Source organism: Rutidosis leptorrhynchoides, chromosome 4 (genome assembly GCF_046630445.1).
Source record: "Rutidosis leptorrhynchoides isolate AG116_Rl617_1_P2 chromosome 4, CSIRO_AGI_Rlap_v1, whole genome shotgun sequence".
Classification (NCBI taxonomy): Eukaryota; Viridiplantae; Streptophyta; class Magnoliopsida; order Asterales; family Asteraceae; genus Rutidosis; species Rutidosis leptorrhynchoides.
The window spans coordinates 169,847,211-169,919,299 of NC_092336.1; positions in this window are offsets into that span (position 1 = coordinate 169,847,211).

Below are 72,089 nucleotides of genomic sequence, written 5' to 3' on the forward strand. Positions count from 1 at the left end.
TTATTTTGTAATAATAATAATAATAATTATTATTCTACCAACAATAATAGCAATATTTATATTTACTAAAGATGATATTAATTATGATAAAATGATAATCATGATAAATTTAAAATAACGATACTTTTTAATACTAACTGTAATAATAATAATATTTTATATAAAAAAGATAATTCTATTCAAAATGATAATTATTAATAATAATGATATTAAAATGATAAAAATAATGACATTTTATAATAACAATGATATTTCTATTAAAAATGATAATTTTAATAAAAATGATAGTTTTGATATTAATGATTCTTTTAAAAATAATAATAATGATAAAAATAATGAAAACGATATTTTTATCTAAATCAATATCTTACAATATTTTAGTTTCATCATGATACTTATACTCATTATTTCATAATTGATTTGTTTAATAACTTTTAGTCCTCTTTTATATCTCATTCATAATAATGATATTAATAATAGTAATTATAATAATTAGATGATACTAATATTAGTTTTAATGATAATGGTAATAATAATAATAAATATTATAATAATATTAATGATAATAATAATAATAATAATAATAATAATACTAATAATAATAACGGCAATATTAATAATAATTTTAATAATAATAACGATAGTAATAATAATAACAATAATAATTTTTAATGTTAATACGTATATCAATAACGATAATGATAATAATAATAATAACAATAATAATAATAACGACGCTAATAATAATAATCATTTTATAATAATAATACTAAAATTAATAATAATTCAGTTGACTATAACTTTTAATTCATTCATTTAAACCACATGATTTCTAAATGAAAAGTTATTAATTTTTTGCCAGCTTTCCAACGACATGCATATCATATACCTTAACTCAGTAGCATATGTATAAAATTCATAATTTATCATAAACTAACTAATGACGAAACTAAGCATACAAGCATGCATAATCATATATACTCGAGCACTATTCAGGGATACATTATTAATATATAAAAGATAGGATATGAATGCTCACGTATCAATATTGTGATTCAATATTGCAGGAAAGTACGTAGACGTATTAGAGATGATAAACACTAGGTTGACCTCACGAACATACCCCTGAACAATACCCATAACCTCCATAGCTATAACCCATAATTTTCTTAGCTTCGACTCACTCGAAAAAACAATTTTGAACATCACTTGGACTGCACTCCGTCGTAATATTTTATGTATAATATTATTAATAATATTACTCCTAACCATAAGATTAATAATAATATGAATCTTAATAATAAAAATAATAATAATAATAATAATAATAATAATAAATAATAATAATAATAAATAATACTACGGAGTACCTATCTATCTATCTATCTATCTATATGTGTGTGTGAGAAATGACCCAAATTCTTCGAGCTTTATAGAAAACTTTGGCCAGCCACACCCATGCGATCGCATGGCCTCTTTCACCAACTCCCATTCGCAATAATTTAGGCGGTCGACATTTTATTTATTAATTTAATATATATATATATATATCTATTTAATTTATATATTTATATATATATTATATTATATTCACGAGCATAGTTGACTTGTAACTATTATTCCGATGACTTGTACGTTGTCGCTCGACTTATGTCCCGGTTCCAGTTTTTCGAACGTTACTTCGTACACGTTTATAATTTGCATTCTACGTTTCGTGACTCGTACCCTTATCAAAATATAAACTTAAATTACCTATAAACTATATTACTCGAAATGTAACTGGAATATTCGAGTGTTATGGTTATTTGCTTCTTTAAATCATCGTCTCGTTATATATACATATACATATGTATATTCGAAATGTTTTATAACTAAGTTATTATTATATCTTGTTACATTGTAAAGTATAATTATATTTTCATTTCGAAATTTAAGTTTGAAATATTTATTTATTAATATTATATTAGTTTTTCAAAAGAAAACAATTATATTTCAAAGTTCATTTATAATTGTTTAAATAATAGGAAATATTATGTCGTATCACGTTTACGTCTTTGAAACTATATATATATATATATATATGAATATATATATATATATATATATATATATATATAAAGCTTAAATTAAATTCTTTTAATTCTATAAAACAATTTACCTTTATAAACAACAGGTTTTAATAACTCAGTTATTGAAATCGTTTTCATAAGTTTGAAACTAAGTTAAATAAATATTATAAATTTTAATTTTTCAAAACTAATTATATTAGAACTTATTTTAAAGGTTGTAATAAATAGACATAGTTAATTCATAAAACGTTATAGGAAAGTAAAATTACATATAAAGTCCAATGAATAAATAAACATATGAAATCATCTTAATATAACTTGTTAAATGGGTTTATCTTGTCGGCAATCATTAACTCAATAATTTACTCTACATGATTTAAATTTTTATGAAAGTTAAATGATTTAACTTATCCAGAATCACGAGGAAATTATTGTAAAGTATGAATTAGGAAACTCCACTAACCCTTGTCTAGTTCCCGTTTAATTGACACATTTGTTCTCACATGTAAATCACTTTACCATTTTCCGAATATTGTTAAAAAGAACAGATTTCTTAAATCATAATGGACCTCATAACGGAGACCCGTAATCCTAATCACACTGTATCTGATAATTCAATCATTTGATATTATCTTTTAATTCTGTCGATAAATATATTAAACATATATTGAAACAAATACGTTCATGTAAAGCATTATACATCCAATACTTTGTTAACGTTTTCAAGTCATAAAATAGATTTCATAACTTATCTTCATATCAACCAAACCGTTTAATTTCTCAATTTAATACACACACACACACACACACACACACATATATATATATATATATATATATATATATATATATATATATATGTATATATATATATATATATATATATATATATATATATATATATATATGTATATATATATATATATATGTATATATATATATATAAATACACACACACATATATATATATATATATACATACATACATACATATCTATTTACACATAATTGTTCGTGAATCGTCGAGAGCAGTCGAAGGGTAATTGAATATATATGAACATAGTTCCAAATATTTCGAGACTCAACATTACAGACTTTGCTTACCGTGTTGGAAACATATAAAGATCAAATTTAAATTTGGTCGGAAATTTCCGAGTTGTCACAGTACCTACCCGTAATTTCGTCCCGAAATTTGATTGGGATGGTCATGGCTGACAATAAGTATGTTTTCATGACTCATATGAGTTGGAAATTAGAGTTTTATCTTCTTTAAGTAATATGGATAAAACAATTTGTTTATGTGAAGAGCACGAGTGAAACTATCGCAAAAGAGTGAAATGAGTAAGTGTAGATTCGTCATATCTTTTAACGTAGATAAGATTGATTTTCGGGGTTCAAGAGATTTAGAGAAAATCTTCGTAATAAGATTTGATTCTTCGGTAATTAAGAAAATTAGAATCCTCTTCGGTTAATTGCGATGATCTGTCTCGATTTCTCTGTCTGCTATTTCACTATAAATCCACTCTCTTCGTTTCCTTATTTCCACAGCTCACGCCTTTTATTCTTCCTCCCTCAATTCATACCTTAAAGAATTCATCAATATGCTCCATCCAGTTCTGATTCTTGATATACTCCTAACTTTCATATCTGTCATTCTTCTTTTTCATCTACCGCTAGAAGAATCTATTTACTTCTACTATACTCTTGGTTTTATAGTGTTTTTAGTTCCCCCGTGTCTTTATATTGCTATATGCATCGATATATATGGTTTGTAATTTCTGAGTTGTTGTTGGGCTTTATATCTTCCCTTATATTTCAAAGTCCCTGCTTCTGTCTTTTATAATCATTGTCATCCATAGTTAATACTCTCTCCTATTTGCTGCGATTTATACTCCAATTTCTATTTCGAAGTTTCATTCTTTTGTTTTCTCTTCTTACCATTAAGCACCGTATGTAATTGTCCAGAATTCGTAGATATGAATTTCAGAATGAACATAGACTCTAAGAAGGAAATTGTAATGGCACGATCTTGATTTGTCAAATTACTAGAATATTCGGAAAAGACCAAATCATCAAGAAAATATTTTCTTGATATTTTTTGAGATTAAATAGAATACAAGAGTCGTGTAACATGGCACATGATGACGGTATGGTCTGTGAATCGTCATGTTCCATTTGAAACTCAGCATGTCTTACTGTAATATAATCACGTTGATCAAGTGTCATTATATTATACTAACTCGTGCTTCAGTTCCCAACACTACTTCAAAAACATTCATATTTTAAACTCGAAGGTTTCAAAATTTAGAAACTAAAATAGTTTCTTTTATGATGTAACATAGATAGCGTGAAGAGATAAATGATTTCGAATAACAATAGTTATGAAGATATCTTCAGGAACATCGAAGATATTTATAATGAAAGATATGATGATATCTTAGAATTTCTAACATCGATGGACGATGATGAAGATTTGTCCGTAAAGGTTTAGAGTCAGGAGCAAGGTATTCGATTTTCAGTAGACACTGAATCATTTGGATTCTTTGAAGGCGGGTTTAGTCCTTGTGATTTGTCCACAGCCTCCTTCATGGGTTACTCATTCCGTTTTCCAGTTCTATACCTTCTCTTTTTCTGAGCTTTGCCAACATATTATTCTTTATCATCAAATATTTGACTGTTAAGATCGTTTACAGTTTTTGCTGCTTCATCAGCATTTTTCAAAATTTTGAGAACTAGTTCCTAGTTTATGGTGTTTTTCAGAAACTTCACATTCGAAGTATGTAAGTCTTGGAGATAGACGTTATATGTATATATATAACTGCTGGCGTTGAATTGCTGCGAAATTCAGGAATAATGATTCAAGCTTTTTGGTATGGCAACTACTATTACATGATGCAGATGAGTACATGATAGGGATTCAATGAATAAGTATAGTGATTTTTCGGAGAGGCTTAAAGATCAATGAAGTTGTTGGTAAGTTTACTGCTACTGTGGCGACATATAAAAGGTTTCCCGATAACAATGATGAAGAGGTAATCGATATAATAAGGCTTATTCGAATGAATAATTGAAGTTGATTTACTGGAGCTGTGACAAAACTGTCTATTTTGAAAAGGGATTGAAAAGTTATTTTTGGTAATAAATTCCAAAAGATCTGACACGGATACGTGTTAAACTATGACTTTGGTTTCGAGAGTTTTTCAGGTGCATGACTGTGGGTAACATGTGGTTGGATCATCATCTCGATTGTTCATTGTTTGAAGTGTGTTCAGGAATTTCGAGGGGTTTGAGCACATATTGTAATCGTTAATATACATATGATGTTCTAGGATTTTGAATGTTACAAATATTTTATCTGGGTTTTATAAATGAAAGTGATGTTCTAGCACAGTTTTGAAGTCAAAGTATAGATTTGAAAGCTGTAGGGATCTAAGAGTGATGATACCGGTTATATCTCGAATTGAATTCTGAGATTTTAAAATCAGAATATGTAATTTGATTTGAATAAGTATGATTGTTTTGATTTCTATAAAAGAATGTATGTTGTTGCGAAACTAGGGAGTATAGTGGATGATTTGCTGAATCAAAATCTAAGAATGTAACATAATAATTGTGAATTTGTATATCTTTCGGGTATTACCTACCCGTTAAAAGTTTCACAAGTAATCTTTTGTGCGAGAGGATTTTATTACAATTTTTATGAAAATATTAATATGTATATTTTCTTCAAATGTAATACAGATTTAATGAGTTAATATTATATTAAGCTCATTTGATTTTCAGCTGGAACTAGAAATGAATAATCTCTAAAACTTTATAATTTTCGTAATCTCTGTGGATCATCACTTTGACGTAAATGAAATTATGAATCAATACTTTATTATTCATTTTTATTGATATTTATTCGGTGAATGATGTTGGTGTTCGTGGGATTCTTGTGAACTTTGCAAGGTACGAATGATGTTTCTAGAAAGTTTCGAGTATATCGAAGATGAAAGTGTAAAATCAAACATGTAATTGATTAATACACTTGATTTATTATGAATTGGAATTCATTGAGTTTGGAACAGAGATTGTAGTTAACAATGGTTAAGTCATTAACGAAGGATGTACATCATTGCATATTAGTAATATGAATTAACCGAGTAGTATCTACCCTTATTCAATTCATTCATAATAGCTTAATATGAAAAGGTATTCTATGGTTTCCAAAATTTATATATATAAGATATATAAATTCTTCAGTGGAAATGAGTTAATACTTTATAACTCGTTGATATGACATACTTGTTGTTGATTAGTGATGTTGTTCGCGGTGATTATAGATCTGGTGGAGCTTGTGGTGTTGTAGATGCTGCCGATGCTGGTGATGCTGTCGGTATTGATGGTGCTGGTGATGTTGTCAATACTGCTAGTGCTAGTGATGCTGCCGATAATGCTGGTGTTGATGATGCTAACGGTACTGCTGATGCTACTTTTATAACAAATTTATTTTGTAACCCACGCACCATTCCTGTTAGGGTTTCTATTCTCCCCTCTATCATTTCGATCCACTCGTCTGATTTATGGTTAAGGTAGGAATAAATAATCTCTAAGACTTTGGAGATTTCATAATCACCGCAGAATGCTTCTCCAATGAAGTTATGAATCAATACTTCATCGGTTAATGTTGCTGGTACTCCTTGGTATCTACTGTGTGTATGACGTTGATGTTCGAGGTACAGATTGTGATGTTGATGTGTGGGATGTGGATGTTGTTGTTGGTGGTGGTAATGGTACCGTTGGTGTTGATGATCGTGGTTCTGTTGATGCCGGTGTTGCTGTTGGTGCTTATAAACTTTGCACCATATTCTCCAAAACCAATACTCGAGCGAGAAGCTCGTTGACTTCTTCTATTACACCGGGATGATCGGTGGTTCGAACGAGCGGGTGATTAAGGTCTAGAATTTGAGATAATATATAATTGTGATGAGACACTCTGGAAATGAGAGAGAAAATGGTGTCTCGGACAGGTTCGCCGGTAAGTGCTTCAGGTTCTTCGCCAAGAGGGCAATGTGGTGGATGGAAAGGATCACCTTCTTCTTGTCTCCAATGATTAAGTAGACTACGAACCCATCCCCAATTCATCCAGAATAGATGATGGCTAATTGGTTGATCCATTCTGGTCACGCTGCTTTCAGAGCTCGAGTGAAACTCCATATTGGAATCGGAGGGACTTGAACTAGTGGCGAGTTCCATTTCGTACAATTGAATAAAGAATTTTTCGATATAGAATGATTTCTGGCTATCGGATATATATATATATATATATATATATATATATATATATATATATATATATATATAGAGAGAGAGAGAGAGAGAGAGAGAACAAAAGGTTTCGTAGATTACGGAGGAATTTACGGAATATGTCAGGCAAGGTTTACAGTAACAGATACGCTAAGATATGAATTTTGTCTATACACTATTCATGCAATCAATGCAGTAAGATGTGTCTAGACTAAGAATGATAAGCATGTAATTTTCCGACAAGAAATGATAAGCAAAACTTTTTTGACATGCAGCTAAGGTCGAAGTCCAGACTCACTAATGCATCTTATCAACTATCAGTTAGACACACTAATGCAAGACATGGTTCGCTAAGACCACCGCTCTGATACCAAATGAAGCAACCCGTCCTAATCCATAAGGACGAATACAATAACATATGATTACATTGCGAGGTATTTGACCTCTAAATGATACATTTTACAAACATTGCATTCGTTTTTAAAATACAAACTTTCATTACATCGAAAGTTGACAGGCATGCATACCATTTCATAATATATCAAACTATCAATGACTTAATAATAATCTTGTTGAACTCAATGACTCGAATGCAATGTCTTTTGAAATATGTCATGAATGACTCCAAGTAATATCTCTAAAATAAGCAAATGCACAGCGGAAGATTTCTTTCATACCTGAGAATAAACATGCTTTAAAGTGTCAACCAAAAAGTTGGTGAGTTCATTACTTTATCGTAATCAATCATTTCCATAACTTTAATAGACCACAAGATTTCTATTTTCATTTTTCATAAACATCATCTCATATCAGGCATTTCGCACAAACTGCATAGAGATAAAAATCATTCATATGGTGAACATCTGGTAATCGACATTAACAAAACGTGTCTAGAATACCCCCATCATTCCGGGACCCTCATTGGACATGATAAAATCGAAGTACTAAAGCATCCGTAACCCGGATGGGGTTTGTTAGGCCCAATAGATCAATCTTTAGGATTCGCGTCAATTATGGTTTCTGTTCCCTAATTCTTAGATTACCAGACTATAAAGGGTGATATTCGATTTCGATAATCCAATCATAGAATGTAATTTTCGAGTACTTGTGTCTATTTCGTCAAACAATTATAAAACATCGCATGTATTCTCAGTCCCAAAAATATATATTGCAAAAGTATTTAAAAAGAGAGCAAATGAAACTCACAATACTGTATTCCGTAGCAATAATGCAAATGATGACACCGAACAAGTGCAAGGTTGGCCTCGGATTCACGAACCTATAATAATAAGTATATATATTTATATGTTGGTGAATATCTGTCTATCAATTTAGGTTAAGTCATAGTGTATCACAATCCTAATGCTCGAGATCGATATGCAAAAGTCAACAAAAGTCAATTTGACTCAAAATGATTTACAAAATCTATACATGTTTATTATGTAACTTAAATAGTCATTTTATATATTTAAATATATTTATCAGATTTTATTAGAGTAAAATAATACAAGTCATTTATTAATAAATAAAAAATTATATTAAAAATTATATTAAAAATTTGTATATGATAAAAATATACTTTTATATATCTTAAGTAATATAATTTAATAAATTCACTTAATATCATAAAAATATAGTAGTATGTATTATTAATATCTTTGTAACGTATATTTATTTGATAAATTAATATTGATAATAATAATAAGTAAAAGTTGTATTATTTTGTAATAATAATAATAATTATTATTATTCTACTAACAATAATAACAATACTTATATTTATTACAGATGATATTAATTATGATAAAATGATAATCATGATAAATTTAAAATAACGATACTTTTTAATACTAACTGTAATAATAATAATATTTTATATAAAAACGATAATTCTATTCAAAATGATAATTATTAATAATAATGATATTAAAATGATAATAATAATGACATTTTATAATAACAATGACATTTCTATTAAAAATGGTAATTTTAATAAAAATGATAGTTTTGATATCAATGATTCTTTTAATAATAATAATAATAATGATAAAAATAATGAAAACGATATTTTTATCTAAATCAATATCTTACAATATTTTAGTTTCATCATGATACGTATACTCATTATTTCCTAATCGATTTGTTTAATAAATTTTAGTCCTCTTTTATATTGCATTCATAATAATGATATTAATAATAGTAATTATAATAATTAAATGATACTAATATTAGTTTTAATGATAATGATAATAATAATAATAAATATTATAATAATATTAATGATAATAATAATAATAATAATAATAATAATAATAACAACGGTAATATTAATAATAATTTTAATAATAATAACGATAGTAATAATAATAACAATAATAATTTTTAATGTTAATACCTATATCAATAACGATAATGATAATAATAATAATAATAATAATAATAATAATAATAATAATAATAATAATAATAATAATAATAATAATAATAATAATAATAACGACGATAATAACGACGATAATAATAATAATCATTTTAATAATAATAATAATACTAAAATTTATAATAATTCAGTTGACTATAACTTTTAATCCGTTCATCGAAACCACACGACTTCTAAATGAAAAGTTATTAATTTTTCGCCAGCTTTCTAACGACATGCATATCATATACCTTAACTCAGTAGCATATGTATAAAATTCGTAATTTATCAGAAAACTAACTAATGACAAAACTAAGCATGCATAATCATATATACTCGAGCACTATTCAGGGATACACTATTAATATATAAAAGATAAGATATGAATGCTCACGTATCAATATTGTGATTCAATATTGCAGGAAAGTACGTAGATGCAACAGAGATGATAAACACTAGGTTGACCTCACGAATATAACCCCGAATAATATCCATAACCTCCATAGCTATAATCCATAATTTCCTTAGCTTAGACTCACTCGAAAAAACAATTTTCAACATCACTTGGACAGCACTCCGTCGTAATATTTTATGTATAATATTATTAATAATACTACTCCTAACCATAAGATTAATAATAATATTAATCTTAATAATAATAATAATAATAATAATAATAATAATAATAATAATAATAATAATAATAATAATAATAATAATAATAATAATAAATAAATAATAACAATAATAATAAATAATACTCCGGAGTACCTATCTATCTATCTATCTATCTATCTATCTATCTATCTATCTATCTATATGTGTGTGTGAGAAATGACCCAAATTCGCATGCGATCGCATGGGTTCGAAGCCCTTTGGCCATGCGATCGCATGGCCTCTTTCACCAACTCCCATTCGCAATAATTTAGGCGGCCGACATTTTATTTATTTATTTTATATATATATATATATATATATATATATATATATATATATATAAATAATTTATATATTTATATATATATTATATTATATTCACGAGCATAGTTGACTTGTAACTTTTAATCCGATGACTTGTACGTTGTCGCTCAACTTATGTCTCGGTTCCGATTTTTCGAATGTTACTTCGTACACATTTATAATTTTCATTCTACGTTTCGTGACTCGTACCCTTATCAAAATATAAACTTAAATTACCCATAAACTATATTACTCGAAATGTAACTAGAACATTCGAGTGTTATGGTTATTTGCTTCTTTAAATCATCTTCTCGTTATATATATATATATATACATATATATATATACATATATATATATATACATATATATATATATATATATATATATATATATATACACATATATATATATATTCGAAACATTTTATAACTACGTTATTATTATATCTTGTTACATTGTAAAGTATAATTATATTTTCATTTCGAAATTTAAGTTTGAAATATTTATTTATTAATATTATATTTAGTTTTTCAAAAGAAAACAATTATATTTCAAAGTTCATTTATAATTGTTTAAATAATAGGAAATATTATGTCGTATCACGTTTACGTCTTTGAAACAATATATATATATATATATATATATATATATATATATATATATATATATATATATAAATCTTAAATTAAATTCTTTTAGTTCTATAAAACAATTTACCTTTATAAACAACAGGTTTTAATAACTCAGTTATTGAAATCGTTTTCATAAGTTTGAAACTAAATTAAATAAATATTATAAATTTTAATTTTTCAAAACTAATTATATTAGAACTTATTTTAAAGTTTATAATAAATAGACATCGTTAATTCATAAAACGTTATAGGAAAGTAAAATTACATATAAAGTCCAATGAATAAATAAACATATGAAATCATCTTAATGTAACTTGTCAAATGGGTTTATCTTGTCGGCAACCATTAACTCAATAATTTACTCTACATGATTTAAATTTTTATGAAACTTAAATGATTTAACTTATCCAGAGTCACGAGGAAATTATTGTAAAGTATGGATTAGGAATCTCCACTAACCCTTGTCTAGTTCCCGTTTAATTGACACATTTGTTCTCACATGTAAATCATTGTACCATTTTCCGAATATTGTTAAAAAGAACAGATTTCTTAAATCATAGTGGACCTCATAACGGAGACCCGTAATCATAATCACACTATATCTGATAATTCAATCATTTGATATTATCTTTTAATTCCGTCGATAAATATATTAAACATATATTGAAACAATTACGTTCATGAAAAGCATTATACATCCAATACTTTGTTAACATTTTCAAGTCATAAAATTCATTTCATAACTTATCTTTATATCAAAGAAACTATTTAATTTCTCAATTTAATATACACACACATATATATTTATTTATATATATATATATACATATCTATTTACACATAATTGTTCGCGAATCGTCGAGAGCAGTCGAAGGGTAATTGAATATATATGAACATAGTTCCAAAATTTTCGAGACTCAACATTACAGACTTTACTTATCTTGTCGGAAACATATAAAGATCAAATTTAAATTTGGTCAGAAATTTCCGAGTTGTCACATAAAAGACCTTGTCATGCTGGGTGGTCGATATTCAGGCAATAGACAGCAAAGTATGTCATACTGGTTTGCCCTATATGCCGTGGATCCAGCACGACAACAAAGTTGTGTTTTATTTTAATGTTCCAGCATACCCAGCTCAGAGATGAGATAGGTAAAGCGTTTCTCATCTAAGGGCTTTGTGAATAGATCTGCTAGCTGTTAATCAGTTGATATGAAGTGCAGCTCGGCATTTCCTTTTTGAACATGATCCCTTATAAAGTTGTATCGAGTGTCAATGTGCTTGGTCCTTGACTACATCACAAGATTTTTGGTAATAGCAATGGCACTGGTGTTGGCATAGTAGATTGGAGTCTCTGTAAAGTTAACACCATAGTCCTTCAGCTGGCTTTGCATCTACAACACTTGAGCAGTACATCCACCATCAGAAACATATTATGCTTCAGCAGTAGATATGGACACAATATTTTGCTTTTTGCTGGTCCAGCTGACTTGCCTGCCACCCAGTACCTGGCAACCACCAGTAGTACTTTTCCTGTCTATTTTACAACCTGCAAAGTCTGCATCTGGGTACCCAATTAGTTCAAAATCCTGGTCCTTAGGATACCAGAGACCACGTTTGGGAGTACTCTTTAGATACCTAAATATCTTTTTTACTACAAGCAAGTGTGACTCTTTAGGATCAGCTTGATATCTGGCACAAAGACATATGGCAAACATAATATCTGGTCTACTGATTGTAAGATAAAGTAGGGACCCAATCATACCTCTATATTCAGTGATATTGACTGGTTCACCATTGGGATCAGCATGTATTTTAATGGATGCTGCCATTGGAGTCCATATGCCTTTTAAACAGGTCAGACCAAATTTTTTTAACATATCATTGATATATTTATCTTGACTTATAAAAATTCCATCATCAAGTTGTTTGATTTGTAAACCAATAAAGTATTACAAATCTCTCTGTAAACACATTTCATATGTCTTTGATATAAGTTTTGAAAAATCTTGACAATATTTTTCATTTTTAGAACCATAAATAATATCATCCACATATATTTGTACTAGCAAGAGATCACCATCTTCTCTTTTGAGAATAGAGTAGTATCAATTGTTACAACTTTAAAGTCTAAACCAGTGAGATACACATGAAGTCTCTCATACCATATACTAGGTGCCTGTTTCAGGCCATAAAGAGCTTTATCTAACTTGTAGATATGATTTAGATATTTACTGTTTACAAAGCCAGGTGGCTGCTTGACATAAACTTTTTCTTGTAGCTTCTCATTGAGAAATACAGATTTAACATCCATCTGGAATACTTTAAAGTTCATATGAGCAGCAAAGGCTAAGAATATTCTGATTGCTTCCATCCTTGCTACTGGTGCATATGTCTCTCTGTAATCCAAACCTTCTTCTTACCTAAACCCTTGAGCTACCAATCTAGCTTTGTTTTTGATCACAATCCCATCTTCATCCATCTTGTTCTTAAACACCCACTTGGTACCAATGATTTTCTTCTCATCATCATCAGGTATGAGTACCAATGTCCATACTTTATTCCTATCAAACTGAGAGAGGTCATCTTGCATAGCTCCTACCCAGCTAGGATCTTTCAATGCTTCTTCAGGACATGTAGGTTCAATGGTAGACACAAAATTCACATGCATGCAGAAATTACTAGTTGCATGCCTCCTTATTTTAACTCCACTATCCATCAATTGGATGCTCCTTTATCCATCTAGTGATATGAACAGGTGAGCTTGTAGTGGAACACACAACATCATGATCATTAGTTGGCATAGTAGTATGTACATCAGTATGAGACTGATGTACTTCATTAGTGAAATCAGTACCAAACTGTGATCCTTCAGAACCAGTTGACCTCAACCTAATTGTAGTACTTCAGTAGAGCCAGCATGAAATGTCCCGTTCATATTGATTATAAACGTTCCATATTAATTGATTTTGTTGCGAGGTTTTGACCTCTATATGAGACGTTTTTCAAAGACTGCATTCGTTTTTAAAAAAAACAAACCATAACCTTTATTTTATCGACAAGGTTAAAAGGACACTACCTAGATTATCCAGAAATGATAATCTAAAAATATCACACTTACACACTACCAATACATATTGGTTTACAATATTAATATGTTACAACAAAATAAATCTCGAATGCAGTTTTAAATAATATTATACAAACATGCTGACACCAAATCTTGTCCATATTTTAGCATGCGACAGCGGAAGCTCTTAATAATCACCTGAGAATAAATATGCTTTAAAAGTCAACAAAAATGTTGGTGAGTTATAGGTTTAACCTATATATTTATCAAATCGTAATAATAGACCACAAGATTTCATATTTCAATATACATCCCATACATAGAGATAAAAATCATTCATCTGGTGAACACCTGGTAACCGACATTAACAAGATGCATATAGAATATCCCCATCATTCCGGGACACCCATCGGACATGATAATTTCGAAGTACTAAAGCATTCCAAATTCCAAAATGGGGCTTGTTGGGCTCGATAGATCTATCTTTAGGATTCGCGTCAATTTGGGGGTCTGTTCCAAAATTCTTAGGCTACCAAGCTAAAAAGGGGCATATTCGGCTTCGATCATTCACCCATACCATAATGTAGTTTCATTTACTTATATCTATTTCGTAAAATATTTATAAAATTGCATGTATTCTCATACCAAAATATTAGATTTTAAAAGTGGGACTATAACTCACGTTCACAGATTTTTTTACTTCGTCGGGAAGTAAGACTTGGCCACTGGTTGATTCACGAACCTATAACAAATATGTACATATATATCAAAGTATGTTCAAAATATATTTACAACATTTTTAATATGTTTTAATGTTTTAAGTTTATTAAGTCAGCTGTCCTTGTTAGTAACCTACAACTAGTTGTCCACAGTTAGATATACAGAAATAAATCGATATATATTATCTTGAATCAATCCACGACCCAGTGTATACACGTCTCAGGCTAGATCAAAACTCAAAGTATATATATTTTTGGAATCAACCTCATCCCTGTATAGCTAACTCAAACATTACTGCATATAGAGTGTCTATGGTTGTTCCAAATAATATATATACATGGGTCGATATGATATGTCAAAACATTTGCATACGTGTCTATGGTATCCCAAGATTACATAATATATTAGAATACATGTATAATAAAATATGAGTTAGCTAGGATATGATTAATATAGATTTGTTACCAATTTTCACGTAGTTACAACAAGCAAAAATATCCAATCTTGTTTTACCCATAACTTCTTCGTTTTAAATCTGTTTTGAGTGATTCAAGTTGCTATGGTTTCATATTGAACTTAAGTTTATGAATCTAAACAGAAAAAGTATAAGTTTATAGTCGGAAATACAGGTTACAAGTTGTTTTTGTAAAGGTAGTCATTTCAGTCGAAAGAACGACGTCTAGATGACCATTTTGGAAAACATACTTCCACTTTGAATTTAACCATGATTTTTGGATATAGTTTCATGTCCATAAGAAAAATAATTTTCTCAGAAGAACAACTTTTAAATCTTAAATCAAATTTTATCATAGTTTTTAATTAACTAACCCAAAACAGCCCGCGGTGTTACTACGACGGCGTATATCCGGTTTTACGGTGTTTTTCGTGTTTTCTGGTTTTAAATCATTAAGTTAGCATATCATATAGATATAGAACATGTGTTTAGTTGATTTTAAATTTCAAGTTAGAAGAATTAACTTTTGTTTGCGAACAAGTTTAGAATTAACTAAACTATGTTCTAGTGATTTCAAGTTTAAACCTTCGAATAAGGTAGTTTTATATATATGAATCGAATGATGTTATGAACATCATTACTACCTCATATTTTGTGGATAAACCTACTGGAAATGAGAAAAATAGATCTAGCTTCAAAGGATCCTTGGATGGCTTGAAAGTTCTTGAAGCAAAATCATGACACGAAAACAAGTTCAAGTAAGATTTCCACTCGAAATAAGATTGTTAAAGTTATAGAAATTGAATCAAAGTTTGAATATGAGTATTACCTTATATTAGAAAGATATCTTACTGTAAATAAGAAAGATTTCTTGAGTTTGGATGATCACTCAAAGTGGATTTGCAAGTTTGGAAGTAAGCTAGCAAACTTGGAAGTGTTGTTGGTGTATTCTTGAGTAGTTGTTTTATAACTTGGTTTATGTATGGATTTATGAACTAGATTGAGCTATATTTTGATGAATATGATGAAGAACACTTAGAAAAATGGAAGAATACATGAGAGAGAGTAATTTGATTCAAGAAAATTGCAAAGTGAATGTGTTTGTGAGTATGCAAGTTCACGTGAATATGGTGCTTCCATATAGGCTCCATTAGTTTGTAATTTTGTGAGATATTTCATGCTAGATGTTAAATGATGGTTCCCACATGGTTAGGTGACTCACATGGGCTGCTAAAAGTTGATCATTGGAGTGTATATACCAATAGTAAATACATTTAGAAGCTGTGTATTTTACGAGTATAAATACGAGTGCATACGAGTAGAATTGTTGATGAAAATGAATGAGGATGTAATCGTAAGCATTTTTGTTAAGTAGAACTACTTTGATAAGTGTCTTAAACTCTTTCAAAATTGTATGAATACATATTAAAACACTACATGTATATACATTTTAACTGAGTCGTTAAGTCATCGTTAGTCGTTACATGTAAGTGTTGTTTTGAAACCTTTAGGTTAATGATCTTGTTAAATGTTGTTAATCCATTGTTTATTATATCTAAAGAGATGTTAAATTATTACATTATCATGATATTATGATGTATTAATATATCTTAATATGATATATATACATTTACATGTCGTTACAACGATAATCGTAACATATATGCCTCGTTTCGAAATCCTTAAGTTAGTAGACTTGTTTTTACATATGTAGTTCATTGTTAATATACTTAATGATATGTTTACTTATCATAATATCATGTTAAATATATATATATCCATATATATGATATCATATAGTTTTTACAAGTTTTAACGTTCGTGAATCACCGGTCAACTTGGGTGGTCAATTGTCTATATGAAACCTATTTCAATTAATCAAGTCTTAACAAGTTTGATTGCTTAACATGTTAGAAACACTTAATCATGTAAATATCAATTTCATTTAATATATATAAACATGGAAAAGTTCGGGTCACTACACCCGTTAAATAAATTTCGTCCCGAAATTTTAAGCAGTTGGAGGTGTTGACGTATCTTCTGGAAATAAGTGCGGGTACTTCTTCTTCATCTGATCTTCTCATTCCCAGGTGAACTCGGGTCCTCTATGAGCATTCCATTGAACCTTAACAATTGGTATCTTGTTTTGCTTAAGTCTTTTAACCTCACGATCCATTATTTCGACGGGTTCTTCGATGAATTGAAGTTTTTCGTTGATTTGGATTTCGTCTAACGGAATAGTGAGATCTTCTTTAGCAAAACATTTCTTCAAATTTGAGACGTGAAAAGTGTTATGTACAAACGCGAGTTATTGAGGTAATTCAAGTCGGTAAGCAACTGGTCCGACACGATCAATAATCTTGAATGGTCCAATATACCTTGGATTTAATTTCCCCCGTTTACCAAATCGAACAACGCCTTTCCAAGGTGCAACTTTAAGCATGACCATCTCTCCAATTTCAAATTCTATATCTTTTCTTTTAATGTCAGCGTAGCTCTTTTGTCGACTTTGGGCGGTTTTCAATCGTTGTTGAATATAGATGATCTTCTCGGTATTTTCTTGTATTATCTAAGGACCCGTAATCTGTATATCCCCCACTTCACTCTAACAAATCGGAGACCTGCACTTTCTACCATAAAGTGCTTCAAACGGCGCCATCTCAATGCTTAAATGGTAGCTGTTGTTGTAGGAAAATTCTGCTAACGGAAGGTGTCTATCCCTACTGTTTCCGAAATCAATAACACATTCTCATAGCATGTCTTCAAGTGTTTGTATCGTCCTTTCACTCTGCCCATCAGTTTGTAGATGATAGGCAGTACTCATGTCTAGACGAGTTCCTAATGCTTGCTGTAATGTCTGCCAGAATCTTGAAATAAATCTGCCATCCCTATCAGAGATAATAGAGATTGGTATTCCATGTCTGGAGACGACTTCCTTCAAATAAAGTCGTGCTAACTTCTCCATCTTGTAATCTTCTCTTATTGGCAGGAAGTGTGCAGATTTGGTGAGATGATCAACTATTACCCAAATAGTATCAAAACCACTTGCAGTCCTTGGCAATTTAGTGATGAAATCCATGGTAATGTTTTCCCATTTACATTCCGGGATTTCGGGTTGTTGAAGTAGACCTGATGGTTTCTGATGCTCAGCTTTGACCTTATGAAATGTCCCGTTCATATTGATTATAAATGTTCCATATTAATTGATTTCGTCGCGAGGTTTTGACATCTATATGAGACGTTTTTCAAAGACTGCATTCATTTTTAAAACAACCATAACCTTTATTTTATCTATAAAGGTTTAAAAAGCATTACGTAGATTATCAAATAATGATAATCTAAAATATACCGTTTACACACGACCATTACATAATGGTTTACAATAAGAATATATCACATCAAAAATAAGTTTCTTGAATGCAGTTTTGACATAATATCATACAAGCATGGACTCCAAATCTTGTCCTTATTTTAGTATGCAACAGCGGAAGCTCTTAATAGTCACCTGAGAATAAACATGCTTAAAACGTCAACAAAAATGTTGGTGAGTTATAGGTTTAACCTATATATTATCAAATCATAATAATAGACCACAAGATTTCATATTTCAATATACATCCCATACATAGAGATAAAAATCATTCATATGGTGAACACCTGGTAACCGACATTAACAAGATGCATATAAGAATATCCCCTATCATTCCGGGAAATCCTTCGAACATGATAAAAAAGAATTCGAAGTACTAAAGCATCTGGTACTTTGGATGGGGTTCGTTAGGCCCAATAGATCTATCTTTAGGATTCGCGTCAATTAGTAGATCGGTTTACTAATTCTTAGGTTACTAAGAAAAAGGGGCATATTCGGTTTCGATCATTCACTCATATAATAGTTTCATTTACTTGTGTCTATTTCGTAAAACATTTATAAAACTGCATGTATTCTCATCCCAAAATATTATATTTTAAAAGTGGGACTATAACTCACTTTCACAGATTTTTACTTCGTCGGGAAGTAAGTCTTGGCCACTGGTCGATTCACGAACCTATAACAAATATGTACATATATATCAAAGTATGTTTAAAATATATTTACAACATTTTTAATACGTTTTACTATTTTAAGTTTATTAAGTCAGCTGTCCTCGTTAGTAACCTACAACTAGTTGTCCACAGTTAGATGTACAGAAATAAATCGATATATATTATCTTGAATCAATCCACGACCCAGTGTATACACGTCTCAGGCTAGATCACAACTCAAAGTATATATATTTTTGGAATCAACCTCAACCCTGTATAGCTAACTCCAACATTACTGCATATAGAGTGTCTATGGTTGTTCCAAATAATATATATACATGGGTCGATATGATATGTCAAAATATTTGCATACGTGTCTATGGTATCCCAAGATTACATAATATATTAGAATACATGTATAATACAATATAAGTTAGCTAGGATATGATTTGTATAGAATTGTAACAATATTTCCCGTAGCTACAACAATAAAAAAATATCCAATCTTGTTTTACCCATAACTTCTTCGTTTTACATCCGTTTTGAGTGAATCAAATTGCTATGGTTTCATATTGAACTCTATTTTATAAATCTAAACATAAAAAGTATAGGTTTATAGTTGGAAATATAAGTTACAAGTCATTTTTGTAAAGGTAGTCATTTCAGTCTAAAAAACAACGTCTAGATGACCATTTTAGAAAACATACTTCCACTTTGAGTTTAACCATGATTTTTGGATATAGTTTCATGTTCATAATAAAAATAATTTTCCCAGAAGAAAAAATTTTAAATAAAAGTTTAACATAGTTTTTAATTAACTAACCCAAAACAGCCCGTGGTGTTACTACGACGGCGTATATCCGGTTTTACGGTGTTTTTCGTGTTTTCATGTTTTAAATCATTAAGTTAGCATATCATATAGATATAGAACATGTATTTAGTTGATTTTAAAAGTCAAGTTAAAAGGATTAACTTTTATTTGCGAACAATTTTAGAATTAACTAAACTATGTTCTAGTGATTTCAAGTTTAAACCTTTGAATAAGGTAGTTTTATATATATGAATCGAATGATGTTATGAACATCATTACTACCTCAGGTTTTGTGGATAAACCTACTAGAAATGAGAAAGATAGATCTAGCTTCAAAGGATCCTTTGATGGCATGAAAGTTCTTGAAGCAGAATCATGACACGAAAATAAGTTCAAGTAAGATTTCCACTCGAAATAAGATTGTTATAGTTATAGAAATTGAATCAAAGTTTGAATATGAGTATTATCTTATATTAAAAAGATATCTTACTATAAATAAGAAAGATTTCTTGAGGTTATATGATCACTTTACAAGATTGGAAGTAAGCTAGCAAACTTGGAAGTATTCTTGATTTTATGAAACCAGAACTTATAGAATTTATGAAGAACACTTAGAACTTGAAGATAGAACTTGAGAGAGATCAATTAGATGAAGAAAAATGAAGAATGAAAGTGTTTGTAGGTGTTTTTGGTCGTTGGTATATGGATTAGATATAAAGGATGTGTAATTTTGTTTACATGTAAATAAGTCATGAATGATTACTCATATTTTTGTAATTTTATGGGATATTTCATTCTAGTTGCCAAATGATGCTTCCCACATGTGTTAGGTGACTCACATGGGCTGCTAAGAGCTGATCATTGGAGTGTATATACCAATAGTACATACATCTAAAAGCTGTGTATTGTACGAGTACGAATACGGGTGCATACGAGTAGAATTGTTGATGAAACTGAACGAGGATGTAATTGTAAGCATTTTTGTTAAGTAGAAGTATTTTGATAAGTGTATTGAAGTCTTTCAAAAGTGTATGAATACATATTAAAACACTACATGTAAATACATTTTAATTGAGTCGTTAAGTCATCGTTAGTCGTTACATGTATATGTTGTTTTGAAACCTTTAGGTTAACGGTCTTGTTAAATATTATTAACCCATTGTTTATTATATCTAAAGAGATGTTAAATTGTTACATTATCATGATATTATGATATATAATATATCTTAGTATGATATATATACAGTTAAATGTCGTTACAACGATAATCGTTACATATATGTCTCGTTTCGAAATCATTAAGTTAGTAGTCTTATTTTTACATATGTAGTTCATTATTAATATACTTAATGAAATATTTACTTATCATTTAACATAATTAACCAAGTGTATCAATATCTTAATATGATTCATATGTACTTAGTAAGACGTTATAACGATAATCGTTATATATATCATTTTTGAGTTTCTTAATTTAATAGTCTCATTTTTATGTATATAAATCATTGTTAAAATACCTAATGAGATACTTACTTATCATAAAATCATGTTAACTATATATATAACCATATATATGTCATCATATAGTTTTTACACGTTTTAACGTTCGTGAATCACCGGTCAACTTGGGTGGTCAAATGTCTATATGAAACCTATTTCAATTAATCAAGTCTTAACAAGTTTGATTGCTTAACATGTTAAAAACAATTAATCATGTAAATAACAATTTCATTTAATATGTATATAAATATGGAAAAGTTCGGGTCACTACAGTACCTACCCGTTAAATAAATTTCGTCCCGAAATTTTAAGCAGTTGGAGGTGTTGACGTATCTTCTGGAAATAAGTGCGGATATTTCTTCTTCATCTGATCTTCTCGTTCCCAGGTGAACTCGGGTACTCTACGAGCATTCCATCGAACCTTAAACAATTGGTATCTTGTTTTGCTTAAGTCTTTTAACCTCACGATCCATTATTTCGACGGGTTCTTCGATGAATTGAAGTTTTTCATTGATCTGGATTTCATCTAACGGAATAGTGAGATCTTCTTTAGCAAAGCATTTCTTCAAATTCGAGACTTGGAAAGTGTTATGTACAGCCGCGAGTTGTTGAGGTAACTCAAGTCGGTAAGCTACTGGTCCAACACGATCAATAATCTTGAATGGTCCAATATACCTTGGATTTAATTTCCCTCGTTTACCAAATCGAACAACGCCTTTCCAAGGTGCAACTTTAAGCATGACCATCTCTCCAATTTCAAATTCTATATCTTTTCTTTTAATGTCAGCGTAGCTCTTTTTATCGACTTTGGGCGGTTTTCAACCGTTGTTGAATTTGGATGATCTTCTCGGTAGTTTCTTGTATTATCTCTGGACCCGTAATCTGTCTATCCCCCACTTCACTCCAACAAATTGGAGACCTGCACTTTCTACAATAAAGTGCTTCAAATGGCGCCATCTCAATGCTTGAATGGTAGCTGTTGTTGTAGGAAAATTCTGCTAATGGTAGATGTCGATCCCAACTGTTTCCGAAATCAATAACACATGCTCGTAGCATGTCTTCAAGAGTTTGTATCGTCCTTTTGCTCTGCCCATTAGTTTGTGGATGATAGGCAGTACTCATGTCTAGACGAGTTCCTAATGCTTGCTGTAATGTCTGCCAGAATCTTGAAATAAATCTTCCATCCCTATCAGAGATAATAGAGATTGGTATTCCATGTCTGGAGAGGACTTCCTTCAAATACAGTCATGCTAACTTCTCCATCTTGTCATCCTCTCTTATTGGCAGGAAGTGTACTGATTTGGTGAGACGATCAACTATTACCCAAATAGTATCAAAACCACTTGCAGTCCTTGGCAATTTAGTGATGAAATCCATGGTAATGTTTTCCCATTTCCATTCCTAGATTTTGGGTTGTTGAAGTAGACTTGATGGTTTCTGATGCTCAGCTTTGACCTTAGAACACGTCAAACATTCTCCTACATATTTAGTAACATCGGCTTTCATACCCAGCCACCAAAAATGTTTCTTGAGATCCTTGTACATCTTCTCCGTTCCAGGATGTATTGAGTATCTGGTTTTATGAGCTTCTCTAAGTACCATTTCTCTCATATCTTCAAATTTTGGTACCCAAATCCTTTTAGCCCTATACCGGGTTCCGTCTTCCCGAATATTAAGATGCTTCTCTAATCCTTTGGGTATTTCATTCTTTAAATTTCCCTCTTTTAAAACTCCTTGTTGCGCCTCCTTTATTTGAGTAGTAAGGTTATTGTGAATCATTATATTCATAGATTTTACTCGAATGGGTTCTCTGTCTTTTCTGCTCAAGGCGTCAGCTACCACATTTGCCTTCCCCGGGTGGTAACGAATCTCAAAGTCGTAAGCTGCCTCATGTTCAGTTGTTTCTGATTAAATATGTGTTGAAGACTTTTGTGGTCGGTATATATAATACTTTTGACCCCATATAAGTAGTGCCTCCAAGTCTTAAATGCAAAAACAACCGCACCTAATTCCAAATCATGAGTCGTATAATTTTGCTCGTGAATCTTCAATTATCTAGATGCATAAGCAATTACCTTCATTCGTTGCATTAATACACAACCAAGACCTTGCTTTGAGGCATCACAATATATCACAAAATCATCATTCCCTTCAGGTAATGACAATATAGGTGCCGTAGTTAACTTTTTCTTCAATAATTGAAATGCTTTTTCTTGTTCATCCTTCCATTCAAATTTCCTCCCTTTATGCGTTAATGCAGTCAAGGGTTTTGCTATTTTGGAAAAATCTTGGATGAATCTCCTGTAATAACCTGCTAGCCCTAAAAATTGGCGTATGTGTTTCGGAGTTTTTGGGGTTTCCCACTTTTCAACGGTTTCAATCTTTGCTGGATCCACCTGAATACCTTCTTTGTTCACTATGTGACCGAGGAATTGAACTTCTTCCAACCAAAATGCACACTTTGAAAACTTAGCGTACAATTTTTCTTTCCTTAACAACTCTAGCACTTTTCTCAAGTGTTCTTCATGCTCTTGGTCATTTTGAGTAAATAAGTATGTCATCGATGAAAACAATGACAAACTTGTCAAGGTAGGGTCCACACACTCGGTTTATGAGGTCCATGAACACAGCTGGTGCGTTAGTCAACCCAAACGTCATAACCATAAACTCGTAATGACCGTAACGCGTCCTAAAAGCAGTGTTTGGAATATCATCCTCCTTCACCCGCATTTGATGATACCCAGAACGTAAATCAATCTTTGAATAAACCGACGAGCCTTGTAGTTGATCAAATAAGTCGTCGATTCTCGGTAGTGGGTAGCGGTTCTTGATGGTGAGTTTGTTCAACTCTCGGTAGTCGATACACAACCTAAATGTACCATCCTTCTTCTTGACAAACAAAACAGGAGCTCCCCACGGTTATGTGCTTGGTCGAATGAAACCACGCTCTAAAAGTTCTTGTAATTGACTCTGAAGTTCCTTCATTTCGCTAGGTGCGAGTCTGTATGAAGCACGAGCTATTGGTGCAGCTCCCGGTACAAGGTCTATTTGAAATTCAACGGATCGGTGTGGAGGTAGTCTCGGTAATTCTTTCAAAAATACATCGGGAAATTCTTTTGTGACGGGAACATCATTGATGTTCTTTTCTTCGGAATTGACTTTCTCGACGTGTGCTAGCACATCATAGCAAACTTTTCTTATTAGTTTTTGTGCCTTCAGGTTACTAATTAGATTTAACTTCGCATTGCTCTTTTCTCCGTACACCATTAAGGGTTTTCCTTTTTCTCGTATAATGCGAATTGCATTTTTGTAACAAATGATCTCTGCTTTCACTTCTTTCAACCAGTCCATACCGATTATCACATCAAAACTCCCTAACTCTACTGGTATCAAGTCAATCTTAAATGTTTCGCTAACCAGTTTAATTTCTCGATTCCGACATATATTATCTGCTGAAATTAATTTACCATTTGCTAATTCGAGTAAAAATTTACTATCCAAAGGCGTCAATGGGCAACTTAATTTAGCACAAAATTCTCTACTCATATAGCTTCTATCCGCACCCGAATCAAATAAAACATAAGCAGATTTATCGTCAATAAGAAACGTACCCGTAACAAGCTCCGAGTCTTCCTGTGCTTCTGCCGCATTAATATTGAAAACTCTTCCACGGCCCTGCCCATTAATATTCTCCTGATTCGGACAATTTCTAATAATGTGGCCCGGTTTTCCACATTTATAAAAAACATCGTTGGTATTACTTGCTCCGACACTATTCGTTTCGGCATTACTTGTTCCGACATTATTTGTTCCTTTAGTTCTGTTAAACTTTGGTCCGTAGACCTCACACTTTGTCTCGCTATGACCATTTCTTTTACACCTGTTGCAAAATGTCGTGCAAAACCCCTGATGATTTTCTTCACACCTATGACATGGTTGTTTTTGGTTTTTGTTGCCGTTGTTGTTATTGAGGTTGTTGTTGGGATTGTTATTGTTGTGGAAATGGTTGTTGTAGTTGTTGTTGGGATGTTTGTTGTAGTTATTGTTAGGATTGTGGTTATTGTTGCAATTATTGTTGCGGTTGTTGGGATAGTTGTTGCGAATGTGGTTGTAATTGTTGTTGTTGTTGTTGTTGTTGTTGTTGTTGTTGTTGTTGTTGTTGTTGTTGTTGTTGTTGTTGTTGTTGTTGTTGTACTGGTGACTCTTGTCACTGTTTTCCTCCCACTTCCTCTTGAGTTGTTTCGTGTTGGCTTTTTTGACCGCCTGCTCTTTAATTCTTCCCTCAATATGATTTATGAGTTTATGAGCCATTCGAATTGCCTTCTGTATAGAAGCGGACTCGTGTGAACTCACATCTTCTTGAATCCTTACTGGTAACCCTTTTACAAACGCGTCGATCTTCTCTTCTTCATCTTCGAATGCTCCCGGACACAATAGGCACAACTCTGTGAATCGTCGTTCATATGTGGTAACGTTGAACCCTTGTGTTCGTAACTCTCTAAGTTCTGCCTTGAGTTTATTGACTTCGTTTCTAGGACGGTACTGCTCGTTCATCAATTGCTTGAATGCCGACCACGGTAGTGCGGAAGCAGCATTTTGTCCTACCTGTTCAAGATAGGTGTTCCACCACGTTAACGCAGTACCTGTGAAGGTATGCGTAGCGTACTTAACTTTATCCTCTTCAGTACACTTACTTACGGCAAACACCGATTCGAATTTCTCGGTCCACCGTTTCAATCCAATTGGTCCTTCGGTTCCATCAAATTCTAAAGGTTTGCAGGCAGTGAATTCTTTATAGGAGCATCCTACACAATTTATTGCGCCGTTAGCTGCATTGCTAGATTCAGAGTTATTGTTGGTATGTAGCGCAGCCTGTACTGCGGCTATGTTTGCAGCAAGAAAGGTACGAAATTCCTCTTCGCTCATATTTATGGTGTGTCGAGTAGTCGGTGCCATTTCCTTCAAAATAGCCAACTGAATCGAGTTAATCATACAGAATATTAAGAGTAGTCAATAGTATTTAATAGCATAATATGAACTCATTTATAAAAGCTTTTTCTTCATATTAGCGTTTTATAAGTTTAAATTCGGGTACTACCTACCCATTAAGTTCATACTTATTAGCTAATATACAATTCAACTACTACAATTCCATATGAAAAACTGATTATAATAATATATCACATATAAATATTCTTCAAACTTACAACATCGCTATATTACATATAACATGAAATATAGTACACTTTGATACAGGACAGTTTTGAAGATAAATCTAGTTAATACGCAAGTTGTTCAGCAAAGGAAATAAAGACACGTAATTCATAAGTCCAGAAACAAGTCATGCATTCTGGTTTTACTAAGACGACTTCCCATCCTTGGTCTTGTGGAAAATAACCGTTATGACCATTGGCTAGGCAGCATATTGTAATGTCATCAAAAGGACGAGGGTTTCGTAATGTCCAACAGCCCCATAATAATCTAAAAACCTTGTTTCTCACCCCAACTACTGAATCCGTCACTTGTGGGAAGGTTTTATTTAAAAGTTGCAATCCGGTGTTCTTTTTCTCACTTTGGTAAGAAGCGAACATCACTAACCCTTAAGCATAACATGCTTCTTTATGTTGCATGTTAGAAGCTCTTTCTAATTCATGAAATCCAATGTTGGAATATGTTGAGTCAAAATAGGTTCTTAACCCGTAGCGTAAAATTGCATTAGGGTTCCCCGCATTTAACGCTTTAAAGAAAACACGACGTAACTTACGGTCTCCCCAATGTGATATACCCCACCTATCAAAGGAAAGCCTTTTATAAACTAAGGCATTTTTGGAAAGTCTTTCAAATGTTTGACAAGTTAATTTCGCCATAACTAAATGTGCTGATGAATTTTGACCGACTCTAGATAAGATTTCCACAATCATATCCTCTGGTAGGTCTTCTTAACGTCCATTTTGTTTTTATACTGTAAAATAGAAAAGGATTAGATTCGTAAAAGATAATTAACAAACAATACAAGAAATTTTTACATAGAACATAAAAGTACAAGCACACTACAATACATATAATACACAACATGATTACAACCCTCTAATCTGAATCACTGGTTTCTTCTTCTTCGGACTTAGTTCGTTTTCCAAAATTTCTAGGAATATATGGTGTTCCTCTAATACGAGCCGTCGTTTTCCATAATGGTTTAGAAAAACCTGGTGGTTTAGAGGTTCCTGGGTCATTGTTACATTTTAGGAAATACTGATGTTGTCGATACATATAAAGTTCATCGGGGTTGGAATCGGGTTTCTCTATTTTTATACCTTTTCCCTTATTATTTTCTTTCGCTTTATTAAATTGGGTCGAGGTAGTTTCTGTAACATCATCAGAATCCTCATCGGGATCTGATTCATCAGAAAATTGGTAATCTTCCCAACATTTTGCTTCCTCGGCGGAAACACCATTGACCATTATTGACTTTAGTCTGTTGGTTGAGGATTTTCTTTTATTTAATCGATTTACTATAGGTATCAATATTTCTTCCTCCGGAACCTCTTCTTCTTCTGGTTCCTCCTCTTCCGATTCATCCTCTTCCGGTTCCTCCTCTTCCGGTTCCTCCTCTTCCGGTTCCTCCTCTTCCGGTTCCTCCTCTTCCGGTTCCTCTTCGGGAATTTGTGAATCTTCCCAAAATATATTCGACTCTTCATTTTTATTAGGTGAATCAATGGGATTTGTACTAGAGGTAGACATCTATCACACAATATCAAACACGTTAAGAGATTAATATATCACATTATATTTACATGTTAATAATATATAGTTTCCAACAAAAGTGTTAAGAATCGTTTTTAAAGAAAACACGGTCGAAGTCCAGACTCACTAATGTATCCTACAAACTCGATAAGACACACTAATGTAAATTTCTGGTTCTCTAAGACCAACGCTCGGATACCAACTGAAATGTCCCGTTCATATTGATTATAAACGTTCCATATTAATTGATTTCGTCGCGAGGTTTTGACCTCTATAAGAGACGTTTTTCAAAGACTGCATTCATTTTTAAAACAACCAAAACCTTTATTTTATCTATAAAGGTTTAAAAAGCATTACCTAGATTATCAAATAATGATAATCTAAAATATACCGTTTACACACGACCATTACATAATGGTTTACAATAAGAATATATTACATCAAAAATAAGTTTCTTGAATGCAGTTTTTACATAATATCATACAAGCATGTTGTAGTGACGCGAACTTTTCCATGTTTATATATATATATTAAATGAAATTGTTATTTACATGATTAAGTGTTTCCAACATGTTAAGCAATCAAACTTGTTAAGACTTGATTAATTGAAATAGGTTTCATATAGACAATTGACCACCCATGTTGACCGGTGATTCACGAACGTTAAAACTTGTAAAAACTATACGATGACATATATATGGTTATATATATAGTTAACATGATTTTATTATAAGTATGTATCTCATTAGGTATTTTAACAATGAGTTATATACATAAAAATGAGACTATTAATTTAAGAAACTCGAAAACGATATATATAACGATTATCGTTATAACAACGTCTTACTAGGTACATATGAATCATATTAAGATATTGATACACTTGGTTAATTATATTAAATGATAAGTAAATATATTATTAAGTGTATTAACAATGAAATACATATGTAAAAATAAGACTACTAACTTAATGATTTCGAAACGAGACATATATGTAACGATTATCGTTGTAACGACATTTAACTGTATATATATCATACTAAGATATATTATATATCATAATATCATGATAATATAACAATTTAACATCTCATTTATTATAATAAACAATGGGTTAACAACATTCAACAAGATCGTTAACCTAAAGGTTTCAAAACAACATTTACATGTAACGACTAACGATGACTTAACGACTCAGTTAAAATGTATATACATGTAGTGTTTTAATATGTATTCATACACTTTTGAAAGACTTCAAGACACTTATCAAAATACTTCTACTTAACAAAAATGCTTACAATTACATCCTCATTCAGTTTCATCAACAATTCTACTCGTATGCACCCGTATTTGTACTCGTACAATACACAGCTTTTAGATGTATGTACTATTGGTATATACACTCCAATGATCAGCTCTTAGCAGCCCATGTGAGTCACCTAACACATGTGGGAACCTTCATTTGGTAACTAGCATGAAATATCTCATAAACTTACAAAAATATGAGTAATCATTCATGACTTATTTACATGAAAACAAAATTACATATCCTTTATATCTAATCCATACACCAACGACCAAAAACACCTACAAACACTCTCATTCTTCAATTTTCTTCATCTAATTGATCTCTCTCAAGTTCTATCTTCAAGTTCTAAGTGTTCTTCATAAATTCCAAAAGTTCCAGTTTCATAAAATCAAGAATACTTCCAAGATTGCAAGTTTACTTCCAAGTTTTCTAAATCCATTCCAAGTAATCATCCAAGATCAAGAAACCTTTATTACTTACAGTAGGTTATCTTTCTAATACAAGGTAATAATCATATTCAAACTTTAATTCAATTTCTATAACTATAACAATCTTATTTCGAGTGGAAATCTTACTTGAAATTGTTTTCGTGTCATGATTCTGCTTCAAGAACTTTCAAGCCATCCAAGGATCCTTTGAAGCTAGATCTATTTTTCTCATTTCCAGTAGGTTTATCCAAGGAACTTGAGGTATTAATGATGTTCATAACATCATTCGATTCATACATATAAAGCTATCTTATTCGAAGGTTTAAACTTGTAATCACTAGAACATAGTTTAGTTAATTCTAAACTTGTTCGCAAATAAAAGTTAATCCTTCTAACTTGACTTTTAAAATCAACTAAACAAATGTTGTATATCTATATGATAAGCTAACTTAATGATTTAAAACCTGGAAACACGAAAAACACCGTAAAACCGGATTTACGCCGTCGTAGTAACACCGCGGGCTGTTTTGAGTTAGTTAATTAAAAACTATGATAAACTTTGATTTAAAAGTTGTTATTCTGGAAAAATGATTTTTATTATGAACATGAAACTATATCCAAAAATTATGGTTAAACTCAAAGTGGAAGTATGTTTTCTAAAATGGTCATCTAGACGTCGTTCTTTCGACTGAAATGACTACCTTTACAAAAACGACTTGTAACTTATTTTTCTGACTATAAACCTATACTTTTTATGTTTAGATTCATAAAATAGAGTTCAATATGAAACCATAGCAATTTGATTCACTCAAAATGGATTTAAAATGAAGAAGTTATGGGTAAAACAAGTTTGGATAATTTTTCTCATTTTAGCTACGTGAAAATTGGTAACAAATCTATTCCAACCATAACTTAATCAACTTGTATTGTATATTATGTAATCTTGAGATACCATAGACACGTATACAATGTTTCGACCTATCATGTCGACACATCTATATATATTTCAGAACAACCATAGACACTCTATATGTGAATGTTGGAGTTAGCTATACAGGGTTGAGGTTGATTCCAAAATATATATAGTTTGAGTTGTGAATCAATACTGAGATACGTATACACTGGGTCGTGGATTGATTTAAGATAATATTTATCGATTTATTTCTGTACATCTAACTGTGGACAACTAGTTGTAGGATACTAACGAGGACAGCTGACTTAATAAACTTAAAACATCAAAATATATTAAAAGTGTTGTAAATATATTTTGAACATACTTTGATATATATGAATATATTGTTATAGGTTCGTGAATCAACCAGTGGCCAAGTCTTACTTCCCGACGAAGTAAAAATATGTGAAAGTGAGTTATAGTCCCACTTTTAAAATCTAATATTTTTGGGATGAGAATACATGCAGGTTTTATAAATGATTTACAAAATAGACACAAGTACGTGAAACTACATTCTATTATTGAATTATCGAAATCGAATATGCCCCTTTTTATTAAGTCTGGTAATCTAAGAATTAGGGAACAGACACCCTAATTGACGCGAATCCTAAAGATAGATCTATTGGGCCTAACATACCCCATCCAAAGTACCGGATGCTTTAGTACTTCGAAATTTATATCATATCCGAAGGGTGTCCCGGAATGATGGGGATATTCTTATATATGCATCTTGTTAATGTCGGTTACCAGGTGTTCACCATATGAATGATTTTTATCTCTATGTATGGGATATGTATTGAAATATGAAATCTTGTGGTCTATTGTTACGATTTGATATATATAGGTTAAACCTATAACTCACCAACATTTTTGTTGACGTTTAAAGCATGTTTATTATCAGGTGAATAATAAGAGCTTCCGCTGTTGCATACTAAAATAAGAACAAGATTTGGAGTCCATGTTTGTATGATATTGTGTAAAAACTGCATTCAAAAAACTGATTTCGATGTAACATATTTGTATTGTAAACCATTATGTAATGGTCGTGTGTAAATAGGATATTTTAGATTATCATTATTTGATAATCTACGTAAAGCTTTTTAAACCTTTATTTATGAAATAAAGGTTATGGTTTGTTTTAAAAATGAATGCAGTCTTTGAAAAACGTCTCATATAGAGGTCAAAACCTCGCAACGAAATCAATTAATATGGAACGTTTTTAATCAATAAGAACGGGACATTTCAGTTGGTATCCGAGCGTTGGTCTTAGAGAACCAGAAAATTTGCATTAGTGTGTCTTATCGAGTTTGTTAGGATGCATTAGTGAGTCTGGACTTCGACCGTGTTTTCTTTAAAAATGATTGCTTAACATTTTTGATGGAAACTATATATTATTAACATGTATATATTATGTGATATATTAATCTCTTAACATGTTTGATATTGTGTGATAAATGTCTACCTCTAGCACAAATCCCATTGACTCACCTAATAATAACGAAGAGTCGAATATATATTGGACTGATTCACAAGTTCCCGAAGAAGAACCGGAAGAAGAATCAGAACCGGAAGAAGAATCCGAACCGGAAGAGGAGGAACCAAAGGAGGAAATAGAACCGGTGGGGGAAATAATAAAACGGTTAAGTAAAAGAAAATCCTCAACCAACAGACCAAGGTTAATTATGGTCAATGGTGTTTCCGCCAAGGAAGCAAAATATTGGGAGGATTACCAATTCTCCGATGAATCGGATTCCGACGAGAATTCCGATGATGTTATAGAAATTACCCCAACTGAATTTAAAAAGGCAAAAGAAAATAATAAAGGAAAGGGCATAAAAATAGAGAAATCTAATTCCAACCCCGATGAACTTTATATGTATCGTCAACCCCCGAAGCCCTTAAGTTGTAACAATGACCCGGGAACCTCTAAACCACCAGGTTTTTCTAAACCGTTGTGGAAAACGACAGCTCGTATTAGGGGAACATCATATATCCCTAGAAACTTGGCAAAACGAACCAAAACCGAAGAAGAAGAAACGATCGAGTCGGAATAAGATAGTTGTATTCGTGTGGTGTAATATATGTAATATATTATGCTTATGCTTTATGATATATGTAAAAATTGCTTGTATTAATAAGTATTTTTTTTATGAATCTAACTCTTGTCTATTTTACAGTATAAAAACACAAAATGGATAGACAACCCAATATTTTAAGAGACCTACCCGGAGACATGATTGATGAAATCTTGTCTAGAGTCGGTCAGAATTCCTCGGCACAACTATTTAAGGCGAGATCAGTTTGTAAGACATTCGAAGAACGTTCCAAGAATTCCTTGGTTTATAAAAGGCTTTCGTTCAAAAGATGGGGGATATCACATTGGGAAATCTATAAGTTACGATGTGTTTACTTTGACGCTTATATTGCGGGGAACCCAAATGCTATTTTACGCAACGGGTTAAGAAATTATTTTGACTCAATATATCCGAATATAGGACTTCGTGATTTAGAAAAAGCGGCTAACATGCAACATAAAGAAGCATGTTATGTTTACGGCTTAGTAATGTTCGCTTCTCACCAAAGTGAGAAAAATAACATCGGGCTACAACTATTAAACAAAACATTCCCACAAGTGACGGAGTCGGTAATTGGGGTAAGAAATGAGGTTTTTAGGTTATTACGAGACTGTTGGTCATTACGTAACCCTCATCCCTTTGACGACGTTACAACATGCTGTCTTATCAACGGCCATAACGGTTATGTTCCACAAGACCAAGGATGGGAAGTAGTCCTAGTAAAACCAGAATGCATGACTTGTTTCTGGACGTATGAATTACGTGTCTTTATTGTCTTTGTTGAACGACTTGTGTACTAGCTAGAATTATCTTCACAACTATCTTGTATCAAAGTTATTGTGTGTAGCGACCCAACCAAATCATGTTTGACGGTGCCGTCTACTTAGGTCCCGTTACGTGGTCATAAGTCTTTAAAACAACGTTTGACCAAAAGATATGTCGCATTCATTTCAAATGTAAAGATTGTTCAAAGTTTACGAGAATAGTTCCACCACAAGTTACGATACAAAGTTTTAAGTACAAATGAAACTTATGCGACACAATTTAAAAGTAGTCAAAAGACGCTCCATGTATGCATATATACTCGACATCCAATGCAAGTATCAAAATAATGAGCGGAAGCATGTATCATGTATCGTTCAAGGACCTGAGAAAAACATAGAAATCTGTCAACGAAAACGTTGGTGAAATCATAGGTTTAAGTAAGTAAGTACAAGTGAACCACAAGATTTGCATCAATGAATTAATAGTAATACATTCCAAAAGTTTGTTTCACGAGCACCCAATTATCAATGCTTAACATTTCCTTCCATTGAACCCCATCACTTAGTGCTAGAACATACACTGTTTCTCGAAAATATATTCCATTCGTAAACGGTAGCGAACCGTTTGAATGAGGGTTTGTCAAACCCATATGGATCCATACAACATAAGTTCTCGCTTACACCCGGCAAGTGTAACTAATGATAATCGAATTGAGGATTTTGTTCTAAACTCGTATGTAGAATGTTTGTTTTCCTGTACTTGTGTTCACTTAGTAAAGAAATGTTTATGTTTTCTCATCCCAAATGTAAGTTCAAAAAGAGTAAAAGTGGGACTATGATCTCACCTTGAGTGCACGAGTAGTAAAGTACTTCAACAAGTAAACGTGTGCAAAGAACAATGCTAGTCTTGACCTAAACAATAGGTTGTATCAATAACGGTAAACACGATAGGTCAAAGATGTTCAATTAGTCCTATGGCTCGTTAAGACTCGATCATAATAGCATGTGAATCAAATTGTCATGTTTCATGCAAGGTACATGTATAAAAACATGTTAGAACGATTGCACAAATATTTGGTTAAGTTTGATTAAAAGTCAACTTGGTCGGGTCAAAGTCAACGAAAAAGTCAACATGTTCGGGTCGGGTCCCGAACTATTTTTCTGAGGTTTTTAATCATATATGAGCATGTTAGAACAAGTTTCATGTGAATCGGAGGTCCGTAGTATGCCAAACATTTTTCGTATTTTGGACATGGAGGTCAGAACCTGACCACGGCATATGCCGCGCCGCGGCCAGAGGTGTCGCGCCGCGACATTAGGCGTGGCCTGGTACCTGGTCAGTTTCAAATGTTCAAGTCTTGGTCAAAACTTCAAACAACCATAAAACGCAAACCGTAAACAACTAGAAGGCGTATCTTATACCGTTGGAAAGCTCTTTTGACAAGGAACACAACTAAACATGTATCATCAATCAAAAACATCATTTTCAACAACCGATTTCTCGTCAAGTGATCAATAAAAGTCTATTTTCAAATTTTCAAGTTCATCAAATGCATTTTGAGTTTCGGGAATCCAATTCTCACATATGATATGCCGTTTTGAAGGTAATGAGGCATACATTACAACTAAACACTAACAATTAACATTCCATGGCATTCAAGCATCCAAAAATTCATGTCAAGAACCATCAAACCCTAGTCAAACATCTCAAAATCAATAATCATGCTTTTGAAGTTTTCTTAATCAACCTACACATCAAATTGAAGCTAGTGATACTAGGAACACAATTAGAACATGAACTTTTAACATCTAACAACATATGATCATCAAAAATTCAAGAACAACACACCAAAATTCAAGTTCATGCTAGTTATACTAAAACAACGAGATCGAGCATACAAATTACATACACGACATCACAATGAGCCATAGACACTAACTAACACCATTTAAAGTCAAAAACACGAATTTAGAGAAATCTAGAGTTTTAGAAATGTTACCCAAACGAGATGAAGTTGGTACCAAAATGAAGAGGATGAAGAGAGGATCACGAATATGTAATTTATTTTGTTGTAAGCCTCCTAGATTGAATTTAGATGATGATTGAATGAATATGGAAATTGGGTGTGTGTTCTTGCTAGAGAGAAAGAGAGAGATGGAGATGATAATGAATGGATGAAAGGGGTTTGACCCTTTGACCTAGTCAAGGGTTTGATCCCTTGTCAAGTTTAGTCCCTCAACTTTCGTTCGGGTGCGTGAATTACCTAAACGAGATAATTTAAAACGCGTATCAACGGGAGATGTTATAAACATATAACGGAGTTTAAATTAGTATAACGGAAAAGTAAATGGAAAAAGGCGGGATGTTACATTACCTACTCCTTAAAAGAAATTTCGTCCCGAAATTTAAGTAGGCGTAGTAGTCGTTGTTACTTCCTCGAGATCTTGCGTTTCTGAATTCACGAATAGATGAGGATACTTCCTTTGCATTTGATCTTGTCTTTCCCAAGTAAACTCGGGTCCCCTTTTGGCATTCCAACGGACTTTAACAATCGGGATTCGGCTTTGTTTCAATGTCTTGACGGAGGTGTCCACAATTTCAACCGGTTCCTCCACAAAATGAAGCTTGTCATCAATAGTAAGTTCCTCGAGAGGGATGCCGATATCGGGTTCTGCAAGACACTTTTTCAAGTTAGATACATGGAAGATAGGATGAACGGAACTCAGTTGAGGCGGAAGATCTAAACGATAAGCAATGGTTCCAATACGCTCCAAGATTTCGAAAGGACCAATATACCGCAGATTTAGCTTCCCGCGTTTCCCAAAACGGATTACACCCTTCCAAGGTGCGACTTTTAACATTACTCGGTCACCGACTTGAAATTCAAGATCGTTGCGTCGTTTGTCGGTATAGCTCTTTTGACGACTTCGGGCCGTCCTAAGCCTATCTCGGATTTGAACGATTTTCTCGGTGGTTTCGTGAATGAGTTCGGGTCCGGTGATTTGCACGTCGCCTACCTCGGCCCAACAAAGAGGTGAACGACATTTACGGCCATATAGCGCTTCAAAAGGTGCAGCTTTAATACTCGCGTGATAACTATTGTTATAAGAGAACTCGGCGAGAGGTAAGTGCTTGTCCCAAGCTTTTCCGAAATCAACCACGCAAGCTCGTAACATGTCTTCCAAGGTTTGAATTGTACGTTCGCTTTGTCCATCGGTTTGAGGATGATATGCGGTACTCATGTCTAAACGCGTTCCCAACGCTTCTTGCAATGTACGCCAAAATCTAGAAACGAAACGGCCATCTCGGTCGGAGATAATCGATAAAGGTACACCGTGTCGGGCTACGATCTCCTTAATGTAAAGTTGCGCAAGTTTCTCCATTTTGTCGGTCTCCTTCATGGCAAGAAAGTGTGCGGATTTGGTGAGACGGTCAACAATAACCCAAATGGTATCATAACCGCCCGACATTTTTGGTAGTTTGGTGATAAAATCCATCGTGATCCTTTCCCACTTCCATTGCGGGATCTCGGGTTGTTGAAGTAATCCGGACGGTCTTTGGTGTTCGGCTTTGACTTTGGAACATGTCAAACACTTGGAAACATAAGTAGCTACGTCCCTTTTGATGTTCGGCCACCAATATAGTTGTTTAAGGTCGTGGTACATCTTATTGGCACCGGGGTGAATCGAGTATCGTGACTTATGGGCTTCATCTAAAATAAGGCTTCGTAGGTCCCCATAACTAGGCACCCAAATCCTTCCAGCGTAATATCGGAGTCCGGTCTCCCTAATTTCGAATTGAGAGGCGAGAATGTTCAAGAGCTCGTGTGAAAGGTTTTCATCCTTGAGGGCCTCATCTTGGGCTACACGAATTTGACTATTGAGGTTGCTGTGAATGGTGATGTTTAAAGCTCGGACACGAAGAGGCACCGCTCTTTCTTTTTGACTTAAGGCATCGGCTACTACGTTTGCCTTCCCGGGATGGTAACGAAGCTCGCAATCGTAATCGTTCAAAGTTTCAATCCACCTTCGTTGTCTCATGTTTAGTTGCTTTTGATCGAAGATGTGTTGAAGGCTTTTGTGATCGGTGAAGATAGTACTCTTGGTTCCATAAAGATAGTGTCTCCACATTTTAAGTGCGAAGACAACGGCTCCAAGTTCGAGATCATGTGTCGTGTAGTTTCGTTCATGAATTTTGAGTTGTCGAGAAGCATAAGAAATGACTTTCATTCGTTGCATCAATACACACCCAAAACCATGTTTTGAGGCATCGCAATATACAACAAAGTCATCATTGCCTTCGGGAAGTGACAAGATAGGAGCGGTGGTTAGCTTCGTTTTCAAGATCTGAAACGCGAATTCTTGCTCGGTCGCCCAAATGAATTTCTTTCCCTTGTGAGTTAATGCGGTTAGAGGATGTGCAACCAAAGAGAAGTTTTCGATGAATCTACGATAGTACCCGGCGAGACCCAAGAATTGACGAATGTGAGTAGGAGTAGTAGGAGTCTCCCATTTACTAATGGCTTCGATCTTCGTGGGATCGACTTTAATACCTTGATCACTTACAACATGACCAAGAAATTGAACTTCCTTCAACCAAAATTCACACTTGGAGAATTTGGCATAAAGTCGTTCTTGTCTCAAGAGTTCAAGCACAAGTCGGAGATGTTGTTCGTGCTCTTCTTCATTTTTAGAATAGATCAATATATCATCGATGAACACAATAATGAATTTGTCAAGATACGGTTTGCACACGCGGTTCATAAGATCCATGAACACCGCCGGTGCGTTAGTGAGGCCAAATGGCATTACAAGAAATTCATAACTACCATAACGAGTTCGGAAAGCGGTTTTGGAGACATCTTCCCCCTTAACCCTTAATTGATGATAACCCGAGCGGAGATCGATTTTTGAATATACGCAAGACCCTTGTAATTGATCAAAGAGGTCATCGATGCGAGGAAGAGGATATCGGTTCTTAATCGTCAATTTTTTTAGTTCACGATAATCAATGCACATTCGTAGGGATCCGTCTTTCTTTTTAACAAACAAAATCGGAGCGCCCCAAGGTGAATGGCTAGGTTGGATAAAACCACGATCAAGTAGTTCTTGGATTTGACTTTGCAATTCTTGCATTTCGGATGGAGCGAGCCTATATGGTGCACGTGCTACGGGTGCGGCTCCCGGAATAAGATCGATTTGGAATTCAACCGGTCGATGAGGTGGAAGACCCGGCAATTCGTCGGGAAATACATCGGAAAAGTCACTAACAATTGGCACATCATCGATATGCTTCTCATCGGACTCGACTTTCTTAACGTGAGCAAGGATCGCAAAACAACCCTTACGGAGTAGTTTTCTAACTTTAAGGCACGAAACGAGGTTGAGTCTGGTGCAACTCTTATCGCCATAAACAATCAAAGGTTCACCATTCTCGATAGGAATTCGGATTGCGTTAAGATCACAAAGGATGTGAGATTTCGTTTTGACTAACCAATTCATACCGATTATTACATCAAAGCTTCCTAGTTCCATGGGTATCAAGTCAATTTCAAATTCCTTACCCAAAATGTTTAACGTACACCCCCGGTAATATGTGTCGGCACTTAATAGTTTCCCGTTAGCCACTTCAATGGTATAAGTGGTATCTAATGGAAGGGGTGGAGTGCTAAAAGAATGAGTCAAAGTCTTGGATACAAAGCATTTATCGGCACCCGAATCGAATAAGCAAGAGACATAAGAATTGTTGAGAAGAAACGTACCCGTGACTAGTTCAGTGTCATCCCGGGCTTCCTCGGTGTTGATGTTGAAAGCTCGGCCGCGCGTATTGGGGTTATCTTTCTTCTTTGGGCATGCATTTCTATAATGACCCGTTTGGCCACATTCGTAACAAGTGCCCGTCTTTGGTGCATTGGGCCACTTTCGAGCGACGGGAGTGGCACTTTTACAATCGTTGGCCTTATGACCAACTCCTTGGCACCGATGGCAAATTAGCTTACTACATTCGCCAAAGTGATGTTTGTTGCATTTGTTGCAAAAAGGTAGATTCCCGGCATAACCCTTCTTGCCGTCGGAGGTGAAAGATTTCTTGGCAAAGTTGTTGTTGCTTGATTGGGGAGCTTCCCATTTTCTTTTGTTGCCGCCCGATTTATCCTCGGCCTTAGGTGCCGGAACTACGATTTCGTCAACCGTTTCTATCAATTTGCGGGCCATGTTCAAGGCCTCTTGATGATTAGTGGGTTTGGATGACATTACTCCGTGTTTGATACTCTTTGGAAGACCATCCATGTAAAGTTCAACCCTTAAAGCTTCGGGGTTCACAAGATTTGGGCACATCAAGGCTAGTTCGGAAAATCGTTGATTATAAGCCTTGAGATCATTTCCGATCGCCTTTAAAGTTCTTAGCTCTTGTTCGAGCCTTCGGGTTTCTTCACGAGGGAAATATTCGACAATCATCTTTTCTCTCAAGTCGGCCCAAGAGAGGGCGTGAGCTTCATCGGTACCCACCGATTGTACATAAGTATTCCACTATGTAAGAGCGACACCGGCGAAGGTGTGAGTGGAGTATTTGACCTTGTCTTGGTCCCGACAACCGCTTATGCTAAAGACGGCTTCCGTTTGCTCAAACCATCGGGTGAGCACGACCGGTCCCCCGGTTCCATCGAAAGTGTGAGGTTTGCACACCATGAAAGCTTTATAGGAGCATCCCTCGTTTGAGTTTCCGGCCCCAATGTTGTTGTTGTTGTTGTTGTTGTTGTGGTTGTTATTATTGTTGTTGTTAGATGAGTGACCGGCCATGGCCGCATCTACGGTGGTAGCTATCATCCGTTCGAGAGCTTGTTCGGGAGTTTCATTATGGCGTACACGACGAGGAGCCATTGTTCCTTCAAGACACAAGAATATCATTGCTTAGTATTCTCAATAATACTAACCGTGATATAGAATAAAGATAAAGAGAAGTTTTTCCTCAACTCGCCTTAAATTCATTATGTCATAATGTCGAAACGTTCATATGAGTCACCGTAATATAATCCCGGCAATTATATTACCCTGATTCATATGTGCATTCGACATTATTCTATAAAGTCAAGGTGGCGTGTCAATCAAATTAAACAACGTGAGGTTAAGATGAACTAAGAGTAGATATGAGTAGAAGCGTTCGAGTATAAATGCACAAGTAGTCAAGTAATTCCTACTTCAAGTCTATATGCCGGTTGTAGTCTAGACTCACCAATGTACCCTATGACTCGAGGTTGACACCAATGAACTCTAAATCCCTACAACCAACGCTCTGATACCATCTGTAGCGACCCGACCAAATCATGTTTGATGGCGCCGTCTACTTAGGTCCCGTTACGTGGTCATAAGTCTTTAAAACAACGTTTGACCAAAAGATATGTCGCATTCATTTCAAATGTAAAGATTGTTCAAAGTTTACGAGAATAGTTCCACCACAAGTTACGATACAAAGTTTTAAGTACAAATGAAACTTATGCGACACAATTTAAAAGTAGTCAAAAGACGCTCCATGTATGCATATATACTCGACATCCAATGCAAGTATCAAAATAATGAGCGGAAGCATGTATCATGTATCGTTCAAGGACCTGAGAAAAACATAGAAATCTGTCAACGAAAACGTTGGTGAAATCATAGGTTTAAGTAAGTAAGTACAAGTGAACCACAAGATTTGCATCAATGAATTAATAGTAATACATTCCAAAATTTTATTTCACGAGCACCCAATTATCAATGCTTAACATTTCCTTCCATTGAACCCCATCACTTAGTGCTAGAACATACACTGTTTCTCGAAAATATATTCCATTCGTAAACGGTAGCGAACCGTTTGAATGAGGGTTTGTCAAACCCATATGGATCCATACAACATAAGTTCTCGCTTACACCCGGCAAGTGTAACTAATGATAATCGAATTGAGGATTTTGTTCTAAACTCGTATGTAGAATGTTTGTTTTCCTGTACTTGTGTTCACTTAGTAAAGAAATGTTTATGTTTTCTCATCCCAAATGTAAGTTCAAAAAGAGTAAAAGTGGGACTATGATCTCACCTTGAGTGCACGAGTAGTAAAGTACTTCAACAAGTAAACGTGTGCAAAGAACAATGCTAGTCTTGACCTAAACAATAGGTTGTATCAATAACGGTAAAAACGATAGGTCAAAGATGTTCAATTAGTCCTATGGCTCGTTAAGACTCGATCATAATAGCATGTGAATCAAATTGTCATGTTTCATGTAAGGTACATGTATAAAAACATGTTAGAACGATTGCACAAATATTTGGTTAAGTTTGATTAAAAGTCAACTTGGTCGGGTCAAAGTCAACGAAAAAGTCAACATGTTCGGGTCGGGTCCCGAACTATTTTTCTGAGGTTTTTAATCATATATGAGCATGTTAGAACAAGTTTCATGTGAATCAGAGGTCCGTAGTATGCCAAACATTTTTCGTATTTTGGACATGGAGGTCAGAACCTGACCACGGCATATGCCGCGCCGCGGCCAGAGGTGTCGCGCCGCGACATTAGGCGTGGCCTGGTACCTGGTCAGTTTCAAATGTTCAAGTCTTGGTCAAAACTTCAAACAACCATAAAACGCAAACCGTAAACAACTAGAAGGCGTATCTTATACCGTTGGAAAGCTCTTTTGACAAGGAACACAACGAAACATGTATCATCAATCAAAAACATCATTTTCAACAACCGATTTCTCGTCAAGTGATCAATAAAAGTCTATTTTCAAATTTTCAAGTTCATCAAATGCATTTTGAGTTTCGGGAATCCAATTCTCACATATGATATGCCGTTTTGAAGGTAATGAGGCATAGATTACAACTAAACACTAACAATTAACATTCCATGGCATTCAAGCATCCGAAAATTCATGTCAAGAACCATCAAACCCTAGTCAAACATCTCAAAATCAATAATCACGCTTTTGAAGTTTTCTTAATCAACCTACACATCAAATTGAAGCTAGTGATACTAGAAACACAATTAGAACATGAACTTTTAACATCTAACAACATATGATCATCCAAAATTCAAGAACAACACACCAAAATTCAAGTTCATGCTAGTTATACTAAAACAACGAGATCGAGCATACAAATTACATACACGACATCACAATGAGCCATATACACTAACTAACACCATTTCAAGTCAAAAACACGAATTTAGAGAAATCTAGAGTTTTAGAAATGTTACCCAAACGAGATGAAGTTGGTACCAAAATGAAGAGGATGAAGAGAGGATCACGAATGTGTAATTTATTTTGTTGTAAGCCTCCTAGATTGAATTTAGATGATGATTGAATGAATATGGAAATTGGGTGTGTGTTCTTGCTAGAGAGAAAGAGAGAGATGGAGATGATAATGAATGGGTGAAAGGGGTTTGACCCTTTGACCTAGTCAAGGGTTTGATCCCTTGTCAAGTTTAGTCCCTCAACTTTCGTTCGGGAGCGTGAATTACCTAAATGAGATAATTTAAAACGCGTATCAACGGGAGATGTTATAAACATATAACGGAGTTTAAATTAGTATAACGGAAAAGTAAATGGAAAAAGGCGGGATGTTACATTGTGTGCTATATTTCATGCTTTATGTAAAATAAGCGGTATTGTTAGTTTGTAAAATATTGTATAAAAGTTTGAACGCGAAATATTATTATAATCAGTTTTTCATATAGAATTGTAGTAGTTGAATTGTATATTAGCTACTAAGTATGAACTTAACGGGTAGGTACTACCCGAATTTAAACTTATAAAATGCTAATATGAAGAAAAAGCTTTTATAAATGAGTTCATATTATGCTACGAAATACTATTAACTACTCTTAATATTCTGTATGATTAACTTGTTCCATTTGACTATTTTGAAGGAAATGGCACCGACTACTCGACACACCGTGAATATGAATGAAGAGGAATTCCGTACTTTTCTAGCTTCAAACATAGCCGCAGTACAGGCTGCGCTACATACCAACAATAACCTTGGATCTAGTAGTATAGGAAATCGTGTAGGATGCACCTACAAAGAATTCACTACCTGAAAACCTTTGGAATTTGATGGAACCGAAGGACCGATCGGATTGAAACGGTGGACCGAGAAGGTCGAATCGGTGTTTGCCATAAGTAAGTGTACTGAAGAGGATAAAGTGAAGTACGCTACGCATACCTTTACAGGTTCTGCGTTAAAATGGTGGAATACCTATCTAGAGCAAGTGGGACAAGATGATGCGTACGCACTACCGTGGTCAGCATTCAAGCACTTGATGAACGAGAAATACCGTCCCAGAACCGAGGTCAATAAGCTCAAGACAGAACTTAGAGGGTTACGAACCCAAGGATTTGATATTACCACGTACAAAAGACGATTCACAGAATTGTGCCTATTGTGTCCGGGAGCGTTCGAAGATGAGGAAGAAAAGATCGACGCGTTTGTGAAAGGATTACCGGAAAGAATCCAAGAAGATATAAGTTCACACGAACCCGCCTCCATACAACAGGCATGTAGAATGGCTCACAAACTAGTGAACCAGATTGAGGAAAGAATTAAAGAACAGATGGCTAAAGAGGCCAATGTGAAGCAAGTCATAAGAAAGTGGGAGGAAAACGGTGATAAGAATCACCAATACAACAACAACAGCAATTACAATAATAATCGCAACAATTATCCCAACAATCGCAACATCAATCGCAACTACAACAAATGGCCCAACAACAACAACAACAATAACAACAACAACAGTAACTACAACAATCATCCCAATAACAATAACAACCGCAACAACAACAACAACAATCAGAAGCAGCTATGCCAAAGGTGTGAAAAGTATCACTCGGGGTTCTGCACCAAATTTTGCAACAAGTGTAAAAGAAATGGTCATAGCGCGGCGAAGTGTGAGGTCTACGGACCAGGGGTTAACAGAACGAAAGGAACAAATGGTGTCGGAACGAGTAATGGTAAAGCAAGTAGTATCAGAGAAAGTTATGCCAATGTAGTTTGTTATAAATGTGGAAAACCGGGCCACATTATTAGAAATTGCCCGAACCAGGAGAACACGAATGGACAAGGCCGCGGAAGAGTTTTCAATATTAATGCGGTAGAGGCACAGGAAGACCCGGAGCTTGTTACGGGTACGTTTCTTATTGACAATAAATCTGCTTACGTTTTATTTGATTCGGGTGCGGATAGAAGCTATATGAGTAGAGATTTTTGTGCAAAATTAAGTTGTCCATTGACGCCGTTGGATAGTAAATTTTTACTCGAATTAGCAAACGGTAAATTAATTTCAGCAGATAATATATGCCAGAATCGAGAAATTAAACTGGGTAGCGAAATATTTAAGATTGATTTCATACCAGTAGAGTTAGGGAGTTTTGATGTAATAGTTGGCATGGACTGGCTGAAGAAGGTGAAAGCAGAGATCTATGTTATAAAAATGCAATTCGCATTGTACGAGAAGAAGGAGAACCCTTAATGGTGTACGGAGAAAAGGGCAACATGAAGCTACATCTTATTAGTAATTTGAAGGCACAAAAACTAATAAGAAAAGGTTGCTATGCTGTTCTAGCACACGTCAAGAAAGTACAAACTGAAGAAAAGAGCATCAATGATGTTCCCGTCGCAAAAGAATTTCCCGATGTATTTCCGAAAGAATTACCGGGACTACCTCCACATCGATCTGTTGAATTTCAAATAGATCTTGTACCAGGAGCTGCACCAATAGCTCGTGCTCCTTATAGACTCGCACCCAGTGAGATGAAAGAACTGCAAAGCCAACTGCAAGAACTATTAGAACGTGGTTTCATTCGACCAAGCACATCACCATGGGGAGCTCCTGTTTTGTTTGTCAAGAAGAAGGATGGTACATTTAGGTTGTGTATTGACTATAGAGAGTTGAACAAACTTACGATCAAAAACCGTTATCCACTACCGAGAATTGACGACTTATTTGACCAACTACAAGGCTCGTCGGTTTATTCAAAGATCGATTTACATTCTGGATATCATCAAATGCGAGTAAAGGAGGATGATATTCCAAAAACTGCTTTTAGGACGCATTATGGTCATTACGAGTTTATGGTTATGCCGTTTGGATTGACTAACGCACCAGCTGTGTTCATGGACCTTATGAACCGAGTGTGTGGGCCATATCTTGACAAGTTTGTCATTGTTTTCATCGATGACATACTTATTTACTTAAAGAATGATCAAGAGCACGAAGAACATTTGAGAAAAGTGCTAGAAGTATTGAGGAAAGAAAAACTGTACGCTAAGTTTTCAAAGTGTGCATTTTGGCTGGAAGAAGTTCAATTCCTCGGTCACATAGTGAACAAAGAAGGTATCCAGGTGGACCCGGCAAAGATCAAAACCGTTGAAAAGTGGGAAACCCCAAAAACTCCGAAGCATATACGTCAATTTTTAGGATTGGCTGGTTACTACAGAAGATTCATCCAAGATTTCTCTAAAATAGCAAAACCCTTGACTGCATTAACGCATAAAGGGAAGAAATTTGAATGGAAGGATGAACAAGAGAAGGCGTTTCAATTATTGAAGAAAAAGTTAACTACGGCACCTATATTGTCATTGCCTTAAGGGAATGATGATTTTGTGATTTATTGTGATGCATCAAAGCAAGGTCTCGGTTGTGTATTAATGCAACGGACGAAGGTGATTGCTTATGCGTCTAGACAATTGAAGATTCACGAGCAAAATTATACGACGCATGATTTGGAATTAGGCGCGGTTGTTTTTGCATTAAAGACTTGGAGGCACTACTTATATGGGGTCAAAAGTATTATATATACCGACCACAAAAGTCTTCAACACATATTTAATCAGAAACAACTGAATATGAGGCAGCGTAGGTGGATTGAATTGTTGAATGATTACGACTTTGAGATTCGTTACCACCCGGGGAAGCCAAATGTGGTAGCCGACGCCTTGAGCAGAAAGGACAGAGAACCCATTCGAGTAAAATCTATGAATATAATGATTCACACTAACCTTACTACTCAAATAAAGGAGGCGCAACAAGGAGTTTTAAAAGAGGGAAATTTAAAGGATGAAATACCCAAAGGATCGGAGAAGCATCTTAATATTCGGGAAGACGGAACCTGGTATAGGGCTGAAAGAATTTGCGTACCAAAATTTGGAGATATGAGAGAAATGGTACTTAGAGAAGCTCATAAAACCAGATACTCAATACATCCTGGAACGGGGAAGATGTACAAGGATCTTAAGAAACATTTTTGGTGGCCAGGTATGAAAGCCGATATTGCTAAATATGTAGGAGAATGTTTGACGTGTTATAAGGTCAAAGCTGAACATCAGAAACCATCAGGTCTTCTACAAAAACATGAAATCCCGGAATGGAAATGGGAAAACATTACCATGGATTTCATTACTAAATTGCCAAGGACTACAAGTGGTTATGATACTATTTGGGTAATAGTTGATCATCTCACCAAGTCAGCACACTTCCTGCCAATAAGAGAAGATGACAAGATAGAGAAGTTAGCACGACTGTATTTGAAGGAAGTCGTCTCCAGACATGGAATACCAATCTCTATTATCTCTGATAGGGATGGCAGATTTATTTCAAGATTCTAGCAGACATTACAGCAAGCATTGGGAACTCGTCTAGACATGAGTACTGCCTATCATCTACAAACTGATGGGCAGAGCGAAAGGACGATACAAACGCTTGAAGACATGCTACGAGCTTGTGTTATTGATTTCGGAAACAGTTGGGATCGACATCTACCATTAGCAGAATTTTCCTACAACAACAGCTACCATTCAAGCATTGAGATGGCGCCATTTGAAGCACTTTATGGTAGAAAGTGCAGGTCTCCGATTTGTTGGAGGGAAGTGGGGGATAGACAGATTACGGGTCCGGAGATAATACAAGAAACTACCGAGAAAATCATCCAAATTCAACAAAGATTAAAAACCGCCCATAGTCGACAAAAGAGCTACGCGGACAGTAAAAGAAAAGATATAGAGTTTGAAATTGGAGAAATGGTCATACTTAAGGTTTCACCTTGGAAAGGCGTTGTTCGATTTGGTAAACGGGGGAAACTAAATCCAAGGTACATTGGACCATTCAAGATTATAGATCGTGTCGGACCAGTAGCTTACCAACAGGAGCTACCTCAACAACTCGCGGCTGTACATAACACTTTCCACGTCTCAAATTTAAAGAAATGTTTTGCTAAAGAAGATCTCACTATTCCGTTGGACGAAATCCAAATCAATGAAAAACTTCAATTCATTGAAGAACCCGTCGAAATAATGGATCGTGAGGTTAAGAGACTTAAACAAAACAAGATACCGATTGTTAAGGTTCGATGGAATGCTCGTAGAGGACCCGAGTTCACCTGGGAGCGTGAAGATCAGATGAATAAGAAATACCCGCATTTATTTCCAGAAGATACGTCAACACCTCCAACTGCTTAAAATTTCGGGACGAAATTTATTTAACGGGTAGGTACTGTAGTGACCCGAACTTTTCCATGTTTATATATATATATATATTAAATGAAATTGTTATTTACATGATTAAGTGTTTCCAACATGTTAAGCAATCAAACTTGTTAAGACTTGATTAATTGAAATAGGTTTCATATAGACAATTGACCACCCATGTTGACCGGTGATTCACGAACGTTAAAACTTGTAAAAACTATACGATGACATATATATGGTTATATATATAGTTAACATGATTTTATTATAAGTATGTATCTCATTAGGTATTTTAACAATGAGTTATATACATAAAAATGAGACTATTAATTTAAGAAACTCGAAAACGATATATATAACGATTATCGTTATAACAACGTCTTACTAGGTACATATGAATCATATTAAGATATTGATACACTTGGTTAATTATGTTAAATGATAAGTAAATATATTATTAAGTGTATTAACAATGAAATACATATGTAAAAATAAGACTACTAACTTAATGATTTCGAAACGAGACATATATGTAACGATTATCGTTGTAACGGCATTTAACTGTATATATATCATACTAAGATATATTATATATCATAATATTATGATAATATAACAATTTAACATCTCATTTGTTATAATAAACAATGGGTTAACAACATTCAACAAGATCGTTAACCTAAAGGTTTCAAAACAACATTTACATGTAACGACTAACGATGACTTAACGACTCAGTTAAAATGTATATACATGTAGTGTTTTAATATGTATTCATACACTTTTGAAAGACTTCAAGACACTTATCAAAATACTTCTACTTAACAAAAATGCTTACAATTACATCCTCGTTCAGTTTCATCAACAATTCTACTCGTATGCACCAGTATTTGTACTCGTACAATACACAGCTTTTAGATGTATGTACTATTGGTATATACACTCCAATGATCAGCTCTTAGCAGCCCATGTGAGTCACCTAACACATGTGGGAACCATCATTTGGCAACTAGCATGAAATATCTCATAAAATTACAAAAATATGAGTAATCATTCATGACTTATTTACATGAAAACAAAATTACATATCCTTTATATCTAATCCATACACCAACGACCAAAAACACCTACAAACACTTTCATTCTACAATTTTCTTCATCTAATTGATCTCTCTCAAGTTCTATCTTCAAGTTCTAAGTGTTCTTCATAAATTCCAAAAGTTCTAGTTTCATAAAATCAAGAATACTTCCAAGATTGCAAGTTTACTTCCAAGTTTTCTAAATCCATTCCAAGTAATCATCCAAGATCAAGAAACCTTTGTTACTTATAGTAGGTTATCTTTCTAATACAAGGTAATAATCATATTCAAACTTTAATTCAATTTCTATAACTATAACAATCTTATTTCGAGTGGAAATCTTACTTGAAATTGTTTTCGTGTCATGATTCTGCTTCAAGAACTTTCAAGCCATCCAAGGATCCTTTGAAGCTAGATCTATTTTTCTCATTTCCAGTAGGTTTATCCAAGGAACTTGAGGTATTAATGATGTTCATAACATCATTCGATTCATACATATAAAGCTATCTTATTCGAAGGTTTAAACTTGTAATCACTAGAACATAGTTTAGTTAATTCTAAACTTGTTCGCAAATAAAAGTTAATCCTTCTAACTTGAATTTTAAAATCAACTAAACACATTTTCTATATCTATATGATATGCTAACTTAATGATTTAAAACCTGGAAACAAGAAAAACACCGTAAAACCGGATTTACGCCGTCGTAGTAACATCGCGGGCTGTTTTGGGATAGTTAATTAAAAACTATGATAAACTTTGATTTAAAAGTTGTTATTCTTGGAAAATGATTTTTATTATGAACATGAAACTATATCCAAAAATTATGGTTAAACTCAAAGTGGAAGTATGTTTTCTAAAATGGTCATCTAGACGTCGTTCTTTCGACTGAAATGACTACCTTTACGAAAACGACTTGTAACTTATTTTTCCGACTATAAACCTATACTTTTTCTGTTTATATTCATAAAATAGAGTTCAATATTAAACCATATCAATTTGATTCACTCAAAACGGATTTAAAATGAAGAAGTTATGGGTAAAACAAGATTGGATAATTTTTCTCATTTTAGCTACGTGAAAATTGGTAACAAATCTATTCCAACCATAACTTAATCAACTTGTATTGTATATTATGTAATCTTGAGATACCATAGACACGTATACAATGTTTCGACCTATCATGTCGACACATCTATATATATTTCAGAACAACCATAGACACTCTATATGTGAATGTTGGAGTTAGCTATACAGGGTTGAGGTTGATTCCAAAATATATATAGTTTGAGTTGTGATCAATACTGAGATACGTATACACTGGGTCGTGGATTGATTCAAGATAATATTTACCGATTTATTTCTGTACATCTAACTGTGGACAACTAGTTGTAGGTTACTAACGAGGACAGCTGACTTAATAAACTTAAAACATCAAAATATATTAAAAGTGTTGTAAATATATTTTGAACATACTTTGATATATATGTATATATTGTTATAGGTTCGTGAATCAACCAGTGGCCAAGTCTTACTTCCCGACGAAGTAAAAATCTGTGAAAGTGAGTAATAGTCCCACTTTTAAAATCTAATATTTTTGGGATGAGAATACATGCAGGTTTTATAAATGATTTACAAAATAGACACAAGTACGTGAAACTACATTCTATGGTTGAATTATCGAAATCGAATATGCCCCTTTTTATTAAGTCTGGTAATCTAAGAATTAGGGAACAGACACCCTAATTGACGCGAATCCTAAAGATAGATCTATTGTGTCACGACCCGCAAAATTTCGACTAATTCTAAACCAAACTCTCGATACGATGTAATATTTTCGACACGATAAGCAAAGTGTGTTAGGTTGAGTCACAAAAATTTTGAACTGTTTCATATATTCATTTGACCTTGACCATTTCCGACGATTCACGAACAACTATTTGAAAATAGATATGTGTGCATATATATAAATAATAATTGAAATTATAATCTGAAATATTATATGTTGTGATATTAGAATTTATTTATGCAAAATAAAATAAAAAAATATGATATTGTGATAATTATTATTTAAATCATATCTATATGTATAAATAAAGTATATTAAATATATATTTTGTGATTTCGAATCTAATTAGTAAACCACAGTAACACTAAATTGCCATTCGATGGATATTAAACCAGTTTAATGCAAACTTATATGATTTTATAATAAACGGTGATTCAAAAATAAGTTCTATGAATTATAGACTTATTAAAAATGTATTAGGAACTATTTGGTAAGTTTTAAATTTTTTTTTATATTTTACCTGGGATAGGGAGTGGACAGTGAGTTAATTTTATGTAATTTTTTTTAAATAGTTAATGAACGAACTTTATACCATAATGACTGAATTAAATAAAGGAGGTTAATTTAAAATTTTGGAATTTTTCCGAAGACTTTTATTCGCCCCTGATTTCAAATAGTGCACGCTACACGGGCCGGGGAGAGTGTCGGCAAAGTTATTTATTAGGATATACACGTTTAAATTATGATTGCTTATAATATTACAATGGTACTGTGTTTGTTCTTTCATCTTATCATCAACTATCTTTATATATATTGAGATAAGAGTATATACATATACAAAGTTTAGATTATATCACTTCAACCATCAAACTACAACCACCTTCGTCACCACAACTCAACCACCGTTACTACCTTTCATCTTAATTGTTGTCCGAGAACCACCATCATCGACATTTAACTTATACCTAACACCACTGGCCGTTGATGTTTCGACTTCAAAACCACCATAAGCAAATTGTTACGGCTACAAGCACCACCTTTCAGATGTTAGTCATTTTGTTGCTATTATTTGCTTCTAGTTCGTGAATGACTAAACCCATAACAACCATCTTCATCAACAACCCAACGTCACCATCATTTATTTTTTTTTTTACTTCTTGCTCAAACCAACCAAGACAACCATTCCATTGTTGAACCCCTTTAAATCACCGGTCACCATGAACTACCTTCGATCAATCTTTCACCACCTTCTTCATCTTTCTTCATCATAAACCAACCCTACCATCACCATCTTCAATCTTGAACTAAACCACCAAGACGATCGCTACATCATCACTATCACGCGTCCATTTTTTCCGTTTCCTATTCAGATTGAAACTCACTCAACATTATTGATACTGTTACGCTGCTGCAGGTCATGTTTTCTAGTTCTAACCGACACCTAAGCTCAACTCAAAACCGCCACCTTATTTTCTCCATCACCGAGCACTATTTTTCTTCGATAGACACCTTCACCACGTGCAACTTGCAATCTCCTCGATATAGCTGTTGATGTAATGTTCCTGTTTAATCACGGATGAACCACCACTTCACCATTACCGGGAACCACAAACCCGTCAACCACACCCCTTTCCATCATCACTTTAAAATTTATGACCACCACCTTTAATCGCCATTAATGGCCACTGCTATGACTACCGTCTCTGTTCCAGTTGCAAAGCTACTGCAACAATACCTTTTGCTCGATAATTTATACAAAACTGCTAAGTTACTACTTTCCTAATTTTATTCGAACCTTTGTCATACTTGTTTTCGGTTTAAAGGATAAAAGAAAACCGGTTTCTGCTACTTCTTGAGGGAAACCAAAAACCCACTTGCTACCTCTTTCGAATACCATCTTTGTTATTTTTGCTGTGAGGATGAAACGATGTATACTGGAATATCTCAAAAGCATGGTGGGGTTTAGAGTTATAAATGATGATTAAGATAAAATATTTAATAAGTCTGACTCGGTTTCAATTATTAAAGTAAGTGGTTTGTTACTTTTACGAAAACAGAAAACATATTAAAACCATTAGCTTGGGCCGTGATTTTGGAGTTATTAAACCGAGATCTTCTTGGGCCGTAATATTTGGGCTTGTGAAGTTGATTTTTTTGAGCCGAACCTCATTTTGACTAAGTTAATCGGGATGGTGAATGTATGAAGAAACCGAGATCGATAATGATAATGGTACGATATAGATACGAGTTAGATGATGAGGATGATGTTACAAGTGACGATAATGATGATGCTTATGATAAGATAATAAAGATGATGATGAGTTCACACTAAGGATATGAATAAGTTTAGGATAATGATAGGATTAAGATTGTGATAATGATATAATATGAGGATGATAATGATTTGGTTATGATAGTGATAATCAAGACGATGATGGTAAAGTGTTATGATTACAGTTAGGTTTACAAGTGATGATGATTCGGGTTAGCGGGACGTCGCGGGTTCAAACCCGGACATGGGCATTTCTTTTTTAAGAACTACTTCTTGAGGTAGTTATTTATTTATTTATTTATTATTGTTATTATTATTATTATTCTTATCATAAATATCATTATAGTTAGTAAAATAAATGTTGTAATATTATTGTTATTAGTAAAATCATTATTTTTATAGTTATTATTATTAGTAGTATTATTATCGTTACTAATAATATTATTATTATTTTCATTATTATAATTATTATTATTATTATTATTAATATTATTATTATTATTATTGTCATGATTACTACTTTCACACTAACCCTATTATTATAACAAATAAATATTTTCTATATAAGTGTATATATATTCCAACTACAATAATATTACATATAATTATATATATATGAAGATTATTTATATAAATATTTACATATAACAAACTATTGACTTTCAATATAATATTAAACTATATAAATATTAACTATTTAAATTATGTACAAATTAAATATATAAGATATATAATTGAAGATATAACATATGAATTTATTTGATTACAATTATGTGTGTTAATAAATATACAAATTTATATAGGTTCGTGAATCCAAGGCCAACCCTATACTTGTTCAATGATGTTATATGTATTTTTACTACAAAATACAGTATGGTGAGTATATAGTCCCTTTTAAACTCTAAATATTTTTGGGCTGAGAATACATGCGCTGTTTTTATAAATGATTTACGTTATGGACACAAGTGATCAAAAATATAAAATCTACGTTGAGTTGTACCATGGCATATCTCTTTATACTTGGTAGCTAATATTTACGTGAGGAGCGTAAACGCGAATCCTGTTGATAGATCTATCGGGCCTGACAACCCCAATCGGGCTGGACGACCAGCATTTAACGGTTGCACAGTACTTCGTTTCGTTACTACACTTGGTACGGTGTAGGGTTTATTTAAGAGTATGCTGCTGTGATTTAAATGTTAAGTATGGTTACCAAGTGCTCAACGTCTTTTCTATACACGAGGAGTGTATTATGTATAAACATGAAATCTTGTGGTCCATAGTTATAACGCTGCTAGCATCAAACCTATATATCTCACCAACTTTATGTTGACATTTTAAAGCATGTTATTCTCAGGTACGAATTAAGTCTTCCGCTGTGCATTAGCTCATATTAAAGATATTATTTGGAGTCGATCATCTCAATGGGACCAACTGTTGAAGACTTCGTCCGAATGGATTAGTTGCGTACATTTCAGTTGGTATCCGAGCGGTGGTCTTAGCGAACCAGGTCTTGCATTAGTGTGTCTAACTGGTAATTGTTAAGATGCATTAGTGAGTCTGGACTTCGACCGTGTCTGCATGTCAAAAGTTTTGCTTATCATATCTAGTCGGAAATCATCTACTTATCATCCTTAGTAAATTGCCTGCTTATCATAAGTCTAGACACGTCTTACTGCATTTACTGCATTGATAGTGTATAGCAAAAATTCATATCTTAGCGTATATGTTACTGTAGAAATTCCTGACATATGCCGTAAATTCTTCTGTAGTCTACGAAATCTTTAGGATTATATATGGATATTCTATATAGTTAGAATATCATTTGTTATTCGAAAATCATTTCACATTGAAGATCCTTTCCACCCACCAACCTGCACCCTTAGCAAAGAATCTGAATCACTTACTAGCGAACCTTTCGAAACACCATTTTCACTCTCATTTCCCGAATATCTTGCCACGGTTATATTCTATCCACAATTCTAAACCTTATTCATTATCTCGTTCCGACCGACAATCATCCCGGAGTAATAGAAGAAGTCAACGAGCTTCGCGTACGAGTAGTAGCTTTGGAGAATATGGTGAAAAACTTACCAGCTTCAGCAACATCACCGGCGCCAACAGTACCACCAACATTGACACCAGTACCACCAACAACCCAAGTTTCAACATCACATGCCTCAACATCTCATTCTGTACCTCGAGTATAATCATCGTTCTACGTATCGTTCTATCTACTTTATCTTCGTTCTACATCGATTATCTTCGCTCGACATGGCAATTATATAATTTCTAAAGTTTTAGAGATTATGTAATCTAGTATTAACGATAAATCAAATAAGATCAATATCTTATTGACTTATTAAATCCATAATCACATCTGAAGAAAATATATATGCAACTATATTTTCATAAAGATTGTGATTAAAAAATTCTTTCGTACAAACTATTAATGGTGAAAATATTTTAACAGGTAGGTAATACCTGAGGAATATTTGGGTTTCACATTAATAAGTTACACTGTACATTCTTCGAATCTGATTCAACGTTCATTTACTATCCTATTTACATCCACCGATATACATATCTGGTCACCACAGAATAACCATTTTCATTCAATTTCATCTTTGGATTTTGACTTATCAAAATCTAACAAGTGGCATAATGAAGAAAAAACATTGGACAAAATAAAATTTGTTAGAAACAAACGGATTAACTAATTGAAATATTGTTAAGATTTCACGCTAACTGTTCCTAGCTAACTGTTCCCAGCTAACTGTTAATTCCGCAATTTAATTTATCGCAATTTACATTCTCGCAATTTTATTTATTGTTATTTAATTTCTGCATTTTACATACCGTCGGGACACATGTACAACAATACGTCGGATCAATTCTGAGACAACACGTTGTATAATGGGTCATGATATATATTTATTTTACGCACTATAAATAACGGGACACGTATGCAAGGTTTCGATCTATCATATCGACCCATCTATATATATATTTCGGAACAACCGCAGACACTCTATATGTGAAGGTGGGAGTTGGCTATACAGGGTTGGAGTTGATTCCAAAATATATATATGGTTTGAGTTGTGATCAATACTGAGACCGGTACACGGGTCACGATACGTATTAATTAATTCGAATATTATATAATTAATATATGAATTTATTGGACCATTGGACAATCGGACTATTGGACTGCTAACTTTGGACAATTAAAATGAATTAAAATATTGCTTATAACATATGAAACTTAACAATTCTTCAAGTTTGCCACTTGATTTCATCTTAAACCTCATTTGAATCTTGACGATTCCAATCCATGTTCAAATCTTTCATGATTCTTGAAAACACCCCGATCGAGAGGATGAACCAGCAGCACTTCATCTATGGAAGAAAAGATTCATGCACCTGAAAAACTCTCGAACCCAAATTCCTAGTTTAACACGTACATGTGTTGAATCCTTTACCATTTATTGGCAAAAACAACCTTACGATTCTTTTTTTCAAATTAGCCAATTTTTGTCACAGCTCCAACAAATCAACTTCGACTTTCAACCGAATAAGCCTTGTTAAAAACCTTAATATATATGTTTACCTTTCGCCGTCGTTACCGGAGAACCTTTCATATTCCATCCTACTACCATCAGCGTTTAATCATCTAAAAATACAATTCTTTTAAAACCCCTCGGTTTGATAACCAATGATCCGGATCCGGAACTTTAAAAAGGCTGACGAAGCAGCATGTTGTAGATGGTCTTAATGGCCAAAAGTTGATGATAAAGAAGGAAGTGTTAGGAACGCTCGATAGCAAATTTAGTATTGAAAATCGGATTGAGCACACCATGAAGGAGTCAGTAGACAAATCACCAAAATTAAACCTGTACTTAACGAATTCAGACGATTCAGTATCACACGAAATCTCTAACGAATATTATGTTCCTTACTTATTCTAAATCCTTGTGGAAACATTTTCTTAATCATCCTTCGATCTAGAAATTTCAAGATATCGTCATAAATATCTTCAATATTTCTGAAGATAACTTCATAAATATCCTCGTCCGAAATTATCTATCTTCTCGTGCTATCTATACTACCTCATAAAAGAAACTGTTTCAGTTTCTATCCTTCTATAAAATTTGAGTTTAAATCATGGATGATTTTTGGAGAAGTGTAGGGAATTGAAGCATGAGTTAGTATAATATAATGACGCCGGGCCAACGTGGTTATATTACAGTAAGTCTTGCTAAATTTCTAATGGAATGTGATGATGGTTCACAGATCTTACTCTCATCATGTGTCATTTTACACGACTCTTTCATTCTAATTAATCTCTAAGCATATCACGGAAATATTTCCTTGATATTTCTGTTCTTCCGTAAATCCAATATTTTGCTAATAAATCGTGCGATTTCATTTTCTTTCTGATTAAAAGATTTCCTTAAATTCATTGAATTCCGAAAATCCACCATGACTACATCAAAAGTTAAGACGAAACTTTTCACTCTTTTGTGATAGCTTCATTAGTGCTCTTCAAATAATCGAATTGTTACTCGAGGATGATAAAATTCTATTTATCAACTCATATTCGTCATGAAAGACATTTTTAATGTTAGCCATGACGACCTCACTCAAATTTCGGGGACGAAATTTATTTAACGGGTAGGTAATGTCACGACCCGCAAAATTTCGACTAATTCTAAACCAAACTCTCGATACGATGTAATATTTTCGACACGATAAGCAAAGTGTGTTAGGTTGAGTCACAAAAATTTTGAACTGTTTCATATATTCATTTGACCTTGACCATTTCCGACGATTCACGAACAACTATTTGAAAATAGATATGTGTGCATATATATAAATAATAATTGAAATTATAATCTGAAATATTATATGTTGTGATATTAGAATTTATTTATGCAAAATAAAATAAAAAAATATGATATTGTGATAATTATTATTTAAATCATATCTATATGTATAAATAAAGTATATTAAATATATATTTTGTGATTTTGAATCTAATTAGTAAACCACAGTAACACTAAATTGCCATTCGATGGATATTAAACCAGTTTAATGCAAACTTATATGATTTTATAATAAACGGTGATTCAAAAATGAGTTCTATGAATTATAGACTTATTAAAAATGTATTAGGAACTATTTGGTAAGTTTTAAATTTTTTTTTATATTTTACCTGGGATAGGGAGTGGACAGTGAGTTAATTTTATTTAATTTTTTTTTAAATAGTTAATGAACGAATTTTATACCATAATGACTGAATTAAATAAAGGAGGTTAATTTAAAATTTTGGAATTTTTCCGAAGACTTTTATTCGCCCCTGATTTCAAATAGTGCACGCTACACGGGCCGGGGAGAGTGTCGGCAAAGTTATTTATTAGGATATACACGTTTAAATTATGATTGCTTATAATATTACAATGGTACTGTGTTTGTTCTTTCATCTTATCATCAACTATCTTTATATATATTGAGATAAGAGTATATACATATACAAAGTTTAGATTATATCACTTCAACCATCAAACTACAACCACCTTCGTCACCACAACTCAACCACCGTTACTACCTTTCATCTCAATTGTTGTCCGAGAACCACCATCATCGACATTTAACTTATACCTAACACCACTGGCCGTTGATGTTTCGACTTCAAAACCACCATAAGCAAATTGTTACGGCTACAAGCACCACCTTTCAGATGTTAGTCATTTTGTTGCTATTATTTGCTTCTAGTTCGTGAATGACTAAACCCATAACAACCATCTTCATCAACAACCCAACGTCACCATCATCTATTTTTTTTTTTACTTCTTGCTCAAACCAACCAAGACAACCATTCCATTGTTGAACCCCTTTAAATCACCGGTCACCATGAACTACCTTCGATCAATCTTTCACCACCTTCTTCATCTTTCTTCATCATAAACCAACCCTACCATCACCATCTTCAATCTTGAACTAAACCACCAAGACGATCGCTACATCATCACTATCACGCGTCCATTTTTTCCGTTTCCTATTCAGATTGAAACTCACTCAACATTATTGATACTGTTACGCTACTGCAGGTCATGTTTTCTAGTTCTAACCGACACCTAAGCTCAACTCAAAACCGCCACCTTATTTTCTCCATCACCGAGCACTATTTTTCTTCGATAGACACCTTCACCACGTGCAACTTGCAATCTCCTCGATATAGCTGTTGATGTAATGTTCCTGTTTAATCACGGATGAACCCCCACTTCACCATTACCGGGAACCACAAACCCGTCAACCACACCCCTTTCCATCATCACTTTAAAATTTATGACCACCACCTTTAATCGCCATTAATGGCCACTGCTATGACTACCGTCTCTGTTCCAGTTGCAAAGCTACTGCAACAATACCTTTTGCTCGATAATTTATACAAAACTGCTAAGTTACTACTTTCCTAATTTTATTCGAACCTTTGTCATACTTGTTTTCGGTTTAAAGGATAAAAGAAAACCGGTTTCTGCTACTTCTTGAGGGAAACCAAAAACCCACTTGCTACCTCTTTCGAATACCATCTTTGTTATTTTTGCTGTGAGGATGAAACGATGTATACTGGAATATCTCAAAAGCATGGTGGGGTTTAGAGTTATAAATGATGATTAAGATAAAATATTTAATAAGTCTGACTCGGTTTCAATTATTAAAGTAAGTGGTTTGTTACTTTTACGAAAACAGAAAACATATTAAAACCATTAGCTTGGGCCGTGATTTTTGAGTTATTAAACCGAGATCTTCTTGGGCCGTAATATTTGGGCTTGTGAAGTTGATTTTGTTGAGCCGAACCTCATTTTGACTAAGTTAATCGGGATGGTGAATGTATGAAGAAACCGAGATCGATAATGATAATGGTACGATATAGATACGAGTTAGATGATGAGGATGATGTTACAAGTGACGATAATGATGATGCTTATGATAAGATAATAAAGATGATGATGAGTTCACACTAAGGATATGAATAAGTTTAGGATAATGATAGGATTAAGATTGTGATAATGATATAATATGAGGATGATAATGATTTGGTTATGATAGTGATAATCAAGACGATGATGGTAAAGTGTTATGATTACAGTTAGGTTTACAAGTGATGATGATTCGGGTTAGCGGGACGTCGCGGGTTCAAACCCGGACATGGGCATTTCTTTTTTAAGAACTACTTCTTGAGGTAGTTATTTATTTATTTATTTATTATTGTTATTATTATTATTATTCTTATCATAAATATCATTATAGTTAGTAAAATAAATGTTGTAATATTATTGTTATTAGTAAAATCATTATTTTTATAGTTATTATTATTAGTAGTATTATTATCGTTACTAATAATATTATTATTATTTTCATTATTATAATTATTATTATTATTATTAATATTATTATTATTATTGTCATGATTACTACTTTCACACTAACCCTATTATTATAACAAATAAATATTTTCTATATAAGTGTATATATATTCCAACTACAATAATATTACATATAATTATATATATATGAAGATTATTTATATAAATATTTACATATAACAAACTATTGACTTTCAATATAATATTAAACTATATAAATATTAACTATTTAAATTATGTACAAATTAAATATATAAGATATATAATTGAAGATATAACATATGAATTTATTTGATTACAATTATGTGTGTTAATAAATATACAAATTTATATAGGTTCGTGAATCCAAGGCCAACCCTATACTTGTTCAATGATGTTATATGTATTTTTACTACAAAATACAGTATGGTGAGTATATAGTCCCTTTTAAACTCTAAATATTTTTGGGCTGAGAATACATGCGCTGTTTTTATAAATGATTTACGTTATGGACACAAGTGATCAAAAATATAAAATCTACGTTGAGTTGTACCATGGCATATCTCTTTATACTTGGTAGCTAATATTTACGTGAGGAGCGTAAACGCGAATCCTGTTGATAGATCTATCGGGCCTGACAACCCCAATCGGGCTGGACGACCAGCATTTAACGGTTGCACAGTACTTCGTTTCGTTACTACACTTGGTACGGTGTAGGGTTTATTTAAGAGTATGCTGCTGTGATTTAAATGTTAAGTATGGTTACCAAGTGCTCAACGTCTTTTCTATACACGAGGAGTGTATTATGTATAAACATGAAATCTTGTGGTCCATAGTTATAACGCTGCTAGCATCAAACCTATATATCTCACCAACTTTATGTTGACATTTTAAAGCATGTTATTCTCAGGTACGAATTAAGTCTTCCGCTGTGCATTAGCTCATATTAAAGATATTATTTGGAGTCGATCATCTCAATGGGACCAACTGTTGAAGACTTCGTCCGAATGGATTAGTTGCGTACATTTCAGTTGGTATCAGAGCGGTGGTCTTAGCGAACCAGGTCTTGCATTAGTGTGTCTAACTGGTAATTGTTAAGATGCATTAGTGAGTCTGGACTTCGACCGTGTCTGCATGTCAAAAGTTTTGCTTATCATATCTAGTCGGAAATCATCTACTTATCATCCTTAGTAAATTGCCTGCTTATCATAAGTCTAGACACGTCTTACTGCATTTACTGCATTGATAGTGTATAGCAAAATTCATATCTTAGCGTATATGTTACTGTAGAAATTCCTGACATATGCCGTAAATTCTTCTGTAGTCTACGAAATCTTTAGGATTATATATGGATATTCTATATAGTTAGAATATCATTTGTTATTCGAAAATCATTTCACATTGAAGATCCTTTCCACCCACCAACCTGCACCCTTAGCAAAGAATCTGAATCACTTACTAGCGAACCTTTCGAAACACCATTTTCACTCTCATTTCCCGAATATCTTGCCACGATTATATTCTATCCACAATTCTAAACCTTATTCATTATCTCGTTCCGACCGACAATCATCCCGGAGTAATAGAAGAAGTCAACGAGCTTCGCGTACGAGTAGTAGCTTTGGAGAATATGGTGAAAAACTTACCAGCTTCAGCAACATCACCGGCGCCAACAGTACCACCAACATTGACACCAGTACCACCAACAACCCAAGTTTCAACATCACATGCCTCAACATCTCATTCTGTACCTCGAGTATAATCATCGTTCTACGTATCGTTCTATCTACTTTATCTTCGTTCTACATCGATTATCTTCGCTCGACATGGCAATTATATAATTTCTAAAGTTTTAGAGATTATGTAATCTAGTATTAACGATAAATCAAATAAGATCAATATCTTATTGACTTATTAAATCCATAATCACATCTGAAGAAAATATATATGCAACTATATTTTCATAAAGATTGTGATTAAAAAATTCTTTCGTACAAACTATTAATGGTGAAAATATTTTAACAGGTAGGTAATACCTGAGGAATATTTGCGTTTCACATTAATAAGTTACACTGTACATTCTTCGAATCTGATTCACGTTCATTTACTATCCTATTTACATCCACCGATATACATATCTGGTCACCACAGAATAACCATTTTCATTCAATTTCATCTTTGGATTTTGACTTATCAAAATCTAACAAGTGGCATAATGAAGAAAAAACATTGGACAAAATAAAATTTGTTAGAAACAAATGGATTAACTAAATGAAATATTGTTAAGATTTCACCCTAACTGTTCCTAGCTAACTGTTCCCAGCTAACTGTTAATTCCGCAATTTAATTTATCGCAATTTACATTCTCGCAATTTTATTTATTGTTATTTAATTTCTGCATTTTACATACCGTCGGGACACATGTACAACAATTTAATTTATGCATCTTGTTAATGTCGGTTACCAGGTGTTCACCATATGAATGATTTTTATCTCTATGTATGGGATGTGTATTGAAATATGAAATCTTGTGGTCTATTGTTACGATTTGATATATATAGGTTAAACCTATAACTCTCCAACATTTTTGTTGACGTTTAAAGCATGTTTATTATCAGGTGAATACTAAGAGCTTCCGCTGTTGCATACTAAAATAAGGACAAGATTTGGAGTCTATGTTTGTATGATATTGTGTAAAAACTGCATTCAAGAAACTGATTTCGATGTAATATATTTGTATTGTAAACCATTATGTAATGGTCGTGTGTAAACAGGATATTTTAGATTATCATTATTTGATAATCTACGTAAAGCTTTTTAAACCTTTATTTATGAAATAAAGGTTATGGTTTGTTTTAAAAATGAATGCAGTCTTTGAAAAACGTCTCATATAGAGGTCAAAACCTCGCAACGAAATCAATTAATATGGAACATTTTTAATCAATAAGAACGGGACATTTCACATGTACTCCAAATCTTGTCCTTATTTTAGTATGCAACAGCGAAAGCTCTTAATAATCACCTGAGAATAAACATGCTTAAAACATCAACAAAAATGTTGGTGAGTTATAGGTTTAAGCTATATATTATCAAATCATAATAATAGACCACAAGATTTCATATTTCAATATACATCCCATACATAGAGATAAAAATCATTCATATGGTGAACACCTGGTAACCGACATTAACAAGATGCATATAAGAATATCCCCTATCATTCTGGGAAATCCTTCGGACATGATAAAAATGAATTCGATGTACTAAAGCATCCGGTACTTTGGATGGGGTTCGTTAGGCCCAATAGATCTATCTTTAGGATTCGCGTCATTTAGTAGATCGGTTTACTAATTCTTAGGTTACCAAGCAAAAGGGGCATATTCGGCTTCGATCATTCACCCATATAATGTAGTTTCATTTACTTGTGTCTATTTCGTAAAACATTTATAAAACTGCATGTATTCTCATCCAAAAATATTAGATTTTAAAAGTGGGACTATAACTCACTTTCACAGATTTTTACTTCGTCGGGAAGTAAGACTTGGCCACTGGTCGATTCACGAACCTATAACAAATATGTACATATATATCAAAGTATGTTCAAAATATATTTACAACATTTTTAATACGTTTTACAGTTTTAAGTTTATTAAGTCAGCTGTCCTCGTTAGTAACCTACAACTAGTTGTCCACAGTTAGATGTACAGAAATAAATCGATATATATTATCTTAAATCAATCCACGACCCAGTGTATACACGTCTCAGGCTAGATCACAACTCAAAGTATATATATTTTTGGAATCAACTTCAACCCTGTATAGCTAACTCCAACATTACTGCATATAGAGTGTCTATGGTTGTTCCAAATAATATATATACATGGGTCGATATGATATGTCAAAATATTTGCATACGTGTCTATGGTATCCCAAGATTATATAATATATTAGAATACATGTATAATACAATATAAGTTAGCTAGGATATGATTTGTATAGAATTGTAACAATATTTCCCGTAGCTACAACAATCAAAAAATATCCAATCTTGTTTTACCCATAACTTATTCGTTTTAAATCCGTTTTGAGTGAACCAAATTGCTATGGTTTCATATTGAACTCTACTTTATAAATCTAAATAAAAAAAGTATAGGTTTATCGTCGGAAATATAAGTTACAAGTCATTTTTGTAAAGGTAGTCATTTCAGTCGAAAAAACGACGTCTAGATGACCATTTTAGAAAACATACTTCCACTTTAAGTTTAACCATGATTTTTGGATATAGTTTCATGTTCATAAGAAAAATAATTTTCCCATAAGAACAACTTTTAAATCAAAGTTTAACATAGTTTTTAATTAACTAACCCAAAACAGCCCGTGGTGTTACTACGACGGCGTATATCCGGTTTTACGGTATTTTTCGTGTTTTCAGGTTTTAAATCATTAAGTTAGCATATCATATAGATATAGAACATGTGTTTAGTTGATTTTAAAAGTCAATTTAGAAGGATTAACTTTTGTTTGCGAACAAGTTTAGAATTAACTAAACTATGTTCTAGTGATTTCAAGTTTAAACCTTCGAATAAGGTAGTTTTATATATATGAATCGAATGATGTTATGAACATCATTACTACCTCAGGTTTTGTGGATAAACCTATTGGAAATGAGAAAGATAGATCTAGCTTCAAAGGATCCTTGGATGGCTTGAAAGTTCTTAAAGCAGAATCATGACACGAAAACAAGTTCAAGTAAGATTTCCACTCGAAATAAGATTGTTATAGTTATAGAAATTGAATCAAAGTTTGAATATGAGTATTACCTTATATTATAAAGATATCTTACTGTAAATAAGAAAGATTTCTTGAGGTTGGATGATCACTTTACAAGATTGGAAGTAAGCTAGCAAACTTGGAAGTATTCTTGATTTTATGAAACTAGAACTTATATAATTTATGAAGAACACTTAGAACATGAAGATAGAACTTGAGAGAGATCAATTAGATGAAGAAAAATGAAGAATTAAAGTGTTTGTAGGTGTTTTTAGTCGTTGGTATATGGATTAGATATAAAAGATGTGTAATTTTGTTTACATGTAAATAAGTCATGAATGATTACTCATATTTTTATAATTTTATGAGATATTTCATGCTAGTTGCCAAATGACGGTTCCCAAATATGTTAGGTGACTCACATGGGCTGCTAAGAGCAGATCATTGGAGTCTATATACCAATAGTACATACATCTAAAAGCTGTGTATTGTACGAGTACGAATACGGGTGCATACGAGTAGAATTGTTGATGAAACTGAACGAGGATGTAATTGTAAGCATTTTTGTTAAGTAGAAGTATTTTGATAAGTGTCTTGAAGTCTTTCAAAAGTGTATGAATACATATTAAAACACTACATGTAAATACATTTTAACTGAGTCGTTAAGTCATCGTTAGTCGTTACATGTATATGTTTTTTTGTAACCTTTAGGTTAAAGGTCTTGTTAAATATTATTAACCCATTGTTTATTATATCTAAAGAGATGTTAAATTGTTACATTATCATGATATTATGATATATAATATATCTTAGTATGATATATATACAGTTAAATGTCGTTACAACGATAATCGTTACATATATGTCTCGTTTCAAAATCATTAAGTTAGTAGTCTTATTTTTACATATGTAGTTCATTGTTAATACACTTAATGATATATTTAATTATCATTTAACATAATTAACCAAGTGTATCAATATCTTAATATGATTCATATGTACTTAGTAAGACGTTGTTATAACGATAATCGTTATATATATCGTTTTCGAGTTTCTTAATTTAATAGTCTCATTTTTATGTATATAACTCATTGTTAAAATACCTAATGAGATACTTACTTATCATAAAATCATGTTAACTATATATATAACCATATATATGTCATCATATAGTTTTTAAAAGTTTTAACGTTCGTGAATCACCGGTCAACTTGGGTGGTCAAATGTCTATATGAAACCTATTTTAATTAATCAAGTCTTAACAAGTTTGATTGCTTAACATGTTGGAAACACTTAATCATGTAAATAATAATTTCATTTAATATGTATATAAATATGGAAAAGTTCGGGTCACTACACCTTAGAACACGTCAAACATTCTCCTACGTATTTAGCAACATCGGCTTTCATACCCGGCCACCAAAAATGTTTCTTAAGATCCTTGTACATATTTCCCATTCCAGGATGTATTGAGTATTTGGTTTTATGAGCTTCTCTAAGTACCATTTCTCTCATATCTCTAAATTTTGGTACCTAAATTCTTTCAGCCCTATACCAGGTTCCGTCTTCCCGAATATTAAGATGCTTCTCCGATCCTTTGGGTATTTCATTCCTTAAGTTTCCCTCTTTTAAAACTCCTAGTTGCGCCTCCTTTATTTGAGTAGTAAGGATAGTGTGAATCATTATATTCATAGCTTTTACACGAATGTGTTCTCTGTCCTTTCTGCTCAAGGCGACGGCTACCACATTTGCCTTCCCCGGGTGGTAACGAATCTCAAAGTCAAAATCATTCAACAATTCAATCCACCTGCGCTGCCTCATGTTCAGTTGTTTTTGATTAAATATGTGTTGAAGACTTTTGTGGTCGGTATATATAATACTTTTGACCCCATATAAGTAGTGCCTCCAAGTCTTTAATGCAAAAACAACCGCGCATAATTCCAAATCATGCGTCGTGTGAATCTTCAATTGTCTAGACGCATAAGCAATTACTTTCGTTCGTTGCATTAATACACAACCGAGACCTTTCTTTGAAGCGTCACAATATATCACAAAATCATCATTCCCTTCAGGTAATGACAATATAGGTGCCGTAGTTAACTTTTTCTTTAACAATTGAAACGCTTTCTCTTGTTCATCTTTCCATTCAAATTTCTTCCCTTTATGCGTTAATGCAGTCAAGGGTTTTGCTATTTTGGAAAAATCTTGAATGAATCTTCTTTAGTAACTAGCTAGTCCTAAAAATTGACGTATATGTTTCAGAGTTTTCGGGGTTTCCCACTTTTCAACGGTTTCAATCTTTGCTGGATCCACCTGAATACCTTCTTTGTTCACTATATGACCGAGGAATTGAACTTCTTCTAACCAAAATGCACACTTTGAAAACTTAGCGTACATTTTTTCTTTCCTTAACAACTCTAGCACTTTTCTCAAATGTTCTTCATGCTCTTGGTCATTCTTTGAGTAAATAAGTATGTCATCGATGAAAACAATGACAAACTTGTCAAGGTATGGTCCACACACTCGGTTCATGAGGTCCATGAACACAGCTGGTGCGTTAGTCAACCCAAACGGCATAACCATAAACTCATAATGACCGTAACGCGTCCTAAAAGCAGTCTTTGGAATATCATCCTCCTTCACCCGCATTTGATGATACCCAGAACGTAAATCAATCTTCGAATAAACCGACGAGCCTTGTAGTTGATCAAATAAGTCGTCGATTCTCGGTAGTGGGTAGCGGTTCTTGATGGTAAGTTGGTTCAACTCTCGGTAGTCGATACACAACCTAAATGTACCATCCTTCTTCTTGACAAACAAAATAGGAGCTCCCCACGGTGATGTACTTGGTCGAATGAAACCACGCTCTAAAAGTTCCTGTAACTGACTTTGTAATTCTTTCATTTCGCTGGGTGCGAGTCTGTATGGAGCACGAGCTATTGGTGCAGCTCCTGGTACAAGGTCTATTTGAAATTCAACGGATCGATGTGGGGGTAATCCCGGTAATTATTTCTAAAATACATCGGGAAATTCTTTTGCTACGGGAACATCACTGATGTTCTTTTCTTCAGGTTTAACTTCTTTGATGTGTGCTAGAATGATGTAACAACCTTTTCTTATTAGTTTTTGCGCCTTCAAACTACTAATAAGATTTAATTTCGCGTTGTTCTTTTCTCCGTACACCATTAAAGGTTTTCCTTTTTTCACGCATAATACGAATTGCATTTTTGTAACAAACGACCTCTGCTCTCACTTTTTTCAACCAGTCCATGCCAATTATTACATCAAAACTCCCTAACTCGACTGGTATTAAATCAATTTTAAACGTTTCATCCCCTAGTTTAATTTCTCTATCGCGACATATATTATCTGCTAAAATTAATTTACCGTTTGCTAATTTGAGTAAAAATTTACTATCCAAAGGCGACAATGGGCAACTTAATTTAGCACAAAAATATCTACTCATATAGCTTCTATCCGCACCCGAATCAAATAAAACATAAGCAGATTTATTGTCAATAAGAAACGTACCCGTAACAAGCTCCGGGTCTTCCTGCGCTTCTGCCGTATTAATATTGAAAACTCTTCTGCGGCCCTGCCCATTAGTATTCCCCTGATTTGGGCAATTACTTCTAATGTGGCCCGGTTTTCCACATCCATAACAAACAAAGGCGGCATTACTTGTTTCGACATTATTTGTCCCTTTAGTTCTATTAAACTTTGGTCCGTAGACCTCACATTTTCTCGCACCATGGCCAATTCTTTTACACTTGGTGAAAAATGTTGTGCAGAACTCATTCTGGTGGTACTCTTCACACCTTTGGCATTTTTGGTTTTTGTTGCCGTTGTTGTTGTTGAGGTTGTTGTTGGGATTGTTATTGTTGTTGGAACGATTGTTGTAGTTGTTGTTGTTGTTGGGACGTTTATTGTAGTTATTGTTAGGATTGCGATTATTGTTGCGATTGTTGTTGCGGTTGTTGGAATAGTTGTTGCGATTGTGGTTGTAATTGTTATTGTTGTTGTACTGGTGATTCTTGTCACCATTTTCCTCCTACTTCCTCTTGAGTTGTTTCATGTTGGCTTCTTCGGCCACCTGCTAGCATAGCTAATAGATATATTACATGTTGTTTAAGTGTTTTAAGAGTCAAGTTAGAAGGATTAACTTTGTTTGCAAACAAGTTTAGAATTAACTAAACTATGTTTTAGTGATTACAAGTTATATACTCCGAATAATATAGCTATATGAATATGAATCGAACAAGATTATGAACAAGGTTACTACCTCAAATCAAATGAACAAGGTTGCTGGAAAAAATAAAGATTTGATCTTGAGCTTGATGATGTTCTTGAAAGCTTGGAAATAATCTTACAAACTTGGAAGGATTCTTTAAGTGTTCTTGAATTATTATTTTTATGATGATTAAAGCTTGATTCTTGAAGTAGTTTTTGATGAAGATGATGATTGTTTGCTGAGTTCTTGAGTAGGTAATTAGAGAGATTTTAGAGAGTGAATAAACTTGAAAGAAAATTGGAAATGAGATGTGTAAAAATGAATTAAAATGGTGCTTATTTATAGGTTTTAAAATTTGGTTTTTAGTGAAAATACCTAAGATAAGTTAAATTAATTATGTCATGGATGGCATATTAATTTGATTATGTCATGGATAACATATTACACAAACAAGTGCAGATTTCTATAGTATATATCAATAGTAAATATGTATAGAAGTTGTATATTATACGGGTAAAAATACCATATGAATACGAGTAGAATTCTTGAGAAAATTGAATGCGAGTATAGCTATCTTTGTTGAATATATGTATTTTGATATATGTATTTAAGTCTTTCAAAAGTGTACTAATACATCATAATACGATACATATGTATTCATTTTATTTTAAGAGTTATTTCGTCGTTAAATGTTACATATATATATCGTTTTGAAACTCTTAAGTTAGTAGTCTCATTTTATGTATATAATTCATTGTTAATATACTTAATGAGATATTTAATTACCATTTTAACAAGTTATATATATATATATATATATATATATATATATATATATATATATATATATATATATATATATATATCCATATATATACCATTATATCATTTTTACAAGTTACGATGTTCGTGAATCGTCGGACTAACTGGGTGGTCAAACGTTTATATAAAACCCATTTCAAATATTCAAGTCTTAACAAGTTTGATTGCTTAACATGTTGGAAACATTTATTTATGTAAATATTAATCTCATATATATTTACAAAAAAATTCGGGTCGTTACACCTGACATTGTTCTAACTCCCTTATTCGATCATGTGATTCCTTTAACTGACTTTCCAAATCTAAAATTTGTTCTTGCGGATTATCCTCTGATACATACCCGTCTTCATCTGGGGCTCTGAATGTTCTGGGAGCTGACGGACAAGTTGTGTTTCCTGTAATATCTACCATATCTGCACTACCACAACAACTCACACAAACGCTTAGTGGAAAATAGGTTAGTACCTATCAACTAACACATGTAATCCCTACATTCACTTAACCTATCCCCTCAGATATGTTTGACACAACACAAGGTTTGGGAACATGATATTCAACACAACATACATGCGGCCAAACCTATGCTCTGATACCAAGTTGTAAAACAACTTGGGGACGCATCCCACTCAGTGCTGGTCCTGCGCACAGGTTGACCACTGAGTGTACCTCAAAGCCTGGTTTTACAGGCCGCGTCTCCGTACAGCCAGCCAACCCTTTACACATAAAGGGATCGTAAGGGTAAGAGCCAATGCTTTGTCACAGGTCGCCACTGTGAGAACCCCCTCTAGGATTAACCTGTCAGTCAGGTTTAACCAGCTCTAATACCAAGTTGTAACACCCTGATTTTTTTTATTTAGCAGAAGACTGAATTTACATAAATACCCTTATTTAATTTCAAACATGATTATCACATATGCTTAGTTAATGATTTCATTACAAACCATAGTTGTTACGTTAAACAACTAGTTACATATTTTCAAAAGTTAAGACATCAGAGTTCGTCTTGTCAAA